The 72,089-nt window shown below is 35.6% G+C and overlaps 1 annotated feature.

The window, feature by feature from the left end:
* Nucleotides 35,611-36,386: an enhancer, noted in NCBI's record as "OCT4-NANOG hESC enhancer chr4:31293032-31293807 (GRCh37/hg19 assembly coordinates)". NCBI's record gives its function as "activates a minimal SCP1, AML or CMV promoter by ChIP-STARR-seq in naive H9 embryonic stem cells {active_cell/tissue: H9 hESC(naive)}" and the evidence as "EXISTENCE:reporter gene assay evidence [ECO:0000049][PMID:30033119]".

Here is a 72,089-nt window from a genome sequence, read left to right as displayed (position 1 = left end):
TGTATTATATGTCATATCCTGTGTTCTCATAATAAAGTAAGCCATAGAAAAGAAAATGTTAGCAAGAAAATTATAAGGAAGAGAAAATACATTTACTATACTATACTGCATTTATCGATACTGTAAATTTACATCATTTGTTTACAAGATGAATTGTCTGAAATGGGGCAACCTCAGCTGCAGATCTCAATGTATGGTGTATATCGAATGATTCAACTTTTTCTTGTTATGTCATGACATTTTTCTGCTTCCTGAGAGCACTCCCAGCATCACTAGTGGCACTTCGTGCTGGTCCCATGGTGTTATTCAAAGTTTATGATACTGCACTAAACATGGTGAAAAACAAACAATAGGCCAGCACGGTGGCTCACACCTATAATCCCAGCACTTTGGGAGGCCGAGCTGAGTCAGGTGGATCATGAGGTCAGGAGTTCAAGAACAGTGTGACCAATATGGTGAAACCCCGTCTCTAATAAAAATACAAAAATTAGCCCGATGTGGTGGCAGGTGCCTGTAATCCCAGCTGCTCCGGAAGCTGAGGCAGGAGAATTGCTTGAACCTAGGTGGCAGAGGTTACAGTGAGCCGAGATCATGCTACTGCACTCCAGCCTGGGTGACAGAGTGAGACCCTGTCTCCACACACACAAAAAAAATAATAAATAAATAAAAAATAAACCCTAGAGATTACTTTTTACTGCAATAAATAATTTACTGGAAAGGAACTTCTCACGTGGAGCTGATTAGCACCATACACACCACACTGTTTTAAGTAGATACTCGCAATACTTGAGCTCACCACACCAGCAACCAGAGGTGGGTACAAAATTTTTATAGTAGTACAGTATAGACTACAGTTAATTTTATGCAGTTATAATTGTATACTGCATGGTTACATTTGTTTACATTTCTCTCAGCTGTAAATGGTACCATGTGCAATCTGTAAATGTGTGTGTAGATTTTGATAAAATTTAACTTTTTATAGTATATTTGTGTACCACATTCTTTTGTAGTAAATGATAAAATCAACTAGTATCTACATATATTTTATGAATTCATGACATATCTGAATTTTTCTTATTCTTTTGATATGTCTAGCCTACTCAGTTCATCTGCAAGTATTTTTCAAATTGTTATAATTCTGAAAAAATTTCAAAATATATTCATTTTTTAAAAATATGTGTATAAGGGGACCCATGTAGTTTAAACTCTTGTTTTATTGTCAACTATATTTACTCTTAAAGTAGAAAATTATTTTTCCTAATATTTTCTACCTAATATTTTTGTCAAGTTACATGAAAGGAAGTTCTCTGATGTTGTTTGGATGTGTCCCCACCCAAATCTCATTTTGAATTTGCACCTGTTGTGGGAGGAACCTGGTGGAAGGTAATTGAATCATGGGGGCAAGTCTTTCCCATGCTGTTCTCGTAATAGTGAATAAGTCTCACGAGATCTGATGGTTCTATAAGGGTGTGTTTCCCTGCACAAGCTATCTCTCTCTTTGCCCGACACCATCCCCGTAAGATGTGACTTGCTCCTCTTTGCCTTCTGCCATGATTGTGAGGCCTCCCCAGCCATGTGGAACTTTAAGTCCAATAATCTTCTTTCTTTTGTAAATTGCCCAGTCTTGGGTATGTCTTTATTAGCAGCCTGAAAACAGACTAATATACTCTCTTTACTATGTATACAGCAGTAACTTTTATATTTTAAATGCAAGACGGACTCAATCACAGTTCTTCTGGAACAAAATTAATTAAACAGCTACCCATCAGTTAACATAGAATAGCAGAGAAGGAAGTTTTCTGATACAGAAAGTTTTTATTTTAGATGTGTAAGAAATAAATGCATTATTTTCAATATAAATATCAATCAAATGCCCTCTGATGTTTATATTAGTGGGACCATTTGTGATGCAAGGAATATAGTACCTCAGCACATCATGATTCGGTTGGTATTTAAGTCTCTGCTATAATTTTTTGTTTGTATGTAATTGTGTCCTACATTATATCAGAGTGATCAAAAATGGGGTTATACTATTTATCCTTGAATGAGTGGTTCCCAATACAGAACCCGTTATATGTTAGGCTTTCATTAAACATTTTGTGCAAATAAGTGATTCTGGAGGTATAATCATTAAAGAGAGAAAGAGCTATTGCAGTTCAGTTGTTAGTTCAGAACCATACACAAGAAGCAAAGACAAATGAATAGGAATAATAGTCTCTGCCTGATATTACAACATGATTATTTTTGCCAGTTTGGCAATTCAATGTTTCAATCCAAATTGTTGAGCACTCTTATTGTGCAATGCCCTGTCTTCAACCTCACAATTTTTCCCCATTTCTTCTTCATGAAGAATAGTCACTGAAAGTCACACTACAAGATCATGAGATAATATAACTACTCAAGTTAATCGTTTCTTCCCTATATTTGTCTCCATGCTTGTTAAGGACCAATTCTTTTGGAAATTTTCTAGGGTTTATTCATTTCATAGGGTTTATTCATTTCATAGGGTTTATTCATTTCATACTTCAGCATTTATTTTTGTTTTATCCAACACTTACAGCATATTTATTAAAAGACAAAAACTAATACATTCATCAAGAAATTATTTCATTTTGCCAGGAGTAAAAGATGTAAAGACACAAAATGGTACTGCCTACATCACCTGTATCCAAGCACAGTGGCTTCTGATTGATAGGTAATTTAGAAAACAAAGCAGACACACACTAGAAACATTCCTACAGCTTCAGTTGCTTTAGTTGGAACAGATATGTTTGTGTATTACTTGGACAGTGGGTTAAGGCTTGACAGAGCATTTATTCTATCTACTGATCTGTCATGCTACTGAATTTTATCATGGAATAATGCCAGTAAAAAAAACCTCTCCTTTCTTTTCATTACTATATCTGGTAAGCCTATTGTTCTGTGCATTTGCAGGTAGCAGTCACTCAAATATAATGATCTAAACAGATTCTAAATATTGATTTCTTGGCAAAGATTTTTCCACTACCCCAGAAAAAAAACTGTATGAAATGTCATTATACATTATTTGTGCTCTGTCTGTTACTTCTTAGTGCTGGCCCTGCATATTGGTCTTCTTTTCTTTTTTTTTTCAGATAAAGAGTGACATTAGGCAGCTGAATTAAATAAACATATTGAGAGTAAACATAACTGTTAAATTAGCAAAAGAAGTTAATGCAGCAATGCAAAGAAAAATAAAGGAACATAAAAGAATAAGAAAGGCAAAGTATTTTGCCATTTTCTAGGATTTAAGTAATGACAGTTCTTACTTTATGAAAGAAGTATAGTTAGTCAGTCTTCAGAAAGCGAGGCAAAAAAAATATTCATAATGATGTACCTTAAAGGGCATGGCAAGACAGCAAATCATATGTAGTAAAAACGTTCATTTCTTAACTTTTCCATTATCCATTCAACTAATATTATTAAGTACCTACTCTGTACCAAATACTCTTCTAGGAACCAAAAGATAAATCAGTGAATAAAACAGATAAATTGCCTACTCTTGCTGAGCTTACATATTTACAAACAAAGTAGAAGTAGATAAATTAACAAATACATAAATTCTTTTTCCAATGATATTAAAAACTATAGAGAATTAAAAAGTGGTAAGTAGAAGAGAGAATAATAGGGTAAGATTCTAGTTAGAGGGCACATCAAGTACAAATATTCTGAGATGGAAAGATATCTGGTATGTAGAAGAAAGAGCACTGAATATAATGGTAAAGGTTTAGAGTTTTTTCTGTAAAATCAGAGAAGTGCATATTGTTTAGAATTTTTTTATCATGAGAAAATATACACAAGTTACCATTTAAGCCATTTTTAAGTGTACAGCTCAGTGCATTTAATACGTTTCCATTGTTGTGCAACCATCACCACTGTCCATATTCAGAACTTTTTCATCATCCCAAACTGATGGCTTTTTCTATTTCGGCAAAAAAAAAAAAAAAAATGTGTTGGGATTTTGATAGGAATTGCACTGAATATGTAGATCACTTGGGTACTGTTGACATTGAAGTGGTTAATTTTATATGTCAATGTGACTGTGCTATGGAGTGCCCAAATATTTGTTGAAACATTATTCTAGCTGTGTCTGTGAGAGTGTTTCTGGATTAGATTAACATTTGAGTTAGTAGACTGAATAAAGCAGATTGCACCCACTAATGTGAGTTGTTCCTATCCAATCAGTTGAAGGCCTGAAGTGAACAAAAAGGCTGAGTAACAAGGAATTTCTAACTCACTGCCTTCAACCTGGGACATTGGTTTTATTCTGTCTTCAGACTCACATGGAAACTTAGGCTCTTCTTGTGTCTCCAGATTGCAGACTACAAATGTTGGGACTCATTCACCTCTATAATCATGTGAGTCAATTCCTTAAAATATATCTATATATCTCTCTCTCTGTCTATCTATCTGTCATCTATGTACCTACCTACTCATTGTGTCTTTTTCTCTGGAGGACACTGACTAATACAGATGTCTTAGCAATATTGTCTTCCATTCCATGAACATGGGAAGTCTTTCTATTTGTTGGTGTCTGTTCATTTTTTTCAGCAATGTTTTGTAGTCTTTAGTGTAAAAGTATTTCTTTCCTGTCCTTAATTGAGTTTGTCTATAAGGCTATTATTTATTTTTATTATAAGTGAAATGATTTTATTAATTTGCTTCTTGGATTGTTCATATTGACGTATAGAAACACAACTGAATTTTGTGTATTAACTTTGTATTCTGCAACATGATTGAATTTATTAGTTCTAACAGTTTTTTGTAAAATATTTAGGGTTTTCCACATATGATTATGTCATCGGCAAACAGAGGTAATTTTACTTTTATCTTTCTGATTTAGATAACTTCTGTTTCTTTTTTACCTAATTGCTCTTGCTGGAACTTCCAACACAGTGTTGAATAGAAGAGGTACTAGCTTTTATTTATGATTTTTATTTCTATTCATTTTTCAAGGCTATTGAATGGACCTTGGCTTTTATTCTGAATGAAATGCAAAGCCCTCAGAAAGTTTTGAAATAAAATGATATAATCTGACATATTTTAAAATAATGACTTTTACTTTATCTGGAAATATATTAGAGTGATGTAACAGGAAAGCCATAAGACCAGTTAGTATTTGAAATAGATAAGAACAATAGTGGTGTCCTGAACAGAAATGGCTGTGAGGAGATAGTTTGCTATTCTAAAAGCAATCTGAAAGTTGAGTAACAAGGTTTATTAATGTATCTGACATGGATGTGAGGAAAAAAAGAGGTGTCAAGGATCATGGATCCAATGTTTTCAACCTAAGCAAATGAAAGAATAGAGTTGCTGTATAGGATGAGATGTAAACAGATCGATGATTTTGGAGAGGATAAGCAATTGTCTTTTGGGCACATTAGATTGTAATCTATACTAGACATCATTTGGGTTTATAAGTCTGAAGTTCAGGAAAAGATATATATTTGGAGCTACAAGACCAGTTTTTCAATAATGCTTTTCAGTGTAATTATCTAGAAGTTAGGATATATTAGAAATAAATAAATATTAAAAAATCTAATCCCTGAGATACTCCAAAATTTATTGTTCAGGAAAATGAAAGGAAATCAGAAAAGAAACTGAAAAGCAAGTACCACACTGCCAGTGAAGTGGAAAAAGTATAAAGAGATAGTAATCTCTCGGAGGTAAATGAAAAAAAAAAGTGTTTCAAGAATGGGAGAGTGATCCACTATGCAAAATACTGCTGATTATTTAAGATAAGATAAATAATCTTATTGACCAAAATATTTGGCATCAGGCAGGTAGTGCTCTTAAAAAAAAAGTTCTCTTGTTTGAGATTTTGAGACGTGTGGACAAAAATCTGATTGATATAGTTGGAGACAGAAGAGGAGAAAAGGAATTGGAATATATATCTTTTAGAAACTGGGTGGGAGGTACGTGTGAGGCCACGAGAAGGTTTTACTTAAAATGGAAACAATTCAGCAAGATTTTGGCCTGATGGAAACGATCAAATAGAGGGAGAATAAGGTAACAAAGCTGGATCAATGTCTGTAAGTAGCAATATTGGCTTGGATCTAGAGCTCAAGTGAAAGGCATACAGAGATTTTACCCATAGTAATAGAACCAAAGAGTTCAGCAGCTTGTAGGTATGTAAATGTACTTTTGAGAGCGTGTAGAAATTACCTTCTGTTTGCTTTTTTTTTTTTTTTAGCAAAATAGAAAACAGTGTAGCTTGCTAAGTAGGGTAGAAATTCCTTCACATTTGAGAAAAGATTGGGGGTGTGAAGTGATCAGTTAGCATAGTTGGGGACTGTGGTGATTAAGCAACTATAATACAAAGGCTAGATGATGGATGCTTGCTGCCTCCGAACATCAGACTCCACGTTCTTCAGCTTTGGAACTTGGGCTGACTTCCTTGCTCTTCAGCTTGCAGACGGCCTGTTATGGGACCTTGTGATCATACGAGTTAATAATACTTAGTAAACTCATATATATGTATCTATATATATATATCATATATATGAGATATGTATGAGATCAAATATATATGATATATATGAGATCAAATATATATATGAGATATAGATATGATATATATATCCTATCAGTTCTGTCCCTCTAGAGAACCCCAATTAATAAAGTGGGGAATTAGAATAAGCAGGTTTGTGAGTGAGTATGATGAAGTAAGAGAAAATAAATGCAATTCATTACAATGATGTACCAAAGGATTCAAGTTCAGTTAAGAAAGGGAGTTAGAATGATGTTTCCTATTGCTGCTATAACAAATTACTACAAACTTAACAGTTTAAAAAAAAACTACAGATTTATTATCTTACAGTTCTGGAGGATAGAAGTCTAACTCAGATGAAACTGGGCTGAAATCAGTGTCAGAAGAGCTGCATTCCTTTCTAGGATGCTCTAGGCAGAAAGCGTTTTCTTACAATTTTTAGCTTCTAGAGGCTGCCCACATGCCTTGGCTCTTGGTCTCCTTCCTCTATTTTTAAAGTCATTGACAATGGTACAGTTTTTCTCACATGTCAAAACTCTGACCATTTCTTCTGCCTCCCTCTTCCACTTTTATGAATGCTTATGCTAACATTAGGCCCACCAGATGATCCAGAATAATCTGTCTGTATCAAGATACTTATATCTGCAAAGTCCCTTTTGCCATATATAACATATTCACAGGTTCTGGGGATTAGGACATGGGTATAATTTTTTCTATCACATGTTGAAAAAAATAATTTAAAAGATAATAGGAAGACTGGATTTTAGGTCCCAATAACTTTGAAGACTGTTATAGTAAGCATAAGGCAGCCACAGAAGGACAAATATTGTAAATTCCACTTAGAGGTGAGTTATTCATAATAGTCAAACTCAGCAGCAGAGAATACAGTAGTGGTATTATATATATAATATACATATTTAATTATATATATATTACATATATATACATGTATATATTCTTTCCATACACATAAAAGAACACAAAGTAACTTCGGGAGGTGCTAGATGTGTTTATTACCTTGATTCTGGTGATGGTGTCACAGTGCTTGCATATGTCTAAACTCATAAAATTGTGCACATTAAATATGTGCAATTCTTTATGTATCAGTTATGCCTCAATTAAGCTGTTTTTTTATTTAAAGGGAATGATCTGCTATACTCTAGGCTGTAATTGTTCTCTAGTATCTGTTTTCTGTTATTTTTCCTGGGCACACAGGTAGATACATTGTACTTTCAAGCTTCCTTTGTAGTTAGATATGGCCATATGACCAAGCTCTAGCCAATGGGATGTGAGCGGAATTGATTTACATCAGTTTCATTCCTGACCCACAAAGCAATCTCATGCATGCTCCTCCTCTTTTTCCTCTGATGACTAAAAAAAAGTGTACATATATAAACACACATATAAAGTACATATACATGTATATACTATTGACACTTAAAATTAAAATTAAAAATTTAGTTTCTCAGTCATATTAGCCATATTAAAGTGCTTAATGGTCATAGGTAACTATTAGCCATTATATTGGTCAGTGTAAATGTAGAACAATTGAATCATTGCTGAAAGTTCTATTGTAGAGTTCTGGACCAAAGAAAGGCAGAGCCACAAGAAGGAAGGAGCTTGTTTCCCTCAGTGACGATGTATAGAAGAACCCCATCCCCACTGCTGATTAACTTTGCAACGTGCCAGGATCAAAAAATGAAATTTTCATCTGCCAAGCGGGTGGGATTTTATATTCTTTGTTATGACAGTTAGCACTCCTTATCTAATACAGCCAGAAAGAAAATAAATAATTTTGGTGGACATGGTGATGTACCACACGGATTCCCTAACACAGTAATTAGCCCAGATAGTGGGCATATTGACCAGCATTCAAAGACTGATTAATAGCGGGGTATAAAAGCCTGAGTCTTTTGCCCCAACTTGGGACAGCTCTGATGAGTTATCCAATTTCATATATCCCTGCAGGGCAATTTAGGACTTTTCTTGAGACACGTGACAACTGTATTTCTCCTCCTGCTCAATTCTGCTTATTTCCTTCTCTCTGTAGTTACTGTTTCCTTCTCTCTGTAGTTTCCTTCTCTCTGTAGTTACTGTATTCTGCTCTGTTTTGTCTTTCTCAAGATCACTCACTAATATACCTCCTGCATGCTAACCATCATCTCAGTGTCTGACTCCTGAGGAACACAACCTACAATAATTGGTACTGAAATTGGCCCAGGAAATCAGATGCTGGCTTATGATTCATGAACTAGATTTTCGGCCACCCAGCAATTAATAAGGCCCTAATAATGGTGGTAGGTGGAACACAGAGGGACCCTGTTACAAGTTGATCATTCAGTTGTTAATGTTTTCAACCAGCAGTAAATGCGGATGGTGTATTGTTGGAAGGGAGTGCATTAGCAGGTGCCAAGTGTTGGAGTAAAATGGAAGAAAGAGTAACTCTAAAGACAATGGTATTGGATGGCTATGGCTGAGTTTGCGTGATGCTTTGAAGAAAAGATAAGAAAAAGCTGCAAGCACCACAACTAAAACTAGGACTGAAATCCAGACGTCTTTTTTAACAGCATACAAAATGTCTTTTTCTTGCTCTGGGAGGTCAAATAAAGCTGAGTATCAATCCCAGAACTTAATTTGAAGAAAATCCAAGGACCCAAGAAAGTTACACTCCCAAAAAGCTGGGCCAGAACCCAGAAGAAGAAAGACTAGAATATATAGTGAAAATATCTTGATTGCTCTCATCCTTCTCTAAAAATTTTTGAATTTTCAGATCTCTTAAACTCTAAGCTTGAAGAAATGGCCCATTCCTCCCTTTTATGACCAGAACTCTCCTTGCCTTGAAGACAAAGTAATCCCTTCCTCCTCAAGACAATATCACCTCTCCTCAGGATTGCCCCAGTGTGCCCTCTTGGCCATAGGCCAATAATTTAGGGTTATGTTTTAACATAATCTTCCCAAAGGCATGCTAGAGCTGTTAAGGGAGGAAAGAGATTATACCACCAAAGAACTGCAGGACTCAGCCGGCATATATTAGCCGGAGCCAGGGTTGTATGTATGAGACTCTATTCTGAGAACGCTAGATCAAAGACAGAGGGTTAGATAAAGGAGAGCATATTAATTTGGTAGCACTTCTCAGCTAATAGGACCTTAGAAAGTATAGTGAGAAAAAATCCTTGCAATGGTACAGAGTTTTGGCTATTGCACATGGTCATCAATGTGTGTGAATAGACAAGTGGCTTGAGTTTAGAAATATATGCAGACTCAAGAGAAGTAACAAAAGGTTTAGCAGGCTATCAGAGGTGTGCCATGACAAAAAAAATGGAAGAATATGGACACGGAAATCTGAGTAGAGATGTGGATGGACTTATGGGAGAGGGCAAAAATTTGAAGGTCTTGTGTCTCCTGATAATAACCCTCAGAGAATGGCAGCCTAATACATAAAGCAACTTTCAGTGCTTCCATCGCCAGCATCTGTCATTAGCCATTCCAGTACAAGTACAACACGTATATTAGTAGCCATGGTGGCAAGGAGAGAGGCTATAAACTTATATCAAGTTTAATCTTGCTACTGCCACCACCCACCATCAGTGGAAACACTGAGTCTCCACTATGTCCCCATTCTTCAATGAGATCAACCATTCAAGAATTCACTTTGTGGCAAATTGCCTACATTGCGTCTCCTCTATGCTAGAAGGCCAGCAATTTCTTTTGAAAGGAATAGAAACATATTCTATATGTGGGTTTGCCCTTCTTGCATGCAGGACCTGAGCCAGTACCACTACCGGATAACATATTGAGTGTGTGATACATACAAGATCATGACATCCCATATACTATCATGCAAGACCAAGGACCAACCAGACAGCAAAAGAGTTTTGTGGTCATAAACCAATGACATACTGCAGAGTTCAGATGCTTTTGGCCTGACAGAGCACTGAGTGGACTATTGAAAGCACAGCTGATGCAGCAGCTTGAAGGTGATTACAAAGGCAGGATGTCCTCCTAAGACACTTTATAAAATTTAATTCATAGATTTTTAAATAATGCTTTGACCCCCAATGAGTAGGGTATACAGCTCTGGAAACCAAGTAGAGAAAACAGAAGTGACCATGCTTAACTTATTCCTAGTGACTCATTTGGATAATCTATTCCCTAGTACTGTCACTCTAGGCTTAATAGGTTTAGAGGTTGTGGTTCCCAGAGGTAGAATATTTCCATTAGTGATTAAATCAAGTTCTTATGAAATATAAGCAGCAGGCACTACCTTGGCCCTTTGGATTCCTTGAGTCAAGGAAGCAGAAGGGAAGAAGATGGGTTGTGTCTTTTCAGAGGAGATGATCCTGATAAAACAGAGTTAGTGGTCTGCTTTTGCACAATGTAGGGAGTAAGGAGCATATTTGCCATTCATATGATCCATTTGATATTTCCTTGTAATAATTTCCTGAATTTTGATGGAAAATGGGCAATGGAAGCAGCACTGTCTAAGAATAACATAATTACCAGGGGACCAGAATCCTGAAGGATGAGGGTAGAATCAAGTCCCCAAATAAAGCATTAAATCCAGCAGAGTTGGTAGCTGAGGGTGAGAGAATCCATAATGATTAGTAAAGAATGAACACAATGCGTATCAGTTTTGATTCTAAGATCAGATGCAGTGGAGACAGCTATAAATAATTGTTCCATTATCCTTCCTCTCGGACATCATCCCCAGAAAAGAGGCCCACAAGAATCCTGGAGGGAGAACTCCCAGAATTTATACAAAGAAGTTGATTTGAGTGATACAAGTATGGACTGTTGTGGATGTTATAATGTACTATCTATATTTTCTTTCAATAATAAGACTTCAATTTCCAATAGTGCTGCCAGCAGGCGGCCTTCAGCTATCAGGCATTTTAGGACTATGTTTAGCTGTAGAGCGTTACCTCACCAAAAGTTATGCCTTTGCCTAGTGAAGACCACATGCAATGTCTCTACCCCAAAATTAGAACAGCTCTGGAGAGTTATCTCATCTTCAGAACTCCCTGCAGCAGTATCTAGAGTTTTCCCTTGAGGCTGTGTTGCAGTTCAACTATTTCCTCTGTAGGCTTGTTTTCTTAATTTCCTTTTTAAACAGATGTTGATCTCAAGAGCCCTCCTTATTAAATCTCCTGCATGCTAACCTCTATTTTAGAGTCTTCACCTGTGAAGCCCAAAGTACAATAACAGGGGTTAAAGAATGACTCTTGAAATTAAAGTTTTGGCTGAGGAAATTACTGTTAATGGCAAGGTCTGGGATAAGATCATGGGAGTGTATGGCTAAGGTAGCCTGTGGATCAGTAGAGTAGAGGCAGCCAAAGAACTGAGATGCCATAATAATGAAAGAATTACCTTCAGAAACAGTAAACATCACCAAACATTTTCACAGAAATAGCGTTAGAGGAAGCATCAGTTGACCAGGCAACAACATTTTCAAGGAATTGAGAAGGTGATGAAAGGTTACATGGAAATTGTGACATGTGGATGATTACAAACAATATCATTGTGAGTATAGCCTGATGGCATGAATACAGAGGAAGGTGGGGTAATGGCCTTAAAGGATCTATAGAAGGTGGTAGAGGCAGGCAGATCATGAGATCAAGAGATTGAGACCATCCTGGCCAATATGGTGAAACCCCATCTCTACGAAAAATACAAAAATTAGCTGAGTGTGGTGGTGTGCTCCTGTAGTCCCAGCTACTCAGGAGGCTGAGGCAGGAGAATCACTTGAACCCAGGAGGCAGAGATTGCAGTGAGCTGAGATTGTGCCACTGCACTCCAGCCTGGCAACAAAGCAAGACTCCGTCTCAAAAAAAAAAAAAAAAAAAAAAAAAAAAAAAAAAAAGAAGGTGGTAGAGGAGAAACATGTTACACCTTGAGAGAAGCTACAGGGAGAATCCATGTTTCACTTAAAAGGAAAAAAGAATATTCAGCAAGGAAGTTCAGGATATTGGGAATTTTTCTTCAAGTCTATTACCTTACCAAAATTACTTGAATTGGTGATTATATATCTGGATAAGTTGTAACTATAATCAGCGTCACACAAAAGTCAACTGCAACAAAATATTATTACACAAGATAGATCAAACCCAAAATTCACTGTATTGTTTATTCTGTGAGAAAATGAAACATGAAATAACCATGTGAAAAATTGGTTTTAATATCTTTACCTTTAAATTTAATATTCGGTGAAGCTGAAACTCTTCTTAAATGTAAGAGCATCTGAAGGAAAATGCATATTTCTGACCTTTTCAGAAATTGTTAGATTTTCAACTAATTATTTCATATTTTTATACTATTTAAAATCAGACAAAATTTAAAATGCTCATTATTACTTTGTGAAATGAACAATGACAAAGAAGAATCTACTGTTCTACTATTTTTTATGATTTATACCTTCATACTTCCAGGACCATATTTTCAATTTCTCGCTGCTTTTAGTTATACTACGACAGGCCACTCACTATCAGCATGTTCAGAATAAAACTCTTATTTCTTGAACTCTTCTTTTAATGGAATCTGCTATTAATTTTCAAAACTTGTTTCTTTTTCTTCCTGGAAAATTGTAGAATTGCATTTTCTAACCTCATTTGCAGTCAGGTGTTCCTGAATCCTGCCCAATGAGACATATATTAAAAGAATCGCTTCCAGATTTAGCCCATTAAAAAACTTCCACCCACTCCTGAACTCCCTCTCTGTCTTGCTCTGTGAGCGAGATGCAGGGAATTCAGCAGATGTCTCTAAGACCCTGGAAGATGAAGTACCTGTAAAATGGAAAGAATCTGGATCCTTGTCTCCTAGCACACAGGGCCACCTACAAAATGCCAGCATTGCTTTGTTATATGAGTGAGAAATAAATTGCATTAGCATTAACCACTGAGATTTTTGTGATTTTTTTTATAGCAGTTAGCCTTCTCTGACTATATTGGTCTATTCCACCTGACATTCCTATTTCTGTGATGACCATAATAATATCCCAGATATACAAGGACCAAGAGTGGGAGCAAATGCAAAATGCATTTTCAGTCTGCACTTCCTTCCCAATTGCTCAGTCTAATTAATTGCTAAACTGATGTTGATTCTACTACTACAATATTTTCCTCCTTTGTTCCCATCTCTCTAGTTTTCTACCTACTAATGTACGAATGTTTTAAAATGAGCATTTAGACTTATCAATATATTTTCCCCAAAATTTAGCCAGAAATTCTTTTTATCAGCGTTATTCACTGCTATAGCCCAACCTTGATTTCCTTTTCTGTTACTCAAATTTTCCTCCATCTTGTTGACCCTTCAAGATGGTCACAATATTCGCTCCACTGGGAATTTATTTTTGCATATATTAAACTGAGCTAGCTAGCTGGATAAAGAGATGTAAATCATCCCTAAAGGTAAATGACTCATTCATTTCCCCATGAAAACTTCTCATATTTTTCCTATTTATAATTAACACTTACTTGTACTACAAATGCACAATATTACAATATTGATAGCAGTGATATCCTCTGCTTTTATTTTTATAGGGCTTATAAGTTTTCTATTGATATATGACAAGCTACCATAAACTCTTAAAACAATACCCATTTTTATGCCAGTTCTATAAGGCAGAGTCTGGTATAACATGACTGGGTTCTTTCCTCATGTTTTCAGAAGATTTAAATGAAAATGTTGACCAGACTGGGTTCTCATCTTGAGGCTTTGGAAATTTTTTTTTTCCAAACTCATTAGAACTGAATTCTAGCAACAAGAAAAATGAGCTTGTTGAGGTCCCTGTTTTCTGGTTGTGTGGACTCCTCCATCCTCAAGCCATCAACAGAGCACTGTATCCTTCATGTATTTCAGCTCTCTCAATTCGGTTATATTATTAGCTGGTGAAAAACTTGCTTTCAAAGGGCTTATATGATTAGGTTGGGCCTACCTGGATAATATCCCTTTCTTAAAGGTAGCTGTGCCATGCAACATAATCTAATCCCAGGAAGAAAATCCATCATATTCACAGTCGTAAGGATTATTCAGAACAGTACATCAGGAGTGGAAAATTTGGGGGAACGTATTAAAATTCTACCTATTACAAGAGTGTTACAATTAAAACAGCAATTATTCAAGTAATGTTATTGAACTTTAGTCTCACTGAATTGTAGGTTAGATATAGCAAAAGTATAATCTCATAGGTAAGTAATAAGAGTTTCAAAATATTTAAGCAACTTTGCCATATAATATTTTGATTTCAAGTCTAATATTATCTTTATAACACTTCATAAACTACATTTGGTTTTAAGTCTATTGTCATTCTCTTAAATATTATTTGATTATACAATGTCAGTGTTAAAATATCACATTAGTGTAGGAATTTAGAATTTTCTAAGTAAATTCATATAAATTTTTCTCTTTAATATAATTCATAGGCGCAGGGGAAAATTTCTTTATTCTCCAAATTACAAGCTTGGAACATACACAAAACATATACACAGTTAGTGAGTAAATATTCATTGATATGCATCTTGATTCAATCAACTGGTACCTGGTCAGGCCAGATCCATGGAGAATCAGACAAAATAATATACATTCCAACCTGCTCTTTATTGTCATAATTAATGAAAAAAATAATTAAAGAGGAAAAACTATAGAAGCTTATTTAAACCCTCTATAGCAATAGATGAAACTTTCATAATTGAACAGAGTACCAACTATCATTTTGGCTGGAAGGCTTAGACTTGACTCAAAGCTCAAACACATTGATGCTTTAACAGTTTTATCTAAATCGTCTCCAGTTAGAAAATATGGATCAGAAGGAAAAATTATGATCAAGGTAGTGATATATGTAATTTGCCAGGAGTATACTCAGTAGCTTTAAAAATTCATATATTCTGAAAAATACTAACTTTAGACCTGACTTATGATGCTTAATATGAGTGTTAGCATTGGGGGCAAGGGAGGTAATTCTCAAAATTTTTCAAACAGCATTACAAAGTCATGATATAGTTTGATAATATAATGGAAATCATTCGGTGCACTCCCCACTCATTAAGCTGCTGAAGGTTCAGCCTACAAATTACACTAAGTCCTGTGCAGTGATTTCATGAAAATGTCAGAATGGAAGAGTTCTAAACTCATTAACTTATAGAGGGATGGCATTTGTTTTCACTTTGCCAAATCAAGAAGCAATGAATAAACTTGAAATGTCACTTTTGGAAAGACTGACCATTGCTTTGACCTACTTAGGTAATTCAGAGGTTCTTATGCAAATATTCCTGTAGGGCTTTGGAAAATATGTTGAGTGCAATGTAAAAAATAAGAGAAAAATCTCAAGAAAAGTTACCATTTCTTAGCTATTGGATACAGTCATTAGCAATACTCAGAAATATTCTGACAGCTTTCACTACAATTTCCTCTTCTTTTGTTTTAAAAAATTCTACTCTAAAGGAAAACATTCAGCTAAGTTATAATTAACGTGGCTGTCAAAAGATATTATAAATCATCAACTACTTACTATCCTAAGGTAGACAAAGAGTAACAGTACTATTGTTCTCTGTCTAATCAGGTCAGAGCAACGGCAACTTTAATTAGAGTTATTTTCAAGGCACTGCTTAAAGCCTATAATAGTAAACTATATCATATGTTTCTCCTTGCATCTTTTATTTTAGCCTTATTGAAGGAATAGTCAACTATATCATATGTTTCTTCTTGCATCTTTTACTGTAACCTTATTGAAGGAGGGGAAATTTTTTGATGTATAAACTGCCAAGCTTCTTCTCGTGTATGTCGTAAAAACACTCTGTATATTTAGCAACCAATAACTAGCGGTACACCTACCAGTTCTATCAATCAGAATGTCGAAAGTCTAAGGAGATTGTTTTACCTTGTTAATAATATAACAAAGCCATTACAATTCCAAAGCATAAAAGTCATGAGAATCAGAACTGAATATTTGTGAAAAGGATTTTTTCTACATAATAGTTACTTTCTTGTGTAATATCGTAGTTGAGGGAAGAGATGTATTTTTTCATAATGCCAAATAATTGTTTATAAAACAAGTAGGGCTTGTTACTGAAAGCATCAAGGTTACAGGAACATTTATCATTTAAACTGGGTTCTAAACATAGAGTCTATTCCGATTTTTTCTTTTTTTTTTAAGTACATGACTTTCAACAAAGTCTAACCATAACAAATGTATTTTATGTGCAACAAATATTCTTTTAATTGAGAAAATTAGAGATAATTCTGAATTATTTTTAGATAGATTGACCTCTCAAGTTTTTATACATTCATTGTACAGTTTTTGTTTAGGGGAAAGATTCAGAGTGAAATAAGAAGCTTATCTTAATACATATAAACCCAGTTCATGAAAATAAATATGAATTATTTTGTTCTTCTTAGCAAATGTTTTGTTTAAAAAAATGAAGAATATTTGTTTCTACTCTGACTGCTAATTTATTCATTTGACTTATGTTAATTTTCCAGGAAATTATGTTCACCCCTTTAAGGAAACATTTCTTTTACATACTGACTTTCACATCATACCATATGCAGCTTAAGATAATAAGACTAGCAATTACTTTTCTATTTTGACACACTAGTCCAAGAACATTGTGCTGCGTTTAATGAAGTAGGCCATTGCTGCCTGTAGGATGTATTCAGGCAGTCCTTCACTTAGGTGGCTTAACTCTCCATTACACACAAATCATCAACCAAGAATGACCAGTGGCTCCTGGAAAACCTGTTTTCCTTTCCCAGCAGCTTTCTTTCCCTTATTTCTTCTTACTCTTTCTGCAAGACAATGCCTGGAGTGATCTGTCTCTTCTCTTCCAATGCCCATTCTCTCCTGGAGTGTCTGTCTTACCTTTCCAGGGGACTTATAAAAGGAGCTCATGATGATGGGTCTGAGCTGACTGTCAGAGCAAGAAAATGTAAGACAAGGAGGTAGATGGCATCTCCATTAATTTTTCACTGTGTACCTCAGCAACACCAGAGGTCTCATGCCTTCCAAAGAGACTATCCTAACTCCTCAGCACATGAAATTTATGTTGAATATTTATCTTTATAGGTATTCAACAAATCATTATTAAGCCCCAACTCTTTACTCCAGAATTCTACTCTACATCATATGAAAAATATATCTAGGATAACCTAAAATAAAAGAGAAAGAGATGGGGAGAGAGAGAGAGAGAGCACTATATATATATTCACCGTTGAGGCAAATCTAGTCTTAAGCCACTTCAAAAGATGACCGAGAACTGAAGTAAGCCATTCTTGAAGTCTTCAGTAAGAAGATAATAACAATAGCTCTCACCTGACCTTGCCAGAGTTGGAAAGATTTAGGATAAGTGTTTGCAGTCCTCCCCACTCCTTGTCTACCACCCAAAGCTCCGAACTGTACTGGAGTAGATTCCTCATTGTTCAGTATTTTCACTCAAGTCTTTCATTGCCCTAGTCCTACCCTCTTTATGCTCCTTGCCCCATGGAACAAGATTCTTGACACCCAGTATTATTTTCCCTGCCTGTGAGTGAGGTGAGTGGAAGGAGAAATGGGAAGATATCTCAACTCCTTTGAAGTGCATAAGTTGTTTTCCTTGTGCTGAAGTTCTACCGCTCTCTGTGAACAGTGCTACACTTCTGGCATTTTGGAGGATAAATAGGTTTCTGTGCGCTGGTTTAAAAACATAACCAAGACAGACAAACTACTCTTTCCGGCAAAATGCACTTTGAATTTGAAACACCTAAGTTACCTGATAAACTTTTGGAACATTCTATGGCTATAAATCCAGGGATGTTTTTGATACTTCCAAAGGAAGACAGAAACAAGCTTACTGAGTTCCTCTGAAACTTAAAAGTTTGCTCATCTTTGAGAAAGCTGTGCCTGACAGAGGAGAGTCTTGGAAAGAGGAGCAGGAGCAGCATAAACCCCAGTTTAAGATGTTCTTTCTGTTTGCTCCACTTCTTGACTTGGAATCCCCTCTCTCTTCCTTAGTGTGATGCTTTTTTTAAAGTGTAATTCATGGTCACTAGTGTATATATATTAGAAGGAGGGATGATTTGTTAAAAATATAGTGTGAGCAAGCAGGACATGGTAAGCTTAAGTCTTTGAGCAAGGGGCACTCTTAACTTCAGCCAGAACAGCAAAAGGATTCTGCCACTAAAATTTTTGAAAAGCAGCAGTTTGAAGTATTGTATCTCATAATGAAATGTACATTTGGACAGAGTTCCCAAGGATCAAAGGCATAAAGGCAGAGGGATGAAACTTTGTACTAGGTAAACAGGAGATACTGGGAGGAGACCTGCAGAAAACAACTTCTTTTACAGGTGCGGGAAAACACAATTCCATAATTGACATTGAATGCATTTGCAAAAGTGATCAGGGTTCTGTACATGTGAGACTTATTCATTGATTTTCTCAATAATGATTAATGCATATGAAAATACAGTTAAGGCTGGGCACGGTGGCTCACACCTGTAATCTCAGCACTTTGGGAAGCCAAGGCAGGTGGATCACCTGAGGTCAGGAGTTCGAGACCAGCCTGACCAATATGGTGAAACTCCATCTCTACTAAAAATACAAAAATTAACAAGGCATGGTGGCATGTGCCTGTAGTCCTAGCTATTTGGAAGGCTGAAGCAGGAGAATTGCTTGAACCTGGGAGGCAGAAGTTGCAGTGAGCTGAGATCACACCATGCCACTGCCCTCCAGCCTGGGCGACAGAGCAAGACTCCAATTGAAAAAAAAAAAAAAGAAAAGAGAAAAGAAAAGAAAAGACAAGACAAGACAGTTAAAAGGACTAACATCTAGTGTTCAGTAACACAGTAGGGTGACTATAGTTAAGAGTAATTTGTTGTGTATCTCAAAATAATTAAAATAGTACACTTGGAATGTTACTAACACAAAAAACCGATAAAATGCTTAAGGTGATGAATATTCAAGTTACCCTGATTTGATCATTTCCCATTGGGATGGTATGCTAATAGCAATCCATCATATGTATATATAACTATTATGTAGCCATAATAATATAATCTAATAAATTAATTAAATCAATCAATCAATATTTGCTAAGTACATATATGTCCCTAATGGACTCCACATTGGGTATGGGAAATGTAATGGTGAATATGATATAGGTCTAAGCCTGAAGGAACTTAGAATCTAGGAAGGAAGAATATGGTGCAATAGTGTGAGAGGTGGAAGCTGCCAAACAATAGGAAAGAGAACTTATAACTAATCAAACTTGTAGGGATTTGGGTGGAATAAAAGAATAAAGGGGTGGATTCTAGAACACTTTAAAAAGGAGAAACTAGGCTATTTGTCACAGTCAATTTAAAACACAGAAGAAAAACTGCCCCATTTTACCCTGCAATATTTCATGTCAAAGCTCAGCCAATCACTATCATCTTTCTATTTAGACATTCAAGGTAACATATCTCTTTAATAAACACTGGGAAATTTATGTTTTAAAATCCCTGTGTCATCAGGGATCTGCCATGTGAGCCATAAGATACGTTCACGAAATAAGGAAATACCCCATTTGAAAAGGACAGTTATGCTGAAGTGCCTGAAGAGCACTAGCTAACACAGTAAGAACGGCACAGGTCTAGCTGGAAGGTCCTATTGCCTGCACTCTTTTTTCTGTTGTTGTGTTTTTGTTTGTTTGTTTGTTTAGACAGAGTTTTGCTCTTGTTGCCCAGGCTAGAGTGCAATGGCGTGATCTTGGCTCACCACAACCTCCACCTTTTGGGTTCAAGTGATTCTCCTGCCTCAACCTCCCGAGTAGATGGGGATTACAGGCATGTGCTACCACGCCTGGCTAATTTTGTATTTTTAGTAGAGATGGGGTTTCTCCATGTTGGTCAGGCTGGTCTCGAACTCCTGACCTCAGATGATCCACCCACCTCGGCCTCCCAAATTGCTGGGATTACAGGCTTGAGCCACTGTGCCCGGCTGGCCTGCACTCTTTGCAAAGAGGTTTGGTGACTAAAGTTCTTAGCCATGGAAACATTGGACAGAGTTCAAACGGTTTGTTTCTCCAATAAACCTACCACAAACAGCATTCACTTCTCTGGCAAGGCAAGTTAAGCAGAGTGGTTTGATTGTCAGTGGGGCAACACACAGGTCTCAGGAGCTTTCACTGGCACATTTTTATTAGCAACAAAAGACTCCAGCAGCTCCAACTCATCTTCCCAGAGTAATTTACAAGTCCTTTCACTTGCTTTTTCATCCTTCTCTGGGAACACTCACGAGTTCAAGTTGCTACCCACAGCTCATGCACCACTCTATTTTGGTGGAGGGGAGAAAATACAACATGAGGAATCTATTTTATTTTTACTCTTTTGCATTAAATAAGCACCAGGGCTCAATTTTTACATGATTCCTTAGTCACAGGAATTTGGCTTCATTACAGCTCCTCCTATCATGGCTGACTCTGTCCTCCTTCATCTTCACCATAGCTCCCCTTCACACAAGGAGGCTCTCATACTTTGTGTTACAACACCCCTATTTGAAACCCTTAACATACTCTAAGTATTTTTTCACTTAACAAATATTCATGAAACACTGAAATCTGGGCATTGTGCTTGGTGATTGAGATAAAATCATAAACAAGACAGGGTTCCTGTCTTCAAGGGGCTCGCAGTCCAGTCTAGAAGGGAAGCGTAAAACAAGTGGTTACAAGATTATTGAAAAGGGTAATAAGAGAGGATGAAAAGGTTATTATACATTATTGAGTATATCTGAGATTAACCCACCTGAGTGAAGACTGAAGTTTTTCTCAAGGAAATGACAATGAAATTAAAACTAGAAAGACAAGATGGAATAAACAGGCAAATAAATTAGAAAACAATGTGGAATGAGCATATGTGGAGAAAGAGAAAATGCCCTTTCCTAAGGAACAAAAAGGTATTTGGTTTGACTTGCAAGAAAGAGATAGGAAAATGAGGTAAGACTATAGTCAACAGGAAACATATCAAGTTCAGGAGACTCTTCTTTTCTTTAGATATGGGAATAATTGAAGATTTGAAACAAAGAGTGCTAAAATCAGATTCACTTGTCCCTTGGATAATGTAAAATGAAATAGAACAAGACTGAAGATGATCACAGTAATCTAGCTCACAGGTGATCAGGATGATGGGCGTTATGAAGAGGATGATGAAGAGGGGTTAAGTGGACAGCTTTGAGCAATAAATAGCAGTCAGAATATCTAGCACTGGGAAGAGATTGAATTCTCGAGAGATGGCTTTTTCATTGAATGTATCTAGCTTTTTTTTTTTTTCGTAACGCAAATAGATTAAAAAAAAAAAAAAAAAAAAAAGAAGTGTACCATTCACTCAGAGAACACCAGAGGAGAAGTAGATTTGAAGCAGAACACAAAAAACTCCCATGGATTTTATAACACTACTTTACGTGCTTGTATAAAACATATTACAATCTCAGATACTCGTGTTTCACCTGACTCTGCAGTAACCAGTTCTGTGTAGGTTATGACCAAATGCTTCCAAGCACAGCCTGGTAAAACCTTGACTGATGCCTATACCGTGCACAGGGTTCCCACCCTGAGGCTGCTCTGTTGACACTGCTATGGAATACTCCTCAGCACCCAAACGTGTTAATCCAAAATACTAGAACGTTAATCCCCTTTGGGCACAACTCTGAGCTGGTGGATAAATGTGCCCCCTTTTTTCCCATGACCCACATCCAATGAGCAGTTTTAAGATATTGGTTATAAGACTTATGGGGAAACATTCCCCTTGAGAAGAGCAATCTTTCTCACGTAACAGTCACCAACTTACAAGTTCATTACTGTATTGGCTTTCCCTGTTTTTAGGCTTTACTCCACTTGTTCACTTTTGCTCTGCAAAATTACACTTCCTAATAAAGAAACAGCTTATAAGCCTCCTGCCTCTAGCTTTATTTTCTGGGAAATGAATTAAAAATAGACCCTCAGAAGGTGATATTGGGGTGGATTATCCCTGTTTTAATGGATACTAGGGTGCCGTTATTAGTGGGGAGATGATAACACCTGGCATATGGTGGCATCACAATGACTAAAGTTTTCACCTGTGCTTAATTTGGATGAAATTCAAGTAAATAGTGAGGTGTTAGGCTGTGTGGCAGCTCTAGCTCTAGAAGACATGGGGCAGGGATAATTATATGGAATTTGAAGTGGGCTGGCTTACTTTAGCTGCAAAAGAAACCTTGTAAGAGGAAAACGATAAGTGAAGGACATCTCACAGCCAATTTAGGCAAACTGTGAAAGGGCCCCTTTGCAGATTGAGCAGATTTTAAGGAGATGCACATCACCTGCAGCTGCTGATTGCAATGAAAACCCAAACCAGGGTCTTTCTTTAATAGTGTCAGAACCGTAAAAGAGGATGGCCTTGGAACATCAAGTGACTGTGAGAGTGAAAGTGCCATAATGAGCTGGGGATTTTGAAATCAACAAAACCATATGGTTAAGTGGGCAAAATGGCAATCTATAGTGCAATAAAATTACATGTTTGAGATTGGTTCAGATAGGTCTAGAAGGCAAAAGTACCTGACAAGGTAAAAAAGACATCTTGTTGACTGTCTTTATTACACAGATTAATCTTCTTCAGCTTATATTTACAACTAGTACTTATGCTTGCAATTAATAAAGGTATGAGGTAGGGATTCCTTTCAGCCAAAAAGTGGAAGAAAGAACTCGAGTCTGATTCACAGGTAAGCTACATTTGGCTAAAAGTTGTTGTTAGCCAAAAATGGGCAGAGGCTGTAGCGCAGCCCCATTTATCGGTGACCTTACAGAGCAGTGCTAATGCGAAATGCAATGGGCAATATATCCAGCTGTGTACTTGACTATCTTATGTGTACAGGGGTAGAAATAACCTGAGGTAGAATCACCTCACCGCTAGCCCAACAGATTCATAAAACGAGTTTATTCATTGATATTTATGAAATAAATCCAAAAGCAAGGGCTCATTTTTTTTCGCTCCTGTTCATTTCATTTTTCCAGCAACAGAGATCAAAAGAAGCCATCTAATTATGACCATTTCTTGGAGAGAAACAACCATTCACTCGGTGACAGCTAGATTATATCAAACACTTTATGCACTGGAGGAGAGAGAGATTTGTCCTTATTGGATCAACATTTATTCCATCTATGTCTTGAACTTCCTTACCCACAGTGCTCACTCTAGGAAAAATATCTAGAGACTCAGATGTCTTTGCCATCAATTAAAAGAAGACCTTGGGCCGAGAATGGTAGCTCATGCCTGCAATCCCAACACTTTGGGAGGCTGAGGTGTGCAGATCACTTGAGGTCCAGGAGTTCGAGACCAGCCTGGCCAACAAGGTGAAACCCTGTCTCTACTAAAAACACAAAAATTAGCCGGGTATGGTGGTGCATGTCTGTAGTCCCAGGTACTGGAGAGGCTGAGGCAGGAGAACCGCTTGAACCCAGGAGGCGGAGGTTGCAGTGAGCCAAGATTGCGCCACTGCGCTCTAGCCTGGACGACAGAGTGAGACCCCATCTCAAAAAAGAAAGAGACCTTGTACCAACAAGATGTAGTGAAATAGAATTCAAATATATCACCTACACATTATAACTGAGTATTATCATCTTGGTAGCTTATTTGCCTCTGTCAGTATCTGATATGACCTTGTACTTATAGCTCTGAAGTTAACAGCCACTCCATTTAGCTCTTGGCATCTATGACTTTTATATCCAGTATGATTCCATCTCCTTGGCCTGTATCTGTGCTTCCTGACATGTCTGACATTCTAATATTGCTTCATAAGAACTAGCTCTGCACTCTTGTACTATACTTATATTGCTATAAATTGATAATTAAGACTTTTCACATATTTTTTATAAATATGTTAAGTATTCTGCTTCCATTTGAAAATATAATTTAGTTTCCTTATCTTCTTTTTTTTGGGTGGGGGGGGGAAAGAATTTCACTCTTGTTGCCCAGGCTGGAGTGCAATGGCGCTGTCTTGGCTCACCACAACCTCCGCCTACTGGGTTCAAGTGATTCTCCTGCCTCAGCCTCCCAAGTAGCTGGGATTACAGGCATGTGCTGTTTTGTATAATCGCCCTGCTAATTTTGTATTTTTAGTAGAGACGGGGTTTCTCCATGCTGGTCAGGCTGGTCTTGAACTCCCAACCTCAGGTGATCTGCCTGCCTCAGCCTCCCAAAGTCCTGGGATTACAGGTGTGAGCCACCGTGCCCAGCCTGTTTTCTCATCTTTTAAATGGAGTTCATATTGACTGTATTGCCATGGGGATAAAATCAGATTATATATATGATAATCTTAGAAGAGTGCTTGGCATATATTAAGACACTGTAAATATTTTTATTATTGTTTGTATGAATATTGTACATATGGAATTTGATATACATATACTAGAATAACTAAATTAACAATAAACTTCAACTTCAATTCATCCACTGAAATGACTGAAAAATAGTAACCATTAGATAGATAGATAGATAGATAGATAGATAGATAGATGCATAGCTTTCTATTGAACTGTTATGTACCTTAAATGTAGAAGTTCTTAACTTGCTGAATTTTTTTCACTTACCCTATGGAAATGAATCATAGTGCACTTGAACATGTGGTAAGATGTCAGCTTCAGTGTGACTCCTAATCAGATGAAATAACTTCTAGTTTTCCTGCCAAGAAGAGCCTTTACCTTTTTAAGAACACCACTTAATCATTTGAGTACAGGTTATAGATCACTTTTCTTCCATGTAAGCAGTAGACTTCCAAATTGAAAAAGGAACTGCAGTATACATGTTTTATGGCTTAACATTATCATACACCAAAGGACGTATTTTGCTCTTAACTCTTTCTAATTGATAGGTGCATGCAGAAAGGTATTAAATCTTTTAATATCCTAGAGTATTCTTAAATTTTTCATGCTTTCAAGCCTTTACATATATTATTCCCTCTTCTTAAAATATTTTTAACTCTTTTCTTCAAGACTCATCTTATATGTCACTTCCCTGTAACTCAATTTCAAATTAAAGAGTAAAAATAAAAATATTTTAAGAAACCTTGTACAATCTTTTTCCAAGTTCAATCTTTGACCCCTCTAGGCTTTAACCCCATATGTCATCAGAACTTTGTACAAATATCACCTTCTCAGAGTCATCGCCTGGATACCATGAGTTTTAGTTTCCTGTGGCTGCTCTAACAAATCACCACACATGAGGCAGTTTAAAACAACAGAATTGTATTCTCTCACAGTTCTAGAGGCCAGAAGTCCAAATTAGTTTAACTAGGCCAAAACAAGGTTTTTGGCAGGGTCATACTCCTGCCAGAAGCTCTAGAGGAAAATCTGTTCCTTGCTTCTTTCACCTTCAGGCGGCTACTGGCATTCCTTAACTTGCAGTAGGCTCACTCTAATCTTCAAAGCCAACATCTTCAAAAGTCTCTATTCTCTATCTTCACTTTGCCTTTTTTGTACGTGTCAAATTTTCTACTGCTTTGCTTTTTTAAGGATACTTAATGAATGCATTTAGGACTCACTCTGCTAACCCAGATAACCTTCCCATCTCAACATCCTTAGCTTAATCACACTTGCAAAGCAATTTCCATATAAAATAACATTTAAAACTTCAAGGATTAGGACCTAACATCTATGGTACCATTACTATATCTATACACCTTTTTTTGCTTTAAATTCCCCGGAATACCACGTATGCTTGCCGATACATCCCCCATTTTTGCTTTATTCTCCTCCAAATAATTGCAATTACCAAAGACAATAACTGTACTATATGTTACTTATTAATCTTGTTTTTTTTTCACTCCATTAGCTGCAAACTTTAGGAAATCAGAATTTTTTATTTTTAAGCTATTATGGATAAAATTTTTGTCACTTAATAGTTCCCCAAAAATATTTATTGACGAGACAAGGAAGGATGGAAGGAAGGAATAATTTATGTCATAAATGTTTTTCCTTTAGTTTTGGTTATAGAACATAAAATTAGACCCTATAAGTAAATTCTATAGTAGTAAATTTTATACCACTAGCATTTTTTTAACACTGTACAACCCTTTTCTGGGAATATTCTCAAGGGGTTTATCTGCCTAATAATAATTGATAAAACATATATCTCTTTCAAGCCTGGATGAGACAATTTGAGCCTATTATATAATGTAAGGCATTCAGTAATCCTAGGGTGTCATATAATGCTTTTATTCGCCATTAATATAGATGCCAACACTTTGACTTTAGAAGTAAGTGATATTTTAACTCTGGGTTCACCAACTCCACTTGTAAAATTCAATGATTTTACTCTTTTTAAAAATATCCACTGCAAAGAGAGACAAAGAAGACAGAGGCAGGGAAGAAGAGGACATTTTCTAAGAATTGACACTTAATTAGCTATTAAATGGTGCCAAGAAAGTTAGATGTCCACACCTGGGTTGATGGAGAAAAAAAAGGCAGGATAGCCCAGAGCCAGGTGTTGGAGCCCAAGCAGGGTGAGAAATGCTGCCATTTAGGAAGAATGTGTGGTGACTCAGATGTCAGAGTTGAGCAGAAGAGCAGCTGGGCACAAAATACCACAACCTGAGGGGAGGCTAAATAGGGTTTTTATATAGGGTAGGGATGACCCCCCAACAGTGACAGAGCTTGAGTTGAGTCTAGGTGGGAAGGAAGCCAGTATGGATGTCAGAGTCCAAGTAGGGTGAAGAGAATTTCTTTAAAATGAGGTTGCCTGATACAGACTGTTAGAACACAGAGGAGGGTGTCAAAGTTCAAGGATAAAAAGGGCTTTAAGTAACAAAGGGAGTAGCACACCTATATTAAACATACCTATATTAATACTACTATAGATCAATTATTGGGTTTCATGTCCAAACTACAGAGATATACAAGTTCTAATTCCAACTTCAATCAGAAAACTCAAATGCAATATAGGATAATATATAAACCTGTAATACAATATAGGATAAGAACAATATAGTACTTTACCTCTAGTTGATCATGAAACATGAATCATTGAGTTTTACACTAAGTTTAAGCATTTAATATTTTTTTAGGTGTGTCTAAACCAACTTGAGCTATTGGATAAAAGTATAGAAAATTTATGTCCCTGTGCCTTGACATAATCATGAAAACCTGGACAATGAAAACAAATTAATGCATAGTAAGATAGTTAAAATTAAAACAGAAAAGCTCACATGATGTCTATGGCATCTTAAAGGTGAAATACTCAGATACTCAAATCTTCTATCAAGAAATTGCTAATTAGCTGTAAAAAACAAAAAGTCCTGCAGTAGCCAACACATAGACCTGTAGTACTTTCAGGATTTACTTTAGCTCTCAAGTAAAATACATGTTCATCATGGGCAGGCCCAAATCAATAACTGAGCTGATAATGCAATGGGCCTGGAAAAAGAAGCAAGGGACTATATATTAGGGTAGTTGCAAGCATTAATCAATAAAATATAGTAATATTTTCAAACACAAGGGAATTTTAAAATACACTAGAAAATATCAATTTAACACAAAAGAAGGCAGAGATCTTTGAATACAGGTTAAAATACATACAAGGCACAGAATACAAAGAACAAAACAGCAGACATAAATACTAATTTAGCAGTAATAAGACTAACTGTAAATGGATTAAATGTCTAACTCAAAAGGCAAAAATTGTCAGAATGTATAAAAAACATATACAACTATATACATTTACACAGTAAACAGCAAAAGTCCCAAAGTGGAAAAACAGTTGACGAGTAAAGTAATAGAAAAAGATATATTACACAAGAAGCTACCCAAGAGAGCTGAAGTGACTATACTAATTCATAAGAAATAGACTTTCAGAAAAAAATTGGTCACTAGAGACAAAGTACATTGCATAAGAAAAAGGGTGCCAATCTTTCAAGGTGATTGTATTACTTAGTTTTTATGCTGCTGAGAAAGATATACATGAGACTGGAAAATTTACTGAAGAAAGAGGTTTAACGGACTGATAGTTCAACCTGACTGGGTAGGCCTCACATTCATGGCAGAAGGCAAGGATGACCAAGTCACATGTTACATGGATGGCAGCAGGCAAAGAGAAAGCTTGTGCAGGGAAACTCCCTCTTATAAAACCACTGGATCTTGTGAGACTTATTCACTATCATGAAAACAGCACAGGAAAGACCCAACCCCATGATTCAATTATCCCTCACCAGGTCCCTCCCACTACATATGGGAATTGTAGGAGCTACAATTCAAGATGAGATTTGGATAGGGACACAGCCAAACCATATCAGGCATATAACAGTATACATACATATACACCAAACAAAAGAGTACCAATATAATTTTTTTTAAAAACTGACAGACTTGAAGGTAGAAATAGACAAGTCAGCAATAATAGTAGGAGACTTTTAATAATAGGTAGCACAAATGGGCAGAGGATAAACAAGAATATAGAAAATTTGAACAACACTATAAACAAACTGGAATTAATAGACATCTATAGAACACTACCCCCATCAACAGCAGATACCCACCAGGCACATTACCAAAAATAAACAACGTGTGAGGCTACACAACCAGCTATCATAAATTTAAATGAATTACAATCATACAAAAAAAAGTATCTGGTCTCTGACTGCAATGAATCTAATTTGGGTATCAAAAACAGAATAAAATTTTGGAAATTTATAAATATATACAAATTAAATCACATACCTTTAAATAACAAATATATTATAGAAGAAATGAAAAGGAAAATTAGAATATAAAATAAAAACACAACAAACCAAAACTTATGGGATGCAAAAACAGTACTCAGAGGGCAACTTATAACTGTAAGTATCTCTAGTACATTAAGAAAGAAGAAAATTTCAGGTCAATATATAATCTTTATATCAGAAGTGCAAGGTTGGTTTACTATTAAAAATATGTTAATGTAATATACTATATTAAAAATATAAAGGACAAATATGACATAACCATCTCAGTAGACGCAGGAAAAGCATTTGATGATATCCAACACCCTTTAATTATAAAAATATTCAACAACCTAGACATGAAAAGAAACATCTTCAACCTGATAAAAGCCATCTATTTGTTTAAGAGCCTCAGCTAACATGATACTTAAGGATGAAAGATATATTTTCCTCCAAGTTGAGGGGAAGACATTTCTATTTAGCATTATACTGGAAGTAAGAAATAAAAAACATTCAAAATGAAAAAAAAAAGGAAAACTATATCTGTTTGAACATGGCATGACCTTGTATACAGAAAAATCTAAGGAATCCACTATTAGGATTCCTAATAGAAAAAGAAAAAAAAACTATTAGAACTAATGATACAGTTCATCCACATGAGTGGAAAAAGCAACATACAAAAATCAGTTTTATAAATATTTACTAGCAATTAACAATGGAAATGAAACATTTAAAGAAACAATTCTATTTATAATAAAATTTATTTAAAAAGATGTGCAAAACTTGTGCACAGAAAACCAAAAACATTGTTGAAAAAATTACAGACTATCCAAATCCAGTAAATGACTCTCTATGGTAATATTTATGAATTTGAAGACTTAACATTTGTCAAAATGCCAACTGTTTTTTGTTCAGAAATCAGTAAGTTGACAGAAAATTTCACATAAAAATAACCAAAATAATTTAAAAAAAAAAAAAGTTGGGGGACTCACTTCCTAATTTCAAACTTATAGAGCTATAAAAATCAAGACAAAGTGGAAACATAATAAGGTTAACATATTTTGCAGCTCATACATCTAAGTCTCTAGTATCTAGAATATACAAGAAACTTTACAATTCAACAAGAAAAAGATAAATGATGCAGTTAAACAGTGGGCAAATTATCATGACAAATATTTCCCAAAAAACAGTTATACTAATAGCCAACAAATGCATGAAACGATGCTAAACGTCATTTTCAATACTGGAACGCTAATCCAAATCATAATGTGATATCCCGTTAAATTCACTAGGATAGCTAAAATAAAATTTTTAAAATGTGAGATGAGTTAGTGGAAAATTTCGACACCCTTATACATTGCTAGTAGGAACATAAAATGGTGTGGCCACTTTGCAAAACAGCATGGCAGTTCCTCAAAATAATAAACATGCAGCTATTTATACCCAAGAGAAATGAAAACGTATGTCCACACACAAAAAAAAATGTACATGACTGTTTATAACAGTTTTATTCATAATAGTTCCAAAGTGGAACAACGTAAATATTCATCAACCAATGAATGGATAATAAAATTAGGTATACCAATACAATAAAGTATTATCCTACAATACAAAAAAAAATGAAATAGAGATACATGTTGTAACACAGATAAGCCTTGTAAACATTATGCCAGAGAAAGAAGTCTGACGCAAAGGTTGTGTATTATATGATTAAATTTACGTGAAATGTTTAGAATTGGCAAGTTCACAGAAAGAGAAAGCATATTGGTGGTTCTGTAGGGGTGGGTGTCAAGAGAGTGGGGAATGGCAGCCAATGGGTAGGAACTCTTAAGGAAATTGAAAATGAATAGATATTGGTGATGATTGCACAAACCTGTGAATATACCAAAAACCACTTGACTATACGTTTCAAAAAGGTGCTTGTATGGTGAATTAAACATAACTCAATAAAGTTGTACACAACAATAACAATAAAATGTATTAACCAGCTGGTATTAATAGGAGTTGGTTATACTTGTAAGATTGTATTGTGAATGTGTTTGACTAAGGGCCTAAAGCATAAGATTGAATAAAAGGAAATATGTTTATTTGGCATATATCTGAATCATGCAAAAGCAACATGTCAAACATGTAGATAAGTGGGCGGGTGGCATGATGCATGGACTATGCAGTCTTCCTTCAAAAAAGGACTCATTTAGCTGCAAGGAGGGCTATCAGCTGACAATCTCTATGCAAAGAGCTTCAGGATTCATCTCAACTTTGAAACCCACCCAATGATTGATTATAGTGTAGGTACAAGAGTTTGTCCATTGCTGGCCAATATAGGTCTTCTTTCATGGGAAGTCTTGGCTTTTGACCTCCCAGTTGGGTTGGCCAGCACTATCCAATGTGCATAATGGATGGAGATTCTCCTTGTGCAGTCCTGCTTCTTTCCTCATTTTCTTTTACAGTTCTCTGTTTTGTATCATATTCTGAAGAATGTTGCCATTGAATTTAGCTCCCACTTGTATTTCCCCAATAAACTGTTTGCATGGCTATCTCGCCATCTTCTTTCTATAGAAATCAACTGACACAACACACAATTGACCAAATTTAAATGCAATTATAGTTATATCTGACATATTTCTTTTAAAAAGTTCAAATTTAAGAATGAATTTTTGTCATAAAAACAAATATATACATCAATAAATTGAATTTAAAAAATTTTTAAATATCAATTTTGGAATTCATTGTTTAATGAAATGAACTACTTAATATGACTACATATAATAGCATGTATTTATTTCACTTTCACTGGTGTCATTGTTATTCTGTTGATGATTCAAAAGATTTTTTAAATTGCCATAGTTAAATTAGAGTTGACATGAGTGCTTGAGATTTCTGAGTGTAAACTTGAAGCAGTTCAGTTTTACCATAGAAACAAAATTATCTCCATTTAATTTTAAAATAACAACAATAATAACAAAAGAAATATACTAAATCAGTCCTATAATATGTAATATCAAAAAGAAATATCTAGATTTTACCTGAACATTTAATAAAAATAACTGTTCTCTACCAGGTTATTGTTGTATAGCATTTTTTATTTAAATTTCACAATGAAAATGTAAATAGTTATTTCCCTGATTAAAAGACTGCATGTTATATTCAAGCAAATAAAGATTTTTAAAAATAACAACTTGGATATTCCTCTATTAGAAGAGTCAGTTTTGGTGCCATTATGTATTTTTTTAAACCTGCCACCATAACTTTTTTACTCTTGTGATTAAAAGTCAGTCATCCTCACTCTTTACCACATTTATAGCTCAGCCCACAGGACATTGGCAACGGTGCTATGACCACAGGCTGTTTCTTGAATCAGAGGTAATGAGCAGGCTCATGTGCCAATTCTTGAACAATGAGTTTGGTTTTCTGGCATTTCTGGAAGAAATTTTCATCTTTTGCCATTTTTTTCTGCTCTCGTCTCTCCACAGCATTCACAGAGCACAGATTTTGACCATCTGGGGTCTACACATAGAACAGTATGAGACACGACGCACTTGCTGAAAACAGATTTATCTCCTATTTTAGGAATTGTAGTAATAAAATTATGTAACCCAGGCTCTTACGGATTGACCTGGGTCACCAAAAAACCGGTATGTTGGATTTTTAAACCCCATATCTGAGAATGTGAACTAATTTGGAGATAAGGTCTTTATAAAGGTAATCTAGTTAAAATGGAGTCATTAGTGTAGACCCTAATCTAATATAACTGGTGTGCTTAGGAAAAGAGAAAATTTGGACACAGAGACAGACATGTGAGGGAAGATAATGTGAAAACACAGAGGGAACACAATCTACAAATAAAGAAATGCCTGAGGCTACCAGAAGCCAGGAGAGAGATATGGCACCGATTTTCCCTCACAGCTCTTAGAAGGAGCCAACTCTACTAGACAATAAATTTCCATTGTTTATGTCACAAAGTTTGTGATACTTTGTTGCTGCAGCTTCAGAAAACTAATGCACAGGCTATGTTTAATTCATTGTAGGCTCACCTGGATAATCTAGGGTAATTTCTCAATCTCAAAGTCTGTAACTATAATTACACCTGCAAAGTCCCTTTGGCCACACATGGTATCATACTTAAATGTCCCAGGGATTAGAGTCTTTATTCTGCTTACCATAATTAGTTATGGCATTTGCTTAATGACTATTACATTTAAAATGATAAAATAAAGTTTAATTCTAAAATTTCAGCATCAGTGTATATACTCAAGAAAGTAAAGAAAGATGTAGAAATTTAGGCATGCAGCCAGGCTCAATGGCTCACGCCTGTAATCCCAGCACTTTGGGAGTCTGAGGTGGGCAGATCACCTGAGGTCGGGAGTTGGAGACCAGCCTGACCAACATGGAGAAACCCTGTCTGTACTAAAAATACAAAATTAACTGGGGGCAGTGGCGCATGCCTGTAATCCCAGCTACTTGGGAGACTGAGGCAGGAGAATTGCTTGAACCCAGGAGGTGGAGGGTGTGGTGAGTGCCATTGTACTCCAGCCTGGGCAATAAGAGCGAAACTCCATCTAAAAAAAAAAAAAAAAAAAAAAAAAAATTAGGCATGCATACATTTACCTTAGATTGTCACTTAGAAAATTAAATTAAAATTTAATATTACAACAAACAGACTTTATTTTAAATGAAAACTTAATGCCTTAGAGAAATTGAGTCCAAATAAAACAAACTGAATACCTTGCATACTTAGTACCTTAAAAAATAATAAACATTCTTATTAAAAATCATTTAGACATAGCTGGCAGCTGATTTTTCCATTTCCTTTCTCACTGGAAATTATAAGGATTGTCAAATTGATCAACTTTTAAAAACCTGAATTCTAATAAAAATAATTTATTTCCTTTATCTACATTTACAAAGGAAATTAATAACATATTAAATAATTATACCATTAAAATTGTAATGTGGATATGGAAGCAAAAATATGAATAATTGTGAATATTTCAATAAAGTTAATAGCCTACTGTCCATATTTTTGGAAATGTATTTTAGTCCATTAATATTATAATGGTATACATTTAAGGTAGATCTGCCAATGTCTTAATATATATACTATGTAATATTCGTGTTATAAACTTTGGTTTATTGTAGTTCTCCACATAATAAATATAAATTGAACTACAAATAAATATTATTTTCTCTACAGAAGGTGATTGGTATTAAGGAGGTAACATAAGACACTTTATTATATTTATTAAATCAACCTTAGAAGGCACAGCTCTGACTATTTCAGGACTCGGCATACAAATGATCACTCTTTCTTTCATGTCCCAGATAATGGAACTGCTATTTCCAGGGCATATTTGGAAAGTGCATAAATTCAAACTCTCTTTGCCCAACAAAAAATAATCACTACAGTTTAAATCAAGGTAAAAATAAATTCCAAATCCATTTATATCATTAACAGAGTCAACATGAGAAAAAAACTAATGCTACTTTTATGGTTTTAAAATGTGCAATATATGTTTTAATCAATTAAGTTTTGGTAATATTTTAAAAGTATTTATACTATTCAGACTTAAAAGGAGAGATAGACTGCAATACAATAATAGTAGGGTGCATTAACACCCCACTTTCCACATTGGACAGACCATCTGGAGAATAATATTGACAAAGAAACACTGGACTGTAGACCAAATAGACCTGGTGTATATTTACAGAATAATCCTTCCAATTGCTGCAGAACACACATTCTTCTTCTCAACTGCATCTGAAACATTTTTTAGACTAAATCACATTAGGATACAAAACAAGCCTTAACAAATTTAAGAAGACAGAGATCATATCAAGTATCTTTTACCATAATACTATAAAATTAGAAATCAACAATAAGAAAAACTCAGGAAACATTACAAATATATGGACATTAAACAACATATTCTTCAACAATGGGTCAAAAGAGAAATTAAAAGAAAAATTAAAACTATGCTAGAAATAAATGAGAATGAAAACACATCGTACCAAAATCCATAAGCCATAGGAAAAGCAGTTTTAAGAAAAAAGTTTATATAATGGTAATAAATTCCCATGTCAAAAAAGAAGAAAGAATTTTAATAAACAACCTAATGATTTGTATCAGGGAACTAGAAAAATAAAAATAAATCCAAAATTAGCAGAAGAAAGGAAATAATAAAGCACAGAGAAGAAATAAATGAAATAGAGACAAAAACATTAAAAAGAGCAAAACAAAGAGTTGTTTTTGAAAAGACAATAACAAGTCTTTAGCTAGACTAAGTAAAAAAAGAGAGAAGAGCCAAAGAAATCAGATCAGAGATGAAAGGAGAGACATTACATCTGATACCACAGAAATACAAAGGATCACAAGAGACTACTATAAACAACTACACACCAACACATTTGATAATATAGAAGAAACAGATACATTTCTGGACACATACAACCTACTAAGATTAAATTATGAAGAAATAGAAAATCTGAACAGACCAATAGGAAGTGAAAACGTTGAGTTGTTAATAAAAAGTCTTTCATCAAAGAAAAGCCCAGGACTTGATGGCTTCACTGTCGAATTCTACCAATCATTTAAAGATAAACTTTAAATTTTCCTCAGAATATTCCAGAAAACCAAAAAGGAGGGAATATTTCTAAACTTATTTTACAAAGCCATCATTATTCTGAGTCCAAAACCAAACAAAGACAAAACAAAACAAAAAATATAAAACCACAAACCAATATTACTGATGAACAAAAATTAAAAATTTCTCAATGAAATACTAGCAAACTGAATCCAAGAGCACATTAAAGAGATCATTCACTATCATCAAGTGGTATTCATCCCAGGGATGTAACGATGTTTTAACATATTCCACTCAATAAATGTGACACACCACGTTAACAGAAAGACAAAAACCATATGATTATCTCAATAGATGTGGGGAAAAAATTGGATAAAATTCAACATCACTTCATAACAAAAATTCTCAGCAAACTAAACATACCATGTATCTTTCTCAGAACAATTAAGGCCATATATAACAAAACTGACAGATAATATAATACTTCATGAAGATATGCTGAAAGCTTTTGCTTACGGATAAGGCACATGCCTTTCACCACCACTCTTAACATAATAATGGAAGTTGTAGCCAGAGCAATTAGGCAAATGAGAGAAATAAATAGCATTCAAACTGTAAAAGAGGAAGTGAAATTGTCTCTGTTTGCACATGACATGATCTTATGTAAAGAAACCCTAAAGACCCCATCAAAACAAACAAACAAAACAATTAGAATGAACAAACAAATGTAGTAAAGTTACAGGATACAAAGTCAACATACAAAAATCAGTAGTGTTTCTACATGCTAAACATGAACTAAAACAATGTCATTTATATAAAGTTAGTGGAGAGAAAGGACAAGAGACAGAGACCCAAGGTCAGGCAAGTGAGTTTATTAACCTGCTGGGCTGCTCCACCAGTCAGAGGAGGCAGCCCTGAGCTTACAAAATGAGGGCTTTACATGGGGGAGAGAGACCCTGGGGTTGCTTGTCAGTTAACTTTACCACATATCATCTCGTGACCGGCTTACAATATAGGAATTTACAAGAGGGTGTAACTTAGGTTTATCTAAGTTTCTTGTGACCTCCCCCATGCCACGTGGAGGGCTGTAAGCAAGTCTGGTGACCTTGCTGTAGTGCCTAGATGAGGGTTCAGGAATGCAGCTGCAGAGTATTCAGGGCAAGGATCAGCTGCATTGAAGTGTGTGGGGTGGGAGGTTCCTGGGGTAGCTTGTCCCTAATGGTTTACAACAGTTACCAAAAACAGTTACCCAGTAATAAACCTGACCAAGGAGGTGAAAGATCTCTACACTGAAAACTGTAAAACTTTAATGAAAGAAATTGAAGAGGACACAAATATATGAAAACATATCCCATGTTCACGGAATGAAAAATTAAAACTGCTAAAATGGCCACACTACGCAAAGCAATGTATAGATTTAATGCTATATCTATCAAAATGTCAATAACATTCTTCACAAAGATAGAAAAAGCAATCATAAAATACATATGAAACCACAAAGGACACCAAATATTCAAAGCAATCCTGATGCCTGGAGGCATTACTATCTGACTTCAAAATATATTGCAAAGCTATAGTAACCAAAACATCATGGTACTGGCATAAAAACAGGCACATAGACCTATGGAACAGCAAAGACCCCAGAAAAATATCCACGTATTTACAGCAAACTGATTTTGAACAAAAGTGTCAAGAACACACTTTGGAGAAAACAGAGTGTCTTCAATAAATGGTGCTGGAAAAATGGAATATCTACATGAGGAAGAACAACACTAGAACTCTACCTATTACCATATACAGAAAAATAAAACTCGAAATGGATCAAAGGCTTAAATGTAAAACACAAATCTGTGAAACTACTAGAAGAAAATTTAAGAAAAATGCTTCATGACATTAGGCTGGGCAAGGATTTTTAAAATAAGACCTCAGAAGCACAGGCAGCAAAAGCAAAAATGGATAAATGAGATTACATCAACCTCAAAAGCTTTCATATGGCAAAGAAAATTTGTGAAAGATTGTGAAGAGACAGCATACAGAATGGGAGAAAATATTTGCAAACTATATATCTGACAAAGGGTCGATGTCCTAAACATGTAAGAAATTTAAACAACTAAACAGCAAAAATAAAGCCTGGTATGTAAAAATGGATAGAATACCTTAACAGACATTTCAGAAAAGAAGATATACTAATGACCAATAGTTGTATAAAAAATGCTGAATATCACTAATGATCAGAGAAATGTGAATCAAAACCAGAATGAGATATAACTTCACTCAATTTAGAATGGGTATTACCCAAAAAATGAAAACAAATATTGACAAGGATGCAAAGAAAACAGATGCTTATCACTGTTGGTGAGATTGTAAACTAGTGCAGCTATTATAAAAATACAGTAAGGAGGTTCCTCAAAAAATTAAAAATAGAAGTACCATATGATCCAACAATCCCGCTTTGGGGATACATTCAAACAAAATAAAAATCAACGTGTCAAAGAGATACCTGAACTCTCACGTTTATCATAGCACTATTTACAAAACCCAAGATATAGAATCAAACTATGTGTTCAACAATAAATGAATAAATAAAGAAAATGTGATATATATACATAATTGAATACTATTCAGCCATAAAATGTAATAGAACCCTGTCACATGTGACAACATGGATGTACCTAGGGGTCATTATATTAAATGAAACAAGCCAAACAGAGAAAGACAAATCCTGCATGATCTCACTCAGATGTGGAATCTTTAAAAAAAATTGACATAATAGAAGCAGAGAGTATAACAGAGGTTATCAAAGATATGGGAGGGGAGGGTAGATTTGGGGGGGTAGGGAAATGTTGGTAAATGGGTATGAATTTACAATTAGGTAACAGGAATAAATTTTAGTGTTCCTTTGCACAATAGGGTGACAATGGTTAACAGTAAAACAATGTCTATTAATATAGTGTAGAAGAGAGGCTTTTGAATGTTCTCACCACAAAGAAATGATAAATGCATATGGTGATTGATACACTATTCTAATTAAATCATTGTACAACATAGATATTTATCAAATCATCAAATTACAGTGTGTCAATTAGAAAATAAATAAATAATATTTTAAAAATGAGAGAAATTCTGCAATATATCATGTTTTAATCAACTATTAGTAATAATTCTTTTAGATGTACTCTAGAAAGAATAAAATAATAGAGAAAATGGTAACTACTATGAAAATAAATTTAATTACATATACACACAGTTGTAAAGAAGTATAAAAGGATGATTAACAAATGATCTTTAAAGAAAACATTAAGACAAAGTTTTATGAGGAAATTGATGGGAAATACCAATTAAAGGAGAAAAGAGGAAGAAGTAACACTTCCCAGCTTCAAGGACGAAATTTTCCTTATGTTTCTAAAAGGATAGAGTAGAAAATAAAACCCTAAATCATTTATATTCCATTGGCTAGAATTGAAAAATGATGACACAGTTTTATTTGAAAATATTAATATTTACTATAGTATAAACATTACATCACTGCATGATTTTAAAATATGTATGTCAATTTTAATGCTCGTGGAGATTACATAGTTTCTCAAACTTTACAAAAAAGTTTGAAGACTATTAGTCTAAATTTAGAATTTAGACTTAAATTCAGATAATCATTTATAGACCCCCATCTGTCATGTTAAATTTTCCTTTTGGAGTCCTCTGTATCTTTTTTTTTTTTTTTTTTTTTTTTTTTTTTTTTTTTTTTTTTTTTTTTGAGATGGAGTCTCGCTCTTGTTGCCCAGGCTGGAGTGCAATGGCACAATCTTGGCCCACTGCAACCTATGCCTCCTGTGTTCAAGCAATTCTCCTGTCTCAGCCTCCCAAGTAGCTGGGATTAAAGGCACGTACCTCCTCGCCTGGCTAATTTTTTTTATTTTTAGTAGAGACGGGATTTCACCGTGCTAGCCAGGATGGTCTTGAACTCCTGTCCTCAGGTCATTTGCCCACCTCGGCCTCCCAAAGTGCCGGGATTACAGGCGTGAGCCACCCCACCCAGCCTGGCGTCCTCTGTATCTTATTCTGCAACTGCAGATCAATTGAAATCCTATCTCCATAAACCCTCCAGATAACAACAAGCTCCGTTAGGCCCAATTTAAAATTTTCTGTTCCTTTTCTGAGCAGTTCTTTATGTAGTAATAGATATTTCATGAATTTTATTCTTTCTTAGAGATTTTTTGAAAGAAAAAATACTTATTTTTAATAGAATGAAATTTAATTCTACTTACAATTACCCTAACGTTTCATTGTACCTTATGTAAATCTAAGATACATTATCGGATTTGAATGATATCTTTCTATACCTTGAAACTTTTTAAAAAAATTTTCCACCTTATTTGCTACGTAAGCTGCTAATCATCAGTATTAATCCATACTGTTGCTATTCAACCATTACTCATGAATTATTCACACTGCATTAAAATAGACTAAAATAATAAGAAAACAGAAGAATGATGTACTCTCTTCAAAGAGTGAAATGAATACCTGTGGTGATAAATACACTAACCACTCTAATTGAATCAACAGTGCAATACATCGTCACTAATGCAAACTTTTGAAGTATTCTTATTACATAGGCTAAAGTATTGCATCAGCTTTCAAGAAACTGTAAAATAAGACCAGAAGCACCATTTTTGCATTTGGCTTTCCAGCTTTCATTGAACAGAGACCAAGTTCACAATTTATTCTTTTCTGCTCTTAAAGGTAAAGAGAAGAAAATTATCAGAAGACACCTCACTATAATTACATGCATCAAAACATAAATGTAAAAAGATAGCAGCGCTGAGTCCAAGCTCTAAAAATGGTGAAACTGATCTTATATAAGTAAAATTCCAGATGATGTGTCTTTAAACAATAATATCGTGAATGAATTTGCTCAAACCCAGCATTTAATGTGTGAATTACATGTTTATAAGGACAAAAATAAATTATGTCATTCTCATCCAAATAGCCAGTCAACAGGAAGGACTTCGTCGTTAGTGTTTTGTGACAAACACCTGGATTATCCCATTTTGCTGAAAGAAACTGGGGCAGTATTTCATTTTAAAAAATGTTCAAGTGCCAAAATGCACCTGATAGAGTTTGTAAGCAGACAAATGCTAAAGACAGATGAATATACAGAGTAGCAGGAAATAGTCAAAATGAATTTATTAATCAGTTAAGTCGTTCTAAATTATGTTTATAAATTTATAAATTAAAATGTTTTTCAATTATGGAGTAAGGAAGATAGTGTGTTCTTTGCCACAAAATTAGCAGCTGTCAAAGGTTTCAAAATATATGTCAGCTATTTTGTTTTAACGATGCAAGTATAAGAAGCAGCAGAAGTAATGATAAGCTAGTACTCATTTGAGATGTACTTGAAATAAGGAATCAGTATTTATAAGATATGATCCAGGGTCATGAATGACAGTAGAAAATGGGTAGTTACATTGAGAGGCAGACTGTTCAATATTTTGACAAGGATGGTGGTGTATGTTGTGGAAACTACATTTGTTATAGATGGAATTGGGTCCCCCTAAAATTCATATGTTGAAGCCCTATCCCCCAACATGATGGTGCTTAGAGATAGAGGCTTTAAGCAGGTAATCAGGTTAAATGAGGTTATAAGTATGGGGCCCTAATCCAATAGGATTGGTGTCCTTGTACAAAGAAGAGGAGACACCAAAATCAGCGCTCTCTCTCTCTCCCTGTGCACACACAGAGAAAAGGCCATGTGAGAACACAGCAAAAAGGCAGCCATCTGAAGCCTGGCACCCTGACCTTGAACTAATGGCCTCCAGAACTGCGAGAAAATAAATTTCTATTGTTTAAACTACCCAGTCTGTGATATTTTGCTATGGCAGTCATAGAAGATTAATGCATGTAGTATAAAAGTGATTGAACTAAATTCACATGCACAAATGTAAGTAAAATTAAGAAAATTTACATAAGATCAGTGCATCATGTCAATATCCATATCCTACTCATTATATTGTAATATGGATTTGAATAATGTTATCGTTGGAGGAAAAAAAAAAAAACTCAAAAAAGAGGGTGGGTGTCCATTGGACCCAGATGGTAAATGATAATGAGAATTTTCCTGAAATACAAAATTTTAAGCTCATGCAAAACTGCTCAGCCCTGAGCTCCACACATTAGAGGAACTCACCTTGGTACTCTTCTGGCCACATGCCACCCATGAATCAAGGAATTCATAGGGCCAAGAAGACATGGCCATCGTATGTATACTTGAGACCCCAGAAATCACTTCCCAAACAGCCTGAACTTCCAAGGCCTTCAGGGACCTCCTCTTTGAGTCCATCCTCAGAACAGCAGATTATGCTAGGCCTGTTCAAAAACCTAGAACTATGAAAGGACCAAGGAAATACTATGTATTAGTCCTTTTTCATACTGTCATAAAGAAATACCAGAGACTGGGTAATTTATAAAGGAAAGAGGTTTAATTGGCTCACAGTTTCACATGGCTGGGGAGACCTCAGGAAACTTACAATCATGGTGGAATGTGAAGGGGAAGCCAGCACCGTCTTTAGAAGGTGGCAGGACAGAGAAGAGCAAGAGCACAGGGGGAAGAGCCCCTTATAAAACCATCAGATCTCATGGGAACTCACTCAGTATCACAAGAAAAGCATGGTGGAAACCACCCCATGAATCCAGTCTCCTCCTACCAGGTCCTTCCCTCAACACATGGGGATTATGGAGATTACAATTCGAGATAAGATTTGGGTGGGGACACAGAACCAAACCACATCAGGCTATTAGAGCAGGTATGGATGAAACTTAAATACTTGTCCTGTTGTCTACTGTGTGTGCACGAGATCCTAACCAGTGAGCACTGGAGCTGCAGTTAGAAGGGGGAAGAGATGGCTCTGTGGGTTAGCTCACTCCACATGGTCACAAAAATTCTAAATTCAAACCTGTCTTTCCAAGTCACTCTAAAGATGTATTTGTCAAGGTTTCAGATTTGTTGTCATGCTTTATAACCTGTAAGCATTAAGACATATGCTATTTGGCCCCCATTTGTACTTTTTACTTTGACATTCACAAATATTAAATGCAAATTTGGTTGAAATAATCATAATTTATTGGAAAATTTTAAATTTATTTTCATTAGCTTCTTGACTCCTGTGTAAATATATTACCTTTTCCCAAAGGACTATGTTGAAAAAATACTTTGGAAGAAACAAACGCATTGTTCCTCCTTGTACATTCCTACCAAGCAATGGATATTTACTTGAGTAAGTCAAGCTCTTTAAGCTACTATTTAGTGAAAAAGTTCTATTTATTTTTCAAAATGACTACAAGCAGCCTCGTAGGTAGAAAAAGTACTGATGATAATATTCCATTAAAAAAAACTGAGGAGAATTCTGCTGCTCAAAGCAGATTGAAATAGAAGATCAGTGAAGGAAACTGAGGCAAGAAATAAGAAACAAAAGGAAAAGAAGAGATGGAGAAAGACAAAAATGGAAGACCTGAAATATTAGATCCTTAATTCTACCTCCACCTATGCCAGGAAGTTACTAAATAATTTTTAACCAAACAATTCACTTTTGAAATTCTCTGCTCCACTAATAAAAACTCATTTTATTATGGGAAAATAGAGACCAAGATTAAAAATTAGGATTCCCAAATGAAGTTCCAACCCTGAGTGATGTGTCAGTTTGACCTTGGAATATGTCATATTTTTTCTGTAATAGTCAATTTGCATTTATTTTTATAATGTTTTAAAATATAAAGCTAATAAAAGTAATGCATGTGCTTACTCTGGAAAGTTTTGGAAATATATGATGGTATAAAAAGGAAATATAAATCAAGTACCCAGAGATAACCAGTATTAATAATTTGATATATACCTTCCTTTCATTTCTTCTAATGAATGGTCCTGTTTTAATGCTTTTTCCACTTCAAATTGTGAGCCTTTTCACATCTCTTAAATATTCTCTTAGAGTATCCTTTTTATTATACGAATAAATATGCCAAAACACAGTCTGTAATGTGTTTACCCTTTCTCGTATTTTGGACATTTAGATGGCTTCCAAATATTTTACTATTCTATATAATAGTCAGATGAAAATCTCTATACATAAATCTTTGAGTTTATGACTACTTACCTAGGCTATGTTCCATAAAGAAAGGATTACAGGGTCATAAAGTATGACCTTTCTGACAAGCTCTTGATAAGAATTCCCAAATTGCTCAAGCCTCAGTTCATTGGTAAAATGAGAAGCTTGCATTAGATGATTTCAAAAGCGCTTCTCTCAGCTGTAAAATTCTATGACTCTACGACTTTTGCCAGCTCACCATGGACTTTGTGTTAAGAAGTCTATGATTTATTAATCATATAATGTTCTCTGACCCTTAATAATATCTCAAAAACAATATTGCATTCTATTTATCTCTATATTTTATGCAGTGGATTTAGAGCTTGATTTGTTACATTCCCAAATACTGACTTTGATGCAAAGATTTAAGTGTAAATGGTTTATTGGGGAAATAATCTCAGGAAAAACTAGTAAAGGTATAGAAGAAACAAGGTAGAAAATGGGAAGAAGCCAAGAAAGTCCCAGGCTCAATCTGACCTCATGATATCTGCTAGAGGAATCAACAAATTGTGCTGTATGCATTGATTTGTCTTTCTCTCCAACTTCAGTTTTGTCCTGGTTCCAGCTATGTTAAATCTTTCCCTTCCTCAAATATACTAAATTCCCTCCTGTGTCAGGACCTTTGCATATGCTACACTGTCTGCCTGGGGGGTTGTTCTATTTTTTGCCTAGCTAATCTCTCTACATCTCTCAGAACTCAGCATCAATACTGTTTCTTCTTCTTTTTCCTGATGATCTATCTATAGTAGATGCCTTCTGCCAGGTGACCTTTTCTGTATTTACTTCATTCTTCTTCTCATATTGTAATGATTTTGTCTACTTCTTTCTTTTTGGCTTTGCTTTTAACTTTTTATTTCAAATTCTCATTTTATTGTGGTTATAGATTTAGAGGGTACAAGTGCATATTTCTTACATGTATTTATTGCTTTGAGTGCACCCATCTCCTGAATAGTGAACATATTGTACTCAACAGGTAATTTTTCAACCCTCAACCTCCTTCTACCTTCCCATCTTTTGAAGTCTCCAATATCTATTATTCCACTTTGTACGTCCATGTGTACACATTGTCTAGCTCTCACTTCTAAGTGAGAATGTGTTATTAGATTTTACTGAGTAGCTGGGATTACAGGCACACTCCACCACTCCCAGTTAAGTTTCTGAGTTATTTCACTTAGGAAAATGGTCTCCACTTCTATCCATGTTACTGCCAAAGACAAAATTTTATGCTTTTTATATGGCTGAGTAGTGTTCCATGGTGTGTGTGTGTGCATGTATGTGTGTGTTTATGCATGTATGTGTGTATACATATACCTCATTTTCTTTTTCCAATCCTCCATTGGTGGACACGTAAGTTGATTCCGTATCTTTGCTATTGTGAGTAGTGCTGCCATAAGCATATGAGTGCAGGTATTGTTTTATATACTTATTTATTTATTTCCTTTTGTGTATACACCCAATAGTGGAATCGCTGGATAGAATGGTAATTCTATTTTTAGTTCTTTGAGAAATCTCCATACTGTTTTCTATAAAGATGGTACTAATTTATATTCCCACCAACAGTGTATAAGCATTCCCTTTTCTCCATACCCTCACCGACATTTGTTGTTTTTTGACATTTTAATAATAGCCATTCTGATAGATAGAAGATGATGTCCTACTGTGATTTTAATTTACATTCCTCTGATGATTAGTGATGTTGAACATTTATTGATATATTTTTTTGGGTCACTTGTATGTCTTCTCTTGAAAAAATGTTTGTTTATGTCATTTGTCCACTTCATAATAGGGTTATTGGCTTCCATCTTTTGATTTTTTTTTTTTTTTCTTGTTGAGTTGTTTGAGTTCCTTGTAGATTCTGGATATTAGCCCTTTGTCAGATGCATATATTGCAAATATTTTTTCACATCCTGTAGGTTGTCTGTTTACACTGTTGATTGTTTCTTTTGTTGCACAGCAGATTTATAGTTTAATAAAGACCCATTTGTCTACTTTTGTTTTGTGTTGTGTTTGCTTTTGAGAATTTGTTAATTTTTTTTGCCTAGGCAAATGTACAGAATAGTTATTTCTAGGTTCTCTTCTCGGATTTTTATAGTTTTAGGTTGTACATTTAAGCATTTAGTCCATCTTGAGTTAATTTTTGTATATGTGAGCAGTATAAGTCCAGTTTTGTTCTTCTGCATGTGACTATCCAATTTTCCCAGCATGATTTATTGAATAGGGTGTTCTTTCCCCAGTATATATTTTCACTGAGTTTGTGAAAGATCAGTTGGTTGTAGGTATGTGGCTTTATTTTGGAGTTTTCTATTCAGTTTCATTGATCTATGTGTCTACTTTTATACTACTATCATGCTGCTTTATTTACTATAGCTTTGTAGTATAATTTGAGATCAGGTAATGTGATGCTTCCAGCTTTGGGTTTGTTTTGTTTTGTTTTGTGGCTTAGGATTGCTTTGGATATTTGGTCTATTTTGGGTTGCACATAAATTTTAGGATTGTATTTTCTAATTCTGTGAGAAATAATGTTGGTAATTTGATAGAGATTGAGTTAAATCTGTAGACTGCTTTGAGCAGTGTGATCATTTTACTGATATTGTTTCTTCAATCCATGAGCATGGGATGATATTCCATTTGTGTCATCTACAATTTCTTTCATCAGTGTTTTGTAGTTCTTTTTGTAAAGATCTTTCATTCCTTGGTTAAATATATTTCTAGGTTTTTTTGTAGCTATTGTAAATGGGATTCCCTTTGTGATTTGGTCCTCAGCTGACTCGTTATTGATGTGCAGAAATTTATGTACATTAATTTCTGTACACTACTAATTTCTGTACATTAATTTTGTATCCCAAAACTTTACTAAATTTATTTATCAAATCTAACAGATTTTTGGTGGAGTCTTCAGGGTTTTCTAGGTATAAGATTATATCATCCATGAACAGGAATAATTTGATGCCTTCTTTTCTAATTTGGATGCCTTTTATTTTTTTCTCTTGCCTGATTGCTCTGGCAAGGATTTCCAGAAGTAAAATTTATTAAGTTATAAGACATTTTTCAAAAGAAGACTTACAAAAGGCCAACAGGTATATGAGAAAATGAGCGACACTACTAATCATCAGGGAAATGCAAATCAAAACCACAAAGAAATATGATCTCACCCCAATTAGAATGGCTCATATAAAAAAAACAACAAACACAGATGTTGGCAAGGATGTGGAAAAGAGGGACCCTCATACACTGTTTCTGGAAATATAAATTAGTACAGCCATTATGAAAAAAAATGGAGATTTTTCAAAAAAATTAAAAAACTAAAATTAGAACCGCCATTTCATCCAGCAATCCCACTACTGGGCATTATGCAAAGTAAAGGAAATCAATATGTCAAAGGAATAACTCCACTCCCATGTTTTTTACAGCACTTTTCACGATAGCCAAGATACGAAATCAATGTAAGTCTCCAGCAATGGAAGAATGGATACAGAAAATAAAGTATATTTACACAATTGAATATTATTCTACTATAAAAAGAATGAAATCTTGTCATTTGCAGCAACTTAGATGGAAACTGGAGGTCATTATATTAAATAAATAAGCCAGTTACTAAGAGACAAATAGTGCATGTTCTCACTCATATGGGAGCTAAGAAAGTTGATCTTGTGGATATGGAGAGTGGAATGATGGTTCCCAGAGGCTGGAGAGACTTGGAGTGTGGAGATAAAGAGAGGTTGTGTAATGGATACAAACATACAGATAGAGTCTGTAATAAGTTCTAGTGTTTGATAGCACAGTAGGGTAACAATAGTTAATAATAATTTACTGCATATTTCAAAATAGCTAGAAGAGAAAATTTGAAATATCTCCAACACAAAGAAATGTTAAATATTTGAGGTAATAAATATCTTAATACCTTGATTTGACTATGACACCCTATATGCATGTATCTATCAGAATATCACATGTACTTCACACATATGTAAAATTATTATATATCTCTAAAAAGAAGTTGTAAGAAACACCACTTTGGGAGACTGGCAATTTCTTATAAGCAAAATGTTAAAGATAAAATAAACAATGTTTTTGAATGTCTGTCAGTTCATATTGGTGTGGATATTTCTTCACAGTTATGTTCAGAAAATGAGGATTTGTAAGAAACATCATGGAAGGATTGCTGGGTTCTTCTCAGTGCTTCATATAGGAAATGCACAATGCTGATTTTTCCTATGGTTGGTGATGTTAACATTTATTGCTAAATTAAAATGGTATTTATAAGGTTTCTCCCTGTAAAAGTAATAATTATTTTGGACTTATTAACTAACAAGTAATTGATAAATATTTTGTGAGGAGAAACATCTTTTCCTTCATAAAATTTTTATCCCTCATTTTAATACCCATTCTTACTTGCCTGATACAATTATTACTATGATAATTTCCTAACAGTGAATTCCTAATTGTACCATTTATTCTGTATTTACTGGTATTCCACTGTAAGGCAAAGATTTTCTTATTTTTTTTATTTAGGTGTTTATTCATTTTCAATGTATGTTAGTATGATTTTATGCATTCTAATTGTATTCAGTGATTTAACATTTTTTACTACCTTGCTTTATTTTAATGATCAAATTATTGCAAATTATATCAGTGAGACTCTCTTCAAGCTGTTTCCTGTGTCCTTTTGATGTAATTGTTCTGTGAGCAATTCCTTAGATTCTGGTATTTTCCCTCTCTATTTCTGGAACCAACTACTCCTCCAGGAGTCTTGATCCTTGTTGGTGGAGAATAGTATTCCGGGCATGTTTTTGCTAGAGCTTTGGCTAACTTCCTGAAAACACTCTCATAATAAGCAAATGTTTTCATTCTTTGTCTCCCCAGAAAGCCAACAAGGCAAATGCCTTGAGCATCTCAGGAAACTATCACCATGGTCTTTGCTCTTGACTGGTCTGCTTTTGCTTTGACTGGACCACCTCCACATCTTGGTAGCCATTGCTTTGATTGTGCTTTTTCTTGAGAATTGTATTGGTAAAGCCGTGTCTCCTCTCCTGTTACAATTCTTCAAAGAAATGCTTCGAGATCTTGAATCCATTTGTTTAAAATTCCCATTGAAAGCTTTGCTCCTGTCTGCAGCTGAGTGTAACAGTTTTGGTACCCATCAAGTGGAAACTTTGCTCAATTTTAATGTTTTAGTCAGAATTGTGTAAGCTGAACAAATAGAAATGTCTATGGCATTGGCTATTTATATTTTATTTATTTAATATGTTTTGTGCCATAAATAATTTGTCCTCTCCAATTAGGGCACAATCAAGATGAATTTTTTTCCTTACAAACGGGTTGAATAATTTGTTGCTGTGGGCTTCACCTTCAATATCATCTGGTCCCTTCTTAAAATAAGTATCCTTTTGTAAATGGTTGATTTTTTCAGGACTTTGTCCCTTTAAACTTTTTGTAAAGCATCAACGATTTCATCATTTTTTCCCCCAAGCTTCACCATAAATTTGGGGTTTCTTCTTGCTTCAATTTTAGCAGAATTCATGTTGCTCTGATAGGGGCTATTTTTAAACTGATATCTTATCCTTATTAGGGCCTCCAAGCTGATCCTGTTCTGATATGTTATAATAAGTTAGTATAAGTTTATTTTGATGCCAAAAATATTTTTAAATCCATGCATAGTTTTTTTTTAAATATGTATGTTTCCATGAGTTTTGTTTTTATAAATTTAAGTGGTACAAGTACAGTTTTGTTACATGGATACACTGTGTAGTGGTGAAGTCTGGGCCCCTATGAACTTTTTAAACGCCCTCATATATACAGATATATGTGTGTGTATGTATATGTAGAGAGAGAGAGAACCAATAGAAATCAGCCGTTTATAAAAGGATACTCATTTTTTAAAATTATACTTTAAGGTCTGGGCTACATGTGCAGAAGATGCAGTTTTGTTACGTAGGTATACATGTGCCATGGTGGTTTGCTGCACCCATCAACTCGTCACTCATCTTAGGTATTTCTCCTAATACTATCCCTTCCCTAGCTCCCCACCCTCTGACAGGCCATGGTATGTGATGTTCCCCTCCCTGTGTCCATGTGTTATTGTTCAACTCCCACTTATGAGTGAGAACATGCGGTGTTTGGTTTTCTGTTCTTGTGCTCATTTGCTGAGAATGATGGCTTCCAGCTTCATCCACGTCCCTGCAAAGGACATGAACTCATCTTTTTTATGGCTGCATAGTATTCCATGGTGTATATGTGCCATATTTTCTTTATCCAGTCTATCACTGATGAACATTTTGGTTGGTTCCAAGTCTTTGCTATAAGATACTCATTTTAAAAGGCGACTAGAGTATGTTGAAGGTGAATCCCACAATGACAGATTGTGTACATCCATTTATGAGGGAAAAATAATACACAAACATTTTTATATTCACATACACACACGCACGCATGGGAGAGAGAGAGAGAACCAATAGAAATGTCTGTAGCTAAAACTACAGGCATTTCTATTAGCTACAGACATTTCTATTAGTTAGTGTTAGTGCCATTACTCATTTGTCCTCTTCAATTAGGGCCCAAACAGGATGAATTTTTAACAAGATCAATAATATATATGTGTATACACACACACATGCACATGCACATTTATATGGTACAAATACACACACACACACAAACACACACAGATAGATAGATAGATAGACGATAGATAGATAGATAGACAGATAGATAGATGTTAAACCATGAATTGGCACATATATATCCATTCAAATTCAACATCACAGGTTTATTTTTGCCTTCTTTTTTCCCCCCATAAATGTGTAACTTCTTTATTTTACAATGATAAACTTGCCTTTCTTTATTCTCATTTTCTTTATTTACTCAATGTGCCACTACATAACTAGTCTCCTAACCATGAAGACCTGTGCCAAAAAATTATTTTACTACAACCAAAGAAAAAAAGAGTGAAAGAAAGAGAGGGAAAGAGAGAAATATTATTTTCTACTAGAATACTCTCAATATTAAGTTCATATTAAAAGCTCAATTATATTTATTGAATCAAGGAATAAATACAATTGTGTATGTCATAGAAATCTAGCAGTACTCTGTAATGATTAAATAAAAATCAACTATATTTTTATAATAATTACACACAGTAACACAGTTTTCTAATTGCTTAGAACATACCTAGTAGATATTTGTTGGATAGTTAATAGAATTAAAGTTCTGATTTATGTGCTTATAATTACATTATTTTAACAACTTTTCCTATTTGACATATTTCCTATTTCCTATTCCTATTTCCTATATCTTTCCCTATGAAGAATCAATAGTTTGTTTAATAATGAAAGTAATTCTAATAATTTTATTGAAAACAATGTATGATTTTGAACACTTAATGGATTGCTAGAATGCCCTGTTAATTATGTAATGAGGCATATTTCAAAGCAAACAAGCAAAAAACTAGGGGAATTATAGTCTAGAAAAAACAAATCTACAAATAATCAAAGTAAGAAATTGCTATCATATGCTGAATTCTGTCTCTATAAAAAGCAGTACAATGAGCATTTTATTTATACCTATACCGTACAGTAGATATGAGCATTATTTAAAGATGAAGAAAATGCAGATAGAAGTCTAATAATTTGTACAAGGCCATCCAGCAACTGAGGAGTTGAAGCAGAATTCAAATTCAGGCAAGTCTTTACAAAGCCTGTGTACTTAACACTCTCTTCAAAATAATAAGGCCCTCAGTGCCAAGTCAGATTGTGATAGGTAAGATCTTATCTACATCTCCTTTCATATTCAAACCTTATTGTATTGAAAAGACTTCCTCCCTGGAAAAATTCCTGGGCAAGCCTGGTAGGGAAGAACATAATTCAAGTTATAAATTTAAATACAGATTCAAGGTTAATTGGAAAACCAGACATAAAGGAGAGCATTCAGATATAAAAAGGGTCATGTATTTCAACTTGATTAGAAGTGCAAGGAGCTAAATGCTCTTGGCCCAGTCCTATTCACTCTTCTCGTTTAAACTTGATACCTCATCAATTATACCTCAATAAAGCTGAAAAAATATTGTACTTCAACCACAGAACTATTATAAAAATCAGACTGGTATGGCTTTATTTCTGGAACAAAAGAGAGAATAAAAGAAAAAGGCAGGAGAGAAAATAAATCAAATAGATATATGAGAACTATGATCCATGCACATTGAACTTTCTGTTCAAATGGTGCAAGCCCTTTTCAGCTTCAAGACCTTTAGATGAGCTGTTTACATACTCCAGGTCAATTTCTCTGTTCCTGCATGATCAGCTCTTTTTCATCATCTGGTTTCCAGAAAGACCATTTCTACAGCTGGGTCTTCTCTGCGAAACCTATAAGTATACTCCCCAACCTAATTCCTCATCCCTGTTACTTTATAAATGAAAGTGTAACATACAAAATTGCATTGGTTTATTTATAGTGATTTCATATTCTCATATTCTGTAATGCTGTGCTGTGTTGTTTTATTTTTCATTTTTTTCTGTTTACTGATTCTCCAGCTCCGTAGCCTTTCTCACGTGACTAGAAATTATATATTTAGTTATCCAGCACTTAGCATGATGTCTGAGATACATAGATCGATCTATGGATGATACACAGACTGACTCGATAGGTAATTATTGAGTGAATAAAATGTCTATAAATTCCTTGCCCTAATAAAGTTTCAAAAGGTGGACATATTAAGATTATTAGGTACATGTACTCCTTTAGGGCTATGGACTCGGCATCATCTTTGACATAGTAACACCAATGGAAAACATCCAATCAAAATTTTTTAAATCAATTTTTGAGTTAATGTTATAGACTATTTCATCTAGAATGATTTTTTGACATATTTGTCATTTTCATATTTTAACTGAAAATGATATAAAGAAATCATAAACTGAAAGAAAATGAATCCATCTCAGGTCATGCCCTGTGTAATTTCCTGGTTATAAAGGTTGTGACTTCAACTGACTACTTCATGTTATTATTCTGAGAATTTTCATAAATAAGCAATGCCTGCTTTTGGGGCTTAGTATTATCAAGATCCCTAAACATGAATGAAAAATAACTGTACTATAGCTATTAGTGATTTGCTTAATATTAAACAAGTTTGTTGGCCTGAAAATATATATAAGATAAAGTGGCACACCACTACAAAAATCATAATTTGAACAAAATTTCTATACAACTTAAGATAATTCTTTCATTTACTCATTAAAATTTAGAATTTAGGGAATAATGACAACAATTATATGTCAGAAAATGAACAAAAATCATGTTTTCTCAAAATTCAATTAAAATGTGCTAGTACTTATTTTCTTAGGATTCTATGCCATTTTTATGATTTTCTACAAGAGGAAAAGCTGTTAAGAATTAAGACAAATTTGAATAATGTATGCTATAAAAACACATCCTAGAGAAAATAATGTGAGACCTATATAATCTAAATATGTTATCCATATAATCCAATAGGTTAATTATTGTCTTTAATAAATTTAGTTTGTGATGTAAAGATATCACAGATTCCACTGACGATTTTTAAATAATTGTCTTCTGGGACAGGCGCAGTGGCTCACGCCTGTAATCCCAACACTTTGGGAAGCCAAGTCAGGTGGATCACCTGAGGTCAGGAGTTTGAGACCAGCCTGGCCAACATGGTGAAACCCCACTGCTACTAAAAAAAAAAAAATACAAAAATACAAAAATTAGCTGGGCGTGGTGGTGCACACCTATAATCTCAGCTACTCAAGAGGCTGAGGGAGGAGAATTCCTTGAACCTGGGAGGAGGAGGTTGCAGTGAGCCAAGATTGAGCCACTACACTCCAGCCTGGGCAATAGAGCAAGACTCCATCTCAAAAAAACAAATAAAAATTAATGAATAAATAAATAGTTGTCTTCTGAATCAACATTTTCTACAAATTGTGATTCCTCTTAGGAATCTTGTGTCTATCATTGAGGCTGATTCCAACTTCAAGTAATAGAAAATCTTGACTTCCTAACCTAAATATTGAGAAAATGTATTATCTCACATTAAAAGAAATTAAAATTAGCCAGGTGTGGTGGTGGGCGCCTGTAGTCTGAGCTGCTCAGGAGGCTGAGGCAGGAGAATGACATGAACCCGGGAGGCGAAGCTTGCAGTGAGCCGAGATCACACCACTGCACTCCAGCCTGGACGACAGAGCAAGACTCCACCTCAAAAAAAAAAAAAAAAAAAAAAAAAGAAAGAAAGAAAGAAAGAAAGAAATTATGAGGTAAGTTAATTCAGCAGTTTACTAGCATTATCCAGGACTCAGGTTTATTCTGTTTCTTTATACCAACGTCATTTGTTGGCCTTATCCAGAAATGTTTCATTCACAGTTACAGAATGGTTACAAATGGATGATGGGCCTGCTTAACTCAAGGCCTCCTATTTGTACAAATCATGTAGGAAAGGAGTCCCTACATACACATTGCACTAACTAAATCACGACCCATACTCACTCCTAAACCAATCACTGGCAAAATACATATGAGTTTTAGAATAGATTTATTGCGTTTACCCCTGAAAGAGAACGGAATCACAATCCAGTGGGGTAAATACTTGAAACTATTCAGCGTCCTATATACAAGAAACAATCGAGAAGATTGCTGTTAGATAAGCAATGGACTCTCTGCTTCAGTGACTCACGTAAATGCACACAATAACACAAAGAAAGTTGATAAATCCTGTATTCTGAAAATACCAGTGCAAGAATTTGTTCTAAGTGACAGGGATACTACAAGGAGAAGTCACTGCTTACCAGCCCCCAGTTTTCTATCTTTTGTTTTTCATTACTGGGTTTCTCCAGTGGCTGGCAACAGCATTTTAAGCTGTACCCCAGAGAAGTCAAGAATAAACTTCTATCTTCATTATTATGCAGTATGTATTTGAATAGTTTTGTTATTCACATATTTTACTGATATTTATGCTCAGTTCATTATGAACTTTTATAGGTGAGAATGTATGATTTACAATATTTACTGTGGCTCCGTAATGGTTTTATTATGCAGGCATGGTTAAGGTAATAAAACTAAAGCACCACCTCACCTTGAGAGCTTCTTGCTGTCACTGAGTGTTTTATTAAATTTTCTGCGGCCATGGTAGTTAGCTCCAGTGACATGATTCCCCTGTGGAACAAGATTCTGGGATTTTGTAACTCAGAGCAGATGAAGCGATACAATTTCCCCTCTTCCCATTGCTGGATGTAGTGTTTTCTGAAACCAGATCTTAAACATCGGAGATTATTTATTGCTGAATATCATACAGAAGCACGTTTGTCCAACTACAATGAGAAATCCTTTAACAACGAAGATATGCCTTATTCCAATGGCATTTCAGGAAATGAAATTCAAATTTTTGGGCAGTGAGCTGTCCTTTTTGGGAGACAGTGTCTTCCACATTTTCTTGCCTCCCATTAAGAAGGTTAACTGTAGGTAAAACTGGATAGCAGTCATTTATCATACTTCTCATCCTGAAAATCTGCTAATGGTTAACATAATCAAAAGCTTTTCATCCTAAATCATTGTCCTCTTTTTTATTCTCAATGTTTCAATGCTAAGTTATCCTCAATAATCACAATGATAAATCTCTATGAAAGAGAGTATATTGATTGCAAGCTTTTAATATTCCATTTCATATACTTTGTAAACCAATCTCATAATAGCATAGGGAACCTGAAAGAAGACTCTTCATGGAGGCAGATACCCACCCCTCTCTCTCTCACACATACACACACACACACACACACACACAAATATGTATGTATATAGTTAGATATGCGTATATATATAACATTTTATAGAATAAAGTTCAAAAATTATAAATATTCTTTTTTTTTTGAGACAAAGTCTCACTCTGTCACCCAGGCTGGAGTGCCATGGCACGATCTTGGCCCCCCATCAACACAAGCTCAAGCAATTCTCCTGCCTCAGCCTCCCAAGTAGCTGGGATTAGGCACCTGCCACTACACCCAGCTAATTTTTGTATTTTTAGTAGAGATGGGGTTTCCCAATGTTGACCAGGCTGGTCTTGAACTCCTGACCTCAAGTAATCTGCCCACCTTTGCCTCCTAAAGTGCTGGGATAGCAGGCCCAAAATCATAAATATTCTGAAACTCCAAGTAACGAACGTCTCCTCTCCTTTATGTCTGAATTCTAATTTGCCCTGTCTGCTTTAAACTCTGAAGAACATTTTGATTCTGCTTTTATAAAACATCAAAATATGAAAAAGGATATGCCTTTCCCTTTCATTAGATTTTTGGCAATGGCTATCAGTGGTTCAGCTGATTTCAGTTTATTTCTGCAACCAGTTGTTGAGTGTATACTCAGGGCAAGACACAGTTCAAGGTACTGAGAAATACTAAAGAATGAGTTACACCAAGAAGTTTATGACACAAGAAGGGACATTAAGAAATAGACACATATAGGCCAGGCGCGGTGGCACATACCTGTAATCCCAGCACTTTGGGAGGCCGAGGCCGGTGGATCACCTGAGGTCAGGAGTTTGAGACCAGCCTGACCAACATGGAGAAGCCCCGTCTCTACTAAAAATATAAAATTAGCCGGGCATGATGAGGCATGCCTCTAATCCCAGCTCCTCAAGAGGCTGAGGCAGGAGAATCGCTTGAACCCAGGAGGCAGAGGTTGCAGTGAGCCGAGATTACGCCATTGCACTCCAGCCTGGGCAACTCCATTTCAAAATATATATATATATATATAGAGAGAGAGAGAGAGAGAGAGATCATTCATTTAAGTATACCAAAGCAGCCTGTAAAAAGTGATATACATATTTTATAAGTTGAAGATTCCCATCTCTACCACTCACCAGAGGAAGAATTACATGAAACACTTTGTCACTGTTTAATGAATCAAAACATCAGTTTGGTTAGCATTGGAAAGAGAGAGTTCAGTAAGTTGCCCCTAATGCTAGAAAGTGAAGAAGATAAGATTGCTCTTTGATAATTAAATCTTAGTATTAACCCAAGGGGAAGAAGGATTCCCTGAGCAGAAGGACACCACTAAAATGCTAACATAAAACTGAAGGATATATTTTTACAGAAGGAAGAACCATACAGATAGAGATACTTGCCTTCTGTGTTTAATTTAGCCATTGCCTAAGAAAGTGGATATATTGCTCATGGAAATTTGAATATTTCTCATTCTAATGTCCAGGTTATCATATGGACAGGGCTAAATATAAATCACAAGAGAAAATAAATATCTTTTACTACTTATTGACAAGATAGTGCCTATGATTAGATGTTTAGAGTAGCTAATTAAACCTGATGTTATTAAACATTTAACACAGCCAATTCCCCTTATTTTGAATCTTGGCTCAATATACAGTTTTTAATTCCCATAAAAATCTACTTTCTGATATAGTGCTCAATATAAAGCTTTGAGTATTTCCTATCTCTATATTCTGGAGTTTCCATAGCAAATAAAAATGTTGCCTTTTACTGACTCTTTGTCTTCCCCCCTTGAGATTTAATGATACAAATACTCTGGTCCATGGTGACGTTTTATTTCTTGTTATAAACACACATTATTCTGGTGTCTCCCTCAGTCTCACTAGATTTTTAGTTAAGTGTGATTCAAACTCATAGAACCAAGTTTTCCTTGCGTACTGACTAAATTATATTTGGACATTTCATGAACCGCATTCCCTCAGCCTTTCTTAGGACCTAATCATGGCCATTTGCAGATGTACTTCCTCCACTGATCTTTTCAATTAGCAAGCCCTCCAAATTTCGGATTATTTGACTCTACCACTTTTCACTTACATTAATTACAAATGATCATATTTCATTGCTAAACTTAATTCAGCAAGTGACTTAGTTACACACATGGAAATATTAAAGAAAAAAAATCCCTTCAGTGCATTCCTGCTGTAAATATTTGTAGGATATACCCTACTAGGATATTTGTATATCTGCATTTGTTGCAACATATTTGTTTAGCATTTATGCCAAAAGTATACATAATTTATATTTATAATCATCAAGAATTTGATTAACTGAAAGTCAATTTAAATAAAAATTATTTGTGGATATTAAATAGACTATGAGGACAAAAAACATAGTTATTTTCTTCAGAGTTAATGCAATATTTTTAAAGAGTTTTTTCATTTGTTTTTATTTTGTATGTGAAGTAGAACTAATACATACAGTAAAAATTGGAAAAAAAACATTTGCTTAGTGAAACAGAACAAACAAAACAAAGATTATAAAAATAATAAAAGTCACTACAAGAGGAACATAACGTAGTGAAAGAGAAAAAGGCTAAACATTTTATTAGAAGAAAGACTTGATTTAATCATGACTCAGTCCTCCCATGAAAAATTTATTTTGTTTGGAGTAATTTATATAAGTTTTCTATATCTCATTTTCCTTATAGGTAAAATAGAAATAATAGCACCTACCTTATTTTGTTGTCATGGTAATTACGTTAAATGTGATATTTGCAAACTGCCTTGTAAAGTGTCTGCCACTTGGTAAAATTCAATTAATAGTAGATATCAATATTTTAAATATGTATGTGCTTGTAAAACTCTCAATGGTGTAGATACTTTTGTAAGGAGATGGTTTCAGTTCCCTACCTGATAACTTACTACTGACCGAGGTACAGTGTTACAAATTTTGAGTTCAAGAATCTCTGGTGTCTGAGATGGGAAATTATAGGGAGTTTGAGGGATTTGAGGTTGATCAAGGAAAAGACAACCACAATAGCCAATAACACACAATGAGCATTAATGGGTGGTACTTGGACAGGATTGCATGAGATATGAAGACCCTTACAGCATGATACTAGCTGGAGCCTTAGCCCAGGAGCCACCATCCAGAAGAGGAGGGTAAGGGAATTACCAGGGGTGAGGGGAATGGAAGTGGGTGCTTACATGTCTAGGGGATGTTGCTCTGCAGTACATCAGGGAGTCTTTGGGTCAGAGAACTCTGAAGGGTCATAGCAGCTTGGGGCCTTATAACTACAAGGTCTTATCTTATCAATGGGTAACAGTTGTTGGATGAAGTTTTACAGGTAGAATAAAACAAACAAGTTCTAAATGGCTATGAGCTTCTTATGTGGGTTATTTTTTTTAAATTGGATATGTAAAAATTTGGGTTTGATATTGGCAGATTTTTGAACAAATAGGCCTCAAACTATAGTGAAAAAATAAAGCACCTCAGGGCCAATGCACAGAGGCTATCTGTGGCTCATTTATATAAATGTAATTTTATGTTACAAATGTGAATTGGAGGGTCTGTAAGTTATCTACTGAAACTATGGTTTGCATAATCTAACTTGTAAATAATGTGGATTTTTAAAAGAATTTTCTAATATATTGAGTTTTTATTGTTATCAGAAACATGGTTGAAATGAGATAGAATAAGTTTCAGATTCTGGAAATCAATTAATACACAGATCTATTTATAGCAATAGGTCATTGTTGAAAGTGTCAATCTCAGAAAGCAGAAATTATAGAATTAAGTGAAGTTGGCAGACAGGTGGTAGTTATTAAGGAGATAGATCAAGATATACGTATTAGTCCATTTTCACACTGCTATAAAGAAATACCTGACTGGGTAAAATTTATAAGGGAAAGACATTTAATTGAGTCACAGCTCCACATGGCTGGGGAGGCCTCAGGAAACTTACAATCATGGTGGAAGGCGAAGGGGAAGCAAGAACTTTCTTTACATGCTGGCAGGAGAGGGAAGCAAGCAAAGGAGGAAAAACCAAAGCACTTTTCAACCTGCAAGAATTTAGTATTTGAAAAGATATATATCAGCGTGCATTAGGTAGAGGAAGTGCCAAATTAGATAGAGAACACTGAGTTTTTACTGAAAGCCATAAAGTGAAGAATGCAGAGTATGGCAAAAGAGCCAAGAAAAAGGTCAAATATTTTTCTGATGTGAAGGTGGAGACTTAGGGAAGAGGTAAAAAGCGAAGAAGAATGAAGAAAGGTAGATCCTACTCTGAGACTTACTTGGAGCTTTCTTTCTGGTTTCCCTTAGGGCCAACATTCTGCATGGATGAGTAAAGAATTCCAGGTAGGTGGACAAATTCCAGTGTAGAAGACCTTCTTCTATAAACTCTGTGATTAAACTGACTCACTAGCAAATCTGTCCATGAACATCTGAATGTCACAACCTACCTAGCAGTATATACGACCTAATTGAGTTTTAATGTTAAACCTTTGAAATGTGTACTAAATCTAAAAATGATGTGAATTGGCCAGGCGCAGTGGCTCACGCCTGTAATCTCAGCACTTTGGGAGGCCGAGGTGGGTGGATCACAAGGTCAGGAGATGGAGACCATCCTGGCTAATAAGGTGAAACTCCATCTCTACTAAAAATACAAAAAATTAGCTGGTGGCGGACACCTATAGTCCCAGCTACTCAGGAGGCTGAGGCAGGAGAGTGACCTGAACCCGGCAGGCGGAGCTTGCAGTGAGCCGAGATAGCGCCACTGCACTCCAGCCTGGGCGACAGAGCGAGACTCCGTCTCAAAAAAAAAAAAAAAAAAAAGATGTGAATCATTCTATATAAAAATACTTCATATTCACAGACTGGGAAACATACTAGCACTGTGTAAGTACTCATATCTCCATGGCACTTCAGTGAATTCAGTACAAATAAACCTATGTGACATGATACAACCTCTGAAATGCATTTAATATTTTTTTAGAAAAAATTTTACCTGGATTCTGTCTAGCAGTGAGTGGGCCATTGTGTAGGTCTGCAGGAGTCATTCCTCTTATTGATGGCTCACTGCATATGGATCATGAATAGAAATGGCATGGTGAAGTTGTTATGGCTTGATAGAAGGTAGGAGTTAGCTTGCAGGCAGTACATAGTATGGGTGGGGTTCCCAATTTATCACACTCTCCCGTAATGGTTACAGGATTGGAATAGTCGATAGAGAAAAGAATTTAGGGTAGGCATGATTCAAAGGAGGTGAATCCCATAATCAGAAGCCAAGCTAGAGAGCAGAGATATTTGTAGCCAACACAGTGAGAGAAGAACTTCATGAGAAGCAGGTGTACAGTGGATAGAGGCAAATATGCAATGATGAATCAAATCAATCATCTCAGCAGAAATTAGCAAGGAAGAGGGAATGGAATGAAGATCAGACTCCTCCCTCTCAAACTCTTGAAGTCATTCCAATCTCCACCCCCTCTCACATACTGTCATCTTAGAGAGCATGAGTAGTAGAAGAAAGAGGAGGATGGAGAAAAGGTGGAGAGACTGTTTAAATGAGAGGACAGTTTTAATATTAAGCTTCATTTTGAATGGATTTCTTTTCTTTTCTTTTTTTTTTTTTTTTTTTTTTGATGGAGTCTCACTGTCTCCCAGGCTGGCTGGAGTGCAGTGCAGTGGTGTGATCTCAGCTCACTGCAACCTCTGCCTCCTGAGTTCAAGGGATTCTCCTACCTCAGCCTCCCGGGTAGCTGGGATTACAGGCGCATGCCACCAAGTCCAGCTAATTTTTGTATTTTTAATAGAGACAGGGCTTCACCATGTTGGCCAGGCTGGTCTCTAACTCTTGAGCTCAGGTGACCTGCCCACAAACCTCAGCCTCCCAAAGTGCTGGTATTACAGGCATGAGCCACCGTGCCCGGCCTAAATTTATTTTCATATTGTCTGTGACTAAACATCTGAAAAAAACTAAATTTGAAACTGGAATAGCTGGGCTGAGATTCTTAGCTTCTACAGATGGGCTCTGGGTAATACCCATAAAAATCTCTCCAGATGGTTCTAATTTGTCAGTAGAATTGAAAAATCATTAGCGTTGAAAACCAATGACTTTTCTAGGGTTTAATCCCAGGAATAACAAAAATATTTCAATAATTGATCCCATTATTCTTCAATTTCCTTCTAGATATCATCACTCTTTCCCTTCTCCTTCCTCCCTTCTCTCCTACATTCCTTTCTTCCTTCCTTTCATCTCTTTATTATTCTTTTTATCCCTCCCTCCTTTCTACTTCCTTACTAAATTTATATATATGGTGAAATCAACACAAGAGATCAAATTATTACAGACTCTTCAAAAGGACACTCACTGCCCCATTGATCCCAGAATGCTGGAGGAAATGTTGAGAAATAAGGACACATAAAATCCAAGTATATCTAACCTTTCTCCCTTCTCCTCTCCGAACAGGCTTCTATTTACATTTCCCGTTGAATGAAAACTTAATCTTTGGTTATAATCTGAGCTCTCTATACTTGTCGTTTATAGTCAATTTTTATTATTTGAATCTAGGCAAAAATCCAAAGAGCACAAAGAAGTTGGCATTAAAAAAAAAGCACTTTTTGTCCAGGCACGGTGGCTCACACCTGTAATCCCAGCACTTTGGGAGGCCGAGGTGGGGGGATCACCTGAGGTCAGGAACTCAAGACCAGCCTAATCAGTATAGTGAAACCCCGTCTCTACCAAAAATACAAAAATTAGCTGGGTGTGGTGGCAGGCGCCTATAATCCCAGCTACTCGAGAGGCTGAGGCAGAAGACTCGTTTGAACCTGGGAGGTGGACATTGCTGTGAGCTGAGATTGGCCATTGCACTCCACCCTGGGCGACAGAGAGAGACTCCATCTCAAAAATTAATTAATTAATTAATTAAAAATTTAAAAAAACATTTTTTATCTCCAAAATGCCTAGATTTCTAATGCATTGTTCAATCTAGACTCTGAAATTCAGCTATAAGTGTCAAAGTAGATATGGCTGACTTATTCTCAATGGCATTGCCTTGGGTTTAATCTTAACAGTGGAAAACTACAAGAAAACATTCTCTATGGCTGACTGAAATATAAATTGCTTTAATATTTCCAAATGTTCTCACCATAACATTATTTGATATTCATGCCTACATTTCCTTAAAAGTAAAAGAGGATAAAAGGGAAGTCCCATCAGGTAATTTTAATTAATTAATTAACTAATTAATGCAGTTTGTAACAAGTTTAAAAAATACTTGGCATATGGTAAGCTTTCAACAAATGTTATTTCATCGTTGGCATCATTTTGCATACAGTGAAAATTTACCATAGATACAGATATAAATCAATTTCACCACAATTATTCCAAACACACAAAATTTCATGAATTGGCAAAATAAATTATTCCTTTTGAATAACAAAAATAACATTTTTTTCAATTTTACATGAACAAGAAGTTTTTTGATTGCTTAATGTAGACAGATGAAAAAAGACAAAATTTGATTACCTTCCAGTAGTTTGTCTATGTATCTACTCTTTTACATGATCTGAGACAATATTTTAAATACAGGTTCATTTTCTTCTTTTTCTCCCTTCTCTTTTCCTTTCTACTACATGCAACCAAGTAGTTGAAGTTAGGTCAATCAAGAATTGGAAAAAAAAAAAAAAACAACTCTATCTCTATTGGATAATCTTCAAAGACCATGTAAAAACCATACTGGCAGGAGATTTCTGATCCTAGAATATCTATTGTTCTGCAGCTCTGACTATTAATAGTTTTGGGAAAAAATAACCTATTCAAACTTTGAAATAAAAACTCACACATGGAAATTTAAGTCAAAATATTAATATAATATATTTATTAAATTTTACTATGTATGATTAAGTAACACATTTACTAGTAAATATTTGTTGAAAATAAAATCACATATGTAACTTAACTGAAGTAAAATATATAATAAATACTCTAATTAATGAAACCTGAAAAACATTATACAACACAAGTATCAGTTCAAAAGTCTACAGTGTACTTAAACAATGAACATAGTTTGAATATAGAGTAAGCCATTCTAGCAGTTAGCATAGAGCATGTCTTTCTACTTTGAAATATCATCCTTCTAAGAATATACAATATGTAAGAAAGTTATATTTTAAATACTCAAATATTCATTTATTTCCAGAATATGTCACTCTCTATATAAGGGTTTTAACCAGTACTACTGTTTTTTTAACCTGTTATTTAAGTAGAGAAAATTATCACATACAATTACTATTGATTAATTGCATTACCAAGCAGATAAATATTTCCTTGCTATATGGCTGATGTGGCCAAAATACTTTCTACATACTGAATATATGTTCTCCCACATTTCCCAGTCTAGTTGCAGTTACCTCAGACTGTGTAATAGTACTGGACAGTGAACTGAAAGCAGAGGTTACACTCCAGAACTATCTTCCTCTACGCAGTGATTATGAAGGATGTGCATTCATTGGGATAAACAAAATACAAGGTAATAGTAATCTAGATATCTAAGTTGCCAGATCCAGTAGCTGCCTGAGAGAGCCAGTAGCCCCACTTATCAGCAGTTCCTAATCTATCCTGCCTAATACAGATGGGGTCTCTGGGATATCTTTACCAGTACCTATAAATAATTATTAACATTGATTGCTTTTTCTAATGCCAAACACTAAGCTAAGAACAGTTTTACTACATCAACCCTTAGAGTAGGTATCAAAAAGAATATTTTTGAAATCCGTAGGGGAGGCAAAATTTTATCTCTACCCTACTAAGGTTTTCCAGCTAAGCCTGAGAATTAGACTAGCATATGATAGATTAATAGAAGAAAAATATGCAAATTTATTTAATATAAGTTTTACATGACATGGAATCTCTCAAAAAGAAATGAAGACCCCAAGAAGCAGAGTTGAACACTTATCTACTGAGTTGAACCAAGTGTCAGACAGTGTGAAAACGTGACAAAGAAAGGGGTTTTGGGACTACACTAGCTAATTGTAAAGAAATGACTAGGAATATAAGGATTATTTGAACAAAGTTTGCTTGTACAGATTTCTCTGGGTTTTGACTGCCCTTTCTCAAAATAAGAACGTCTTTCTTCCTTAAGGTACAGAGAGGGCACCTCTTCTATGTGGGAGTTTTATCTCTTGCTTTTAAGGTCAAAATGCCCATTCTGCATCTGCTATTTTTTTGAAGTTTCTTCAATTTAAAACAATCAATATGCCAAAGTGGCATGTTTAGGGTGGGATTTTCTGAATTCCCTGAACTCCAAAACGTCTGTGGTGCAGCAATAAATGAAGAAAGAGGGACTACAAAGTTGAGAAAGGGTGCATCTCGATGGCTTTTGGATCTCCTGCTCCTTTATAGGTATTTTAAAACTGATGTATTTTGATCTAACAGTTTTTTGGGTCGTATCCCAGTTCTTACAAAACTTTGTTTTTTAAATTTAACTAATCATTTTTAGTTACTAAAAGCTTTTCATGAACACATATTTCTTTGTTGTTGTTGTTTTTGAGATGGAGAAAAAGAGGGAAATAGTCACTAATAATAATAATAAATGAATAACATAAAAGACAAATAAATAAGATTTTGTAAACCAAGCAGTTGGAGCCCCAAAAGTGGTCTTTCTAAAAAGTTACTCCCTTCCACCAGATTCCCAGTATTGGCTATGGGCTAAATGATAACCCACTAATATCTCTCTCAAACAATTCATTATACATACCTAGGTGCTCATATATGTGCCAAACCCCATGCACTATTTGTGAGCAAGTAGGCATCACAGAAATTTAAAAAAAAAAAAAATTTCTCTCTGGAGAACCATCATTTCGCTAAAGGCTGTAAGAACCACCTTAAAATGGATTTTAGTATTAAAAGAAAACTGGCATCACAGCCCATTAACTCATAAAAACAAGTTGACTGAGCCAGGAAGTGTCTCATTTCATTTATAACTTTAAAATAATTTGAAAACAGATGTTTTTTATATTTTATTCTATTTCACTTATTTGCAAGAGTAGAGTTTATTTCACGTTAAACTTGGCAAATGCTGGTGTTTGTGATAGCATCAAGCTCTGGTCTATTAAAATATATCTGTTCTATGGGCACCACATACTGAGACCTTCTGTCTTCATTCTGGATGAGATTAATGGTGTGGCCCTGGGATACAAAGGGATACACACCTTCTTGTTTTGCCTCCAGAAACAGTGATAAAACGTGTATAGAACCCCCACTGGCAAAAAAACATGGTTTTAATCACTGTATACATCCTTTCCCTTGCATATGCCTCTCTCTAGCTGAATATCAAACTGCCTCTAGTCAAAACAAAAGTAACTCCAGCAGGTGTTCATTTCTTCTCTAACACATTTTATCTCACTTTAGGGACTATGGTCACCGATGCTGTGAACCACAGACTGTGTTGTAAAAAAAACAAACAAAAAAACCCACCATGGTGATGATAAAATTATTTAAATGAACCCTCACTAGGGAAAACATTCCACTTCTGGGTTACAATATATTTCACATATCACAGAATGTATTTCTTTGTCTAGAAGGTCAGCAAATATATGTGTACAATATTATGAGAATCCCAGTAGAAATAATTATATACAGAGCAGCAGGGCAGATTTATAACTCAATTTCTTTTTGCATTTTGCAATAATAATACGTGTACTAATATAGTTTCCACTATTAAATATACCTTACCATTCTCTTGTTAATGCATATAGTTGCTGAAGATGTACATTATCTTTTCAACAAAATCAATGGAATAAATAATGCAGGAACCTAGTCTATTCTAGTTAATGGGATATTAAACCAATGACAATTGTTGGTAGTCAAGCGGTGTTTTATACCTTGTTAAGACCATAAAATTTCATGATTTATCCATTTTTCTTGCCCAAACCTTATTTATGTTAATAATATGAGACAATTTCCATCAGAAAACAGAATCTCCTAAGTAAGAGAAAGAGAAAAAAATGAGAACAGCAATTAATGAGACAGAGAGAGAGGGGGGCTGTTGAGATCATTTGAGCCAACTGTAATGGAAACCAGAATTACCTGTCTGCCTCACAATTATATGAATCAATAAGTTCCAGTTAAAACTTAACAACTGTAGCACTTCTGAATATTTATGTATGTAACAGAATGTTAAAAGTAACATTTTGGCTGGGCTCGGTGGCTCATGCCTGTAGTCCCAACACTTTGAGAGGCCAAGGCAGGCGGATCATGAGGTCAAGAAATCAAGACCACCGTGGCCAACATGATAAATCCCCGTCTCTACTAAAAATACAAAAATTAGCTGGTCGTGGTGGTGTGCGCCTGTGGTCCCAGCAACCCGGGAGGCTGCGACAAGAGAATCGCTTGAACCCGGGAGGTGGAGGTCGCAGTGAGCCAAGGTTGCACCACTGCACTCCAGCCTGGCGACAGTGCGAGGTTATGTCTCAAACAATAAATAAGTAAATAAATAAAAAAAACATTTTCCTGTCATCTCAGATGTTTGGAAACGGCTCAAAATAGGAGACAATATTTTTAAGTCCTACATTCTCAGTCAAGTTTCCAATCTATCTAGCCAGACTTGCTAAAAGATAGGGTTACTCATTCAGCCTGCAACTACCTCTAACCCTAAGACTATATGTGAGGAGAAAAACATTCCTTGGAATTTGAAAGGTCCAGAGATAAGGAAAGACTTGTTGGTACATTCTGGCTTTCCCCATTACCTTCTGCCCACAGAGAGGAAGAAAGAACAGTTCCCTCTCTCCCGCTCATTTCAATCCAGGTGATGCAGACTGAAAAAAAAAATTGGAGAGTTTTAGGTGGTTCCCTGGAGATAGAGAAACATACAGCTAGGTTTCTGATTTTCACCTACCTGGAATAGTCTAAAAGCTAGAGACTTTGGCTGGAATATCCTCTGCCTGTTGGCTGAGTAAGAAGAAAAGAAATCTTAAGTATGGCTAATGCTTTCAAGTGTTTGGTAGGACAATGGCATGTATGTAGTTAGGTTCCGAAAAAGGAAGCCAGATGGAATGGTCCTGAGAGTGTGTCGGGAATTCGTGGGTTCTTGGTCTCCCTGACCTCAAGAATGAAGCCACTGACCCTTGCAGTGAGTGTTATAGTTCTTAAAGATGGTGTGTCCAGAGTTTGTTCCTTCTGATGTCTGGACGTGTCCGGAGTTTCTTCCTACTGGTGGGTTCATGGTTTTGCTGACTTCAGGAGTGAAGCTGCAGACCTTCGCAGTGAGTGTTACAGCTCATAAAGGTGGCACTGACCCAAAGAGTGAGCAGCAGCAGCAAAAGTGAAAGAACAAACCTCCCACAACACATAGCAAAAAAAAAAAAACTTCCACAGCATAGAAGGAGACCTCAGCAGATTCTCTCTACTGGCTCGGGTGGCCTGCTTTTATTCCCTTATCTGGCCCCACCCACATCCTGCTGATTGGTCCATTTTACAGACAGCTGATTGGTCCGTTTTGACAGCATGCTGATTGGTGCGTTTACAAACCTTTAGCTAGACACAAAGTGCTGATTGGTGCATTTACAATCCTTTAGCTAGACAGAAAAGTTCTCCAAGTCCCCACCTGTTCCAGAAGCCTAGCTGGCTTCACCTCTCACTGGCACTCCCCACGGGACTTTGCGGCACCTAGCCTGGGCACTGCGACAGCCCAGAGGGAGCTCGTCCCAGACAATCAGGAGGAAAAGAGAGGTAGCGAGAAAGAGATGGAGACTTGCTATGGTGGCCAGCCATCCCGGGAAGAGGGAATGGCGGTCCACGCATGGGACCCAGCCTCTGATCAAGCCCAGCAGGCGCTGGCCGGCTGTATGGCCTCAGCCCCAGCTCCCACCCGCACCTCTCCCTCCACACCTCCCTGCAGCAGAGGGAGCTGGCTCCAGCCTTGGCCAGCCCCAGAGAGGGGCCTCCACAGTGCAGCCGCGTGCTGAAGGGCTCTTCAAGCGTGGCCAGAGCAGACGCCAAGGCCGAGGAGACGCAGAGAAGAAGCAAGGGCTGCTAACATGTTGTCACCTCTCAAGAGAATCCCAGCCCACAAGGACAAAAGAATAGTATAAGGACACGAAATGAGCACAACAGAGAAATAACCCACTAGAAGCCAAGGGGATGAGTGGAAAGTGGTAAGTGTCCAGCAGCTGTGTATTTCTACATCAGTGGAACTTTGCATAAGAGAGTCCCTTGGGTGGTCTCCAAACAACCCAGAAAAGAACCCCATTAGAGAATAAATTAACCTTTTAAATCTGCTTAACTGAGAATGCACTACACAAGATTTTTTTTTCCTTTCTGACTTTAGATTCAGGGAGTACATGTGCAGTTTGTTACATAGGTAAATTGCATGTTGCAGGGGTTTGGTGTACAGATTATTTCATCACTCAGGTAACGAGCATAGTATCCGAGAGGTAGCTTTTTAACCCTCACCCTCCTCCCATATTCCACCATCAACTAGGCCCCAGTGTCTCTCGTTCCTGTCTGTGTCCATGTGTATTCAATGTCTAGCTCCCATCTCTAAGTGAGAATGTGCCGTATTTGGTTTTGTTGTTGTTGTTGCTTTAATGCACTTTGGATAATGGCCCCCAGCTCCATCCATGTTGCAGCAGAGGACATGATTTCATTCTTTTTTATGGCTTCCTAGTATTGTGTGGTGTATATAGGCCACATTTCCTTTATCCAGTCTACCACTGATGGTCATTTAGGTTGATTCCATGTCTTTCCTATCGCAAATAGTGCTGCAATGAGTGCACATATTCATATGTCTTTATAACAGAACAATTTATATTCCTTTGGGTACATACCCAGTAATGAGATTGCTGGGTCAAATAACAGCTCTGTTTTAAGTTTTCTGAGAAATCGTCAAACTCCTTTCCACAGTGGCAGAACTAATTCACATTCCCATCAGCGGTATATAAGCGTTCCCTTTTCTCCACAACCTCACCAGCATCTATTTTTGACTTTTTAATAACAGCCATTCTACTAATTTCAAGATTCTTATGAAACCAGTAAAAATCTGTATTTTGCTCTTCCTACAGCTCCAGTGATGGAGGAGCCCAGTAAAGCTTAATGAGCGGGACGGGAGAAGTTAAAGATCCAGGTGTAGAAACTGAGAAGCAGCAGCTCATGCCCAACTCCCTGACCCACTTCTGGATTCCAGGAACTATGATGTTCAAGTCTTGGGAGACAGAATCTTTAAATGTCATGAAACTTTTGAGGAAGTGAGCCACATGACTTAATACTAGTCCTGGATCCACAAAAGAGGCTGCCATATATTCATTTCTCCACTTAATATTTATTAAGTACTTCTTAGACGTTCGGCAGTATTCTCAATGGTGGAATAAAACAGCAAACGAGTTGCTGCTATCACGGGACTTACATTTCTTTGGAAAAGACAGAAACAAGTCAAATGGCAAAATAAACAAGACTACTTCAGTTAATGTTAGGAAACAAATAAGCAGGGTAAAAGGAATCTAGAATGATTAAGATCATGCACGACTTTCTAGTCTCAGACTGCCTCTCTAAAGACGTGAGAAAAGGAAAGTAGACCCTACTGCTATTCCAATCACAATGTTCTTAAGATAACATGAACAGTGTTTCCAACAAACACAGAGGGGCCAACAATACATGTTTCTAACAGGAAACGGACATGGCCAGAACGAAAGCACAAAAATAAGTAGCATTTCCTTCTTTTAAGATAGTTGCTCCTTCCTTCCCTCCCTCCCTCCCTTCCTTTCTTTCTTTCTTTTGACGGAGTCTTAATCTGTCGCTCAGACTGGAGTGCAACAGCACAATTTCGGCTCACCGCAACATCCGCCTCCTGGGTTCAAGCAATTCTTCTGCCTCAGCCTCCCGAGTAGCTGGGGCTACAGGCGCCTGCTACCACGCCCGGCTAATTTTTGTATATTTAGTAGAGACGGAGTTTTACCATATTTGCCAGGCTGTTCTCGAACTCCTGACCTCCGGTGATCCGCCTGCCTTGGCGTCCCAAAGTGCTGGGATTAGTAGTTGCTGCTTTCTTAACAATGACAGACCTTGCTTTGTCCCATTCTTCCCTTCTGTCATAGAGAGTTATTCACATTTCTACAAAGAGCCAGAAGGTCTGTTTTCCTGAGTCTTAGTTAAGGAGGGAAAGAAGAGTAGGATATAGCATTAGAAAGGTAGTAAGAATAGGTGGGAACATAAACTATTTAAGTTGATTGAATTTTATTTGATGTGGATTGCAAGTCCTTTGGAAGATTTTAAGCAGGGGAATAAAATGATCTAACTGTAAAAGATTACTCCCATTGCTGTGTGCAAAATAGATTAATGGGGCGGGTATCAGAGTGAGATGGCAATAAAGAAAGCAGTGCAACCAATTAAGAGACTACTTTCAGTTATCTAAGAGTTGATGGTGGTTATAACTGGTCTTAGAAGTTAAAATGGTTTGAAATAGTTGAGTTATGGGTATATTTTAAAGGTATGACCAAAGGAGTTTTGGAAAAATTTGACGTAAAGATAAAGAAAAGTGAAAAATTAAGACAAAAAATGGATTTTGGGCTGAACAACTGGGTTACAGGTGATGGTATTGGCAGTAGTGGGAAAACATGGGACACCTAAGTTTATGGGGAAAATAAAGATACATCCTTTGATGAAATTTAAGTAAATATGTTGAGAAGAGAGATGGATATTAATAAGTATGAAAGTGATGTGTATATTGATGTCTGGAATCAATCAGCCTAGGAGGGGTGCAAAAGTTTGCTTGTGGAATTTGCTTAAGGAATTTGCTTACTGTGTGCAAAAGGACAACAGAAGACATATAGAAAATAATGAAACAAAAGAAAAATAAAATAAAACAGAGGATAGAGAAGAAAAAAAGTAGGATAAGAGGAAAGAGAGAACAATTTTTGAAAAGAGAAGTAGAGTCATCTGGCCAGGGTGGCCTCAGGAAAGGTTGTAACTTGTATATTATTGTGGTGTGGTACAAGGAAAGTTATCTGAAATTGGAAGGAACGTTGTAACAACAGATGTAGATGAGAGTAGCTCATTGTCCTCATGAGATATGTGTATGTCTGTCCTATATGGCTTAGCTCAACTGATTACAGTTTTCTACATTAGCCTAGCATTATTCTTGGGTGAAATTTACATTGTACTCAAATTGTTTCCTAATAGATAGCCCTCATTAAAAAAAATTGTGTTCCCAAAACAAGCATTAACAACAGGACTAGCTATATTTAAAACCAAGTGGCTAGATAACAATGATAATAATAATAGTAATCATCATAATTATTATTACTATGATTATGAACATATGGCACTTATTATGTGCCAGACACTATTCTAATTTTTATGAATATTAATTTATTTGATCTTTGTGAAAAGGCCATGGGAGAAAAATATTTCAGGAAGAAAGAAGTGGATAAAAAATTAACCATTTGATTTTGTGTGGTGGAGCTTGTTGGTAACTATGACAAGAGGCGGTT

This window comes from Homo sapiens, chromosome 4, assembly GCF_000001405.40.
Source record: "Homo sapiens chromosome 4, GRCh38.p14 Primary Assembly".
Taxonomy (NCBI): domain Eukaryota; kingdom Metazoa; phylum Chordata; class Mammalia; order Primates; family Hominidae; genus Homo; species Homo sapiens.
Note: the sequence above shows the minus strand (reverse complement) of the source record. Positions and strands in the feature narration are given on the sequence as shown.